The sequence below is a fragment of the Parambassis ranga genome, chromosome 16, assembly GCF_900634625.1.
Source record: "Parambassis ranga chromosome 16, fParRan2.1, whole genome shotgun sequence".
NCBI classification, from domain to species: domain Eukaryota; kingdom Metazoa; phylum Chordata; class Actinopteri; family Ambassidae; genus Parambassis; species Parambassis ranga.
In genome coordinates, this window is record NC_041036.1 from 16740469 (window position 1) to 16809958 (window position 69490).

Genomic DNA, 69490 nt, shown 5'->3' on the forward strand with positions numbered 1-69490 from the left:
CTCAGCAGGCACACAAACATCAGTTTGACAATGAGAGTTAGCAGTGCTGCAGAGTATCACTGTTTGTTTTTCTCAGGGGGTTGTGTTCGGCAATCTGTGTGTTTCTTTAGCTGTCATGATGCGCATGCTGATGTGTCTCTTCTCTTCATGTAGGACACGCATGAATAACTCAGCTGTAAAACTCAGAAACACCTTAGTGTGTTATTATGTTGTGTTTTGATCACAAATTATGCAGAGGATCATGGGAGAACGATGAGTTTTCATGATCTCTGTTTAACCATTCTCAAAATAAAACTGATATAATTTGAAATGCTTGCTCTCTCTGTGTGTGTGTTGAAGGTTTTTGGGATTATGGAGACCACTCTGTTCCCACTTGGTGTAATTTAATTACAGTGGACCTTGGCATGCGCAGGCAGTGCCCACGCAGAGCGGTGCAGAATGCCAGCCGGGAACATCCTGTCTTGGGCGACAGGAACATCAGATGCGACAGATGGCTCATAAATCATGGAGGTGCGTGCACAGTGACGATGGGAGGCCTTCCTCTGGAGAGCACACTGTGAAGCAGGTGGGCAGAGGGAGCATCAGCTCAACAACACGAGCCCTGGACGCACTGCCACCGTGACTGGGAAACTGCTTGTTGTCACCGCGTTCGAATCAGGAGGGAAAACATGAAAAAGTGCTACAACAGTCTCACGCTGCGTGCTTTCAGTCGGCTCACATATATCTCAGCTTTTTAGGATGGGAATTCATGGTGTGTAAAAATGGGTGTAGCTGATCTGAGTATAAAAAGGGGCGAGCACACTTGCAGTGGGCACCATATGGTGTTCTTACCTAACTAACTGAACACAATTGTTACAGATCAAAGCCCATGCAGCGTCCGACAGAATGAAGACGAGCCAGCACAGACGTATACTTTACAATTTATTGTCAAGTTTATTGCAAGGTCCTTCAAACAAGGCCTTTATTAGTGTTTTATGACATCACATTCTCAGTATATGCATTTTATTTCATCAGCACCAACCACCTTTACTTCACCCACATGTTGTTTTGAAACCTACCTAAGAGAGCCTCATCATAAAAACAAGTTGGATGAATCACTTTCTTCTTAAGAATGAAGCTTGTAAGAAAGCATTGATTATAAATCATAAGATTAATGTGATGAAAGAAGTATCTTTCCCTTCAAGTGCTTTAGAGTAGGTAGCATAGCATAGCAATAACAGGTGCTATTTGAGTGTCACTAGCAAGGTCAGTATTGTGTTCTGTGTGTATCAGTGAAATGTGGAGTATGTTCATCCTCTGTTTACACTCACCTGCATACAAAGTGTGTGTTGATGGCACAGATCCTCATATAGTGTGCTATATTAGCGTTATCCAGCAGGAGTAATTTAATTACATGTTTTTGATATTTCCTCACAGTAACTCTAATGATTTTGTTTGTGTAATGTAAATGGTGATTTATGTCTTGTTTTTGCATTTTTGTTCACACCTTCCTTCCTTTTTCACACTCTGTTTAAAGAGAGATGTGCAGCGTTTCTGTGATTCACTTCTTCACTCATGAGCTCCCGACTCTACGTGTCAGGTTTCCCCTCCACCACACTTATTTATTTCTCATCTGTTGTGAGTTAATTAAGACACCACATCATTAATTGATTATGATATGCAATTCATTCACAGGAAAAGTCATTTCCTTTTTGATTGCTGCCACGGCAGCCAGGCTTCTAATCAGCATTTTAGTTCGCATTCACTCACATGAAAGACTCGCTGTTCCTGCGAGTGTAAGCCAGTGCAGCAGGTGACCATACACTACATCAATAAATCAGAATCCTTTTCTTTGAGTTCACTTGAAAGGTTTGCTGACTGTGGACAATGAGTGTGACACATTATTATTATATGCTTTTTTTGTCATAATAACTTGAACCACATGCCCTTTCATCTATGTAATCAAGCCAGATGTGGCTAATGGCAGCTTAAATCTGAGAGACAGAGATAATATAACACTATACACACACATGCTGAGAATAATAGCTGCTGCTCAGGTCAATCATTTGTAGTCAACACAGGCTGAGCAGCTGCCAATGTGAGTGCCTGTGAGTGTGTTTTTGTTCCAAAGCAAATAAGGTTTAAAAAAAAGTAGATACCAGCAGCTGACGGGGCAGCAGCCCTGCATATAAGTTATGGTCATTTTATTCTATCAGACAATAAATATCTTAGTTATTGTGCCTCTAAGCAAGGAGGAGCTAATGAATATGTATGCTGTGTGGCATGTTAATTATAAGCAGGTCAAGCTGCATTTGCATACTATTAGTGTTTTGGAGGGTGTAACTTGCTCAGACACGGGCTTTCCTGAATTTAAACAGCTTTTTCTCTGTTAAATAAGTTGGCTCCAAAAAATCATTTATCAAAATTAAAAACATGTCATAACTTGGGGGAGCTAATTGTATTACCAAACAATGTCTATCACTGAGGTAAACCTGATTTTTGATTTATCCAATTTGGATAAATGTGCTGTAAAAAATAGGCTTTAAGTAAATAAGAATTAGGGTAGTAAAAGGTGCATGCAATGACTCACTCAGGAGCCCGAGGTTTGTGTCCCATTGAGAAGGTGGCATAAATAACAAGTGGTTAAGGTTAAGCATTACAGTAAGGGGTTAGGTAAAGATTGATGAAATCAAAGATGCTTCACTACAAGCAGCTACTGCAGGAACTATGCATGATATATTGCTAGTATCTCTGTGATTAACGTTGCTTTTAACATTGATGGTTGTCTGTGCAGTGGTGTTAAACCTTCGGTATCATCAGCAGGACTGAAATACAAACCTCTGGAAAATGGCTAGTGAAAATCTCAGCAAACACAGATGGAGATGAAGATGCATTTAGTCTCCCCCTGATGAGAGTGGGCTATGTGTTATGACATGAATATGCATATTATATGTTATAGGACATGGTGGATGGTTAGGATATGAGCTAAGGACTGTACTCATTGTTCCTATTGTCAATACAAAAAATACACAAGATCACACTGTAGGGTGATACCAGGTAGTACATATCTGTTATATTTTACCCCATAAGAATGCTTCAGCTCAGTGCAAAAAAAGCATCAGCAGCCATGTCTCATCTTTAAGGGCACAGTGATATTGTTTCTAATTCCTTCTGGTAAAAAGCCTTTGTTTCAGTTTTTATCATTATCTTCGAGGCACTGTAATTGACTTTTACTACATGGTGAGGTTACAGCTTTGCCTGACAATGAGGAAACAGACCCTCCTATAAAGGTTATCACATGCCAGTGTTACACCTCGCTTGATCAGTGGGGGTTACCAGGCAAGACAGCAGCAAATAAAAAATTAAAGATGATTTCAATTAGGGAAAAGCCTTTGATAACCGGATATGGGGCTGGATAAACAGACTGACAGATGAACTGATGAATAATACACTAACAGACTTTATAAGTGAGATTGATTCCTTCTCAGATCAATACTTCTCACACTTACCTTGATGTGAAAGTGCATGTATCGCCATTGTGAATCAGAGCACATCACGGTGCTCTCCAGGGAACCCTGTGCTTCAGTGTAAAAAGACAAGCTGAAATATTCCGCATTAACTCTACTTGAAGCCAATGTCACTGGTTCTCCTTCCTCCGGCTGGATGGTAACACACAAACGCACACACACATACACAGATACTCCTGTGTCTGCATACTAATTCTGTGTGCTAAACACCTTTCCATCATTCCTCTGATGAAATCTCCAGGCGACGGGATCCACTGTTGTTGTTGAATTGTTTGTTTGGAGTTTGTTATTGACTTTTTAATGAAACACAAATGCACACAGCATCTTGAAGTGAAGTGTGCCGTGCTGTCGTACCGAGCCTGTAACCCAGAATAGGAACATCAAAACTGCAAAATCTCCAATGACAGCTTATCATTTGAGAGATGAAGAAGGATTGTCTTTCTGCAAAGCAAAAAATGTGAAATGAAGTTTTAGAAGATTATTCATTCACCAAGCTGCTTTGCTCAATGGCTGCCAGTGACAGGTGGTCTGTCTTATGGTCATTTCAGTCATTCAGCCTGACATGTATCAACAACCACGGATGGATTCGCAGTAGGATTTTTATTGCATGATATAATTACCTAATGCAATTCATTGTTTCATGCACACACAGATGATCCAGACATTTTGTGAAAAAGCACATATATCAGTGGTTTCGTGGTAAATAAAGTAACTAAAGTTCACATTAGGAGGTAGGAGAAGCTGAGGGTGGGCCTTCACCCAGGAGTCCTAGGTTTGCCACTGTTGCCCTCAATTACACTATAACTAAAATGAAAGCTTGTTGTGTAAAACTTGGAAATAAGGGCTCAGGTGGACATGTACAATGACAGGAACACAAACCTGAGAGTATTTTATTCAACAACTAGACTGTTGTTAACGTTTAAAGCCATCTTTGTCAATCTGACACCAGACTGCACAAAAAAACACATTTAATTGATATTATTGCTCTCAGATTTACGTATACCTGTTTATGCTGACATAACATGTGACATTGCCTGATGTTATCCAATCATAGGATACAGCCACAAACATTCATGTGAGGAGGCAGGACAGGAGTTGTATGTTTTCACTTAAGTTTCACTTTCATCCGAGGTTGGAGTTGAATTTCAAAACCTACTGCTTAAGGTTAGGGGAAATAAAACATGATCATGGGTTGTCTCAAAACACACAAACACATGACATTAAACACATTTTGCAGGGATAACTGTTTCCTTCAGTGGTAATCATTTTCGGCTGTCATCGTGATGAGTCCCCGACCCCCAAACAACATGGATATGCAGCCTGAGAAATACGCACTCCCGTTCTGTTTTCAAGGACTGACTTTTTCACCTTGAGTTACATTTTCCAGGTGAGGGATAACTTACCACTGGTCTAGACAAGAACATATGTTGTTTTTAGTCTGTTCTTATGTGAATGAAAAACTCAAACATCACATTAGGTCCCCTGTGAAGTCTGTCCTTTCATGTGCTGAATACAGAGGAGAATAACTTTTCATTCTCAGTCCATTTAGAGTAGTGCAATTTTTGCTTTGCTGAATAGAGCTGTGCAGTTTGCAGTGCTGCTGAAAAATCAAAGGCAATTGCCTTTTTTTTGGTAGTGGTGCTGGTGGTGGCAATTTGAAATGCTTTATCATATAGTAGTGACTGCCGAAGTGGCAGCAGTGATTAGGCTTCCACTTCAAGACATCATACATACTGTGTTCGCTCAGCAATCAAGGTCTCCTCTCTATCGTCTGTGTGATTTATTTATTTATTTATCGGTTTTTAGTTTCCCTTTTGTTTGTTTCTAGAAATACAAGCTTGTGGGGAGTAATTTTTCACTCCAAACTGCTGATTTGAAATGCTTTTTTAATTGGTGTGTGTGTGTGTGTGTGTGTGTGTGTGGGAGGGGGCACCTTTCATACAAAACCTTTGTAACACAAAGTGCTTTCTAGAAGTTGAAGAAGTTAAACTCCCCACAAACCTTCACTCCGAATACTTACCACACACACACACACAAACCTCTATTCATTGTATATGTTAAAAAGAAATAAGAACAGGATAAGTCACACCAAGGAAACGCCGTCATTACTTTCACCAAGTTTTGCAGTGTGAAGGAACATTGAGGAAATAGAAAGAAATCAATAAGTGCTAAAATACCTCTGCATGTTTAGTTAAAATGGTCATACTAACACTTAATATAAAAAAGGAAAATGTCACATGTAAATTAAATAAACAGACACTAATGATATATTATTAGATAAAAATATTGCATTAATAAAGTCCTCTGAGGTCAACCGTACAATAAAATATTCAATAATCTATGAGTACATGTTATGAATATATCTTAATTAACTAGTCAAGTTAAAAAAGATAGGTCTTGAGTTTGATTTTAAAAATGTCTACACTAGCTGCTGCCTTCAGGGCCTCAGGCAGACACAAAAGCTTTGTTTAGTCTGAGCCTGTTGGTCGACTTTGCACTGGTTCCTCCCCCAGCCAGCAGACACTGCACTAAGGTGTGGGGCTGGGCTTGAACTCTGTAATATGGCATGACACAAAGACCGATATATTATGTTGTGCAGTCTTGGTGAATGACCTCCCTATACTAATACCTAACCCGAACCTTCTTATATGTCATTGTAAATAATGACACATGTGAAGAGTAATGCAAAATGATGCACATACAGAGTCATGGCTTTTGTGCTCCATCGTTCCATAATAACACAGCACATATAAGTGTTGTCACTTCCTGTTCAGTTTGATCCCTCCATCAGCCCCAGACAGGCAGCGTAGGTCACACATCATGAATCTGGTCCATGTTATGTTACGTTTGTTGTTTTTATCAGTCCATCAGAAAGAGTTTTGCTGCAGGTCTTCCAGCAGCAGTGACATTTCCCGTCAGCACAGATTGCATCCATGAAGCCGCGCTTGTTCTTGGAGTAGATTTCTGCTGTATTCGCAGTACTGTCTCCCTTCACCACAAGGATGCTGGCCAATTAAAAGCTCAAAATCTGTGTTATTCAGCACAACCAAATGACTGTTGACTGCTGTGCAGAAGCCTACAGTGTGAGGGACTGAACTTCCTCTGAAAAAGTTTACGGGTTGGCTTCCAGATGGTCGACAGATCTGTTTAATGCGCTGCAGGGGAGGATGTGACTACTGCTGCAGTAAAATTACACTAGTCGCATATGACACTTACTAAGCACTACGAGGAAAATGTGACTGACCCATCTTTTCACAATACCCGATCAACATACATATTTTGGATAGGTGTGGTAAATAAATAAATTAAGAAAGAATATTTATACTTACCAAAATATAAAGCAGCTTTTGCTTTAAATATGAAAAGAGTTCATTCAATTTAAATAGCATGTCATTTTTGGCAGAGTTACTTACTTGAACATGCCCTAGCAGGTGGTAAGCAGCAATGAGACATCTATATCTTCTCTATCGTAATCATAATAATGTCAGATGCCCAAATTACAGGACATGCTAATCTCTCAAGAGTTCAATAGTGTTGAATCAGCAGAGTAAAACACAATTTAAAGTTTTCTCCGAATTCCTACATGACCAGAAAGCACATAATTGCATGACATGTAAAATTTCTGTGGGATTTTCTGTTCATTTCAGTTTCATGGCATGTAAGCTGTAAAACAGCGTGCTGTGCCAGGTTTAGAGGCAGAAGGGCAGGTGGGTGCTGACAGAGATGGGTGCACAGGCACCATGAACAGAGGAGAGGAGCCAAGACCTGCCAAGCATACACAGACACCAGCGAGCCCCCAAATGACACAACATATGGAGTACAGCTGAACCCCCCCCCCCCCCCCCCCCCCACACACACACACACACACAACTCTTCCCCCACCCACCATCATCTCATCCTCTTTTCCTGCCACACAGCACCTCTGTGGAAAACATGCTCTTACGCCGCCATTGCAAGTGGAGAATTTGAATATCTATTTTTGTAACAATGGCAACCACTAAAATCGTATCCCGATTCACAAGGTGAGCCCTCTGTGAAGAACGTGAATTGGTGAGGCTTGTTAGCGGTTACATTTTCACACCAAAGAGCTTGATGATACTTTAATATTGGCTTCCTCTTAAAAAATGTTGAAGCATAATGCAAGCATTATACGGTTTATTTGGGACGCACACTTCTCTTGATACGATCAATATAGTCGATGTGTTGCCCTCCACAGCAGCTGTCCACCTCTCATTAATGAGGCAGAGGCCAATTACCACCCATTCATTAAAGACACAATTCTTGTCTGCAGGCCAGAAAGGAGACAATGAAGGGAGTGGCTGACCTTGACTTGCCGTCACTATCGAGGAAGGTATTGAAGGAGAAAAGTTTCCCGGCCCTTCTTTGCAGAGGAAGGAGTTATCTGTCAGGTCTTCAGTGAGATAGAGATGATGGAGGTATCAAGGCGTAGCCGCAGAAAAATAAGAACTCTCTGTCTCTTTTGGTTTTCCCTCTTATTTTCTAGGCTAGTTCCCACCATCCTTCCACCTCCCTCTCTCTCCACACTTGGTGCAGCTCCATTGTAAAAAGCCTCCAGTGCTTTACCACCAACCACACCGGCAGCATGGCTACAACTGCAGGGCACATCCAGATGTGCATTGGATCAGGCTGGCATTACCAGCAGGCTCTACACCCACAGACATTTAGCTGATTCACAGGCTGTCACGGCCAACAAATACACGCTCCTGGCTTCCCAGTTATGAGGCATCCAGAGCTGATCCACGTCCAAGTGACTTCCACCCTGCTGACTCTGCTCACAGGAGTCTGTCGCCTCTTCTGCAGAATCAAACCTTACCTGAACCAGAACTGATTTTTTTTTACAGATGGAATGCTACATAAGTGCCAAAATGTGACAACATGATGACCAGTATTCATCACTGATGCCTTTTGTGAAAGAAAAATGACTGTTACCATCTGTCATCTCCCACCAACACATGGATGAAAAGGCTTTAGGTGGGAACATGGAGAACATGTACATTTCTAGGCACTGAGGCATGACTGTGGGTTGTGTTAGTTCTCTAACAGTCAAGAGGACAGCGTGTGTACACTGTGATCTTTTGCTAAAGTGTTTAAAAAGTTGCTCCATTGTTTTTTTGACACACATGAATGAACATGGCTGATGTCTCAACTTTTAACTTGAGTTTGCAGCTAACTTTGATTTCACATCTCGATCCAGCTTGTTTGGTTTTCTATGAAAAAATTTCCAACAAAAAGTTTTTGATATGCGCATTTTCTTCCTGAATCACTCTAAATCAGACATTCATACATTCAAAAAATAGGATTATTTAAATATTTTTAAGCCCAGCAACTGTATCACTGCACAGAAGGCCCCAGCTTATGATGACTGACTCATGCTTGTGACAATGGATGTAAACATAAATACTGTGATGTCTGTCATTTAGTCTACGGTGTAAAATGTGAGTGTGAAAATAAAAAAAGAAATCATGAATAAAATGAAATAAAGCCAGATTTGTGAAACTAGAGCCATATTTGTTTTTGTTTTTTTTATTATTGTTGTTGTCGCAATACTGCTATATAAAACATGAGGCCGGCAGCTTTGCTGCTTTGCATTCTGGGAAGTGATGAGGGGCTCCTGATGTGGAAATGTGTAGTAGGAAAAACTGTCAGAAAACAGCAGTCTGAAAAAAATAGCAATGGAAAATACAGTATGTGACTTTGAATTGAGGAAAGCATGCAGTGGAAACTATAAATTGATTTGTATAATTAGTTCATTAAACCATGCAATGGACGTGTATGTGCATTTGTTGTGGAGGTGTTATTTTCTTCTTGACAGAATATGCTGCTGAACATTATGGAAATAATGCTTGGACAGCAGAAAAAACACTATTCACACTCTTTTTTCTTTCTCTTGACTATAGCTAGCTTGGATTTCTTGGCCTGTGCGGCAGCAGACATAGCTAATTAATCCCTGACGCTGAGCCGAGCGTTAGGAGATGATCCGGGACAGCACCATGCGAAGTGGAATACGCAATGAAATTAAGCCTGACAGGTGACTGTGTCGCCAACACAAGCCAGCTGCACGTGTGCTGAAACCAGCCGCAAGGGGCATTTTGTTTGGGATATCACAAGCAATATTTGCTGACTGCTCCCTTTTACTAATTGGTATGGAATTTAAAGGGAGCCATCCTGGTAGTGTCATTGCTAATTATACTTTAGACCCACAGCATCTTGTTGTTGCATATATTTTTGTTAAATCTTATTTAGGAAAGCCTGGAGAGATTGTAAGCTACAGTCTATGTTTTGAGATGAGAAAGGCAGGCTCCAAAAACAGACTAAATTAATTGTGATCTCAAATCGCTGGCTCAGCATACATGGTGCAGGAAAGACTCTATAATGAATGTTGCATGAAGAGGAGATGAATTGGAGGGCTGGCTAATTTGGTAATGTAAGAACAAATGGTGAGCTTCCTCTGCTACACAATCATTCTCTGAGTTTGCTTTGTGGATATCTCACTCTCACTGTGTGTATTTTTTTACTCTTTGTGGGTGTGTTTTCCTCTCCTTTACCTGCCTCCCTCCCTCTGCTGATTGCTATTCGTGTTTGGGAGGCAGCCTGAGCCCTATAAGGCTCATAAGAGTTCAGTGTCTGTTTTCCACAGTGGTGGGAGGGAGGAATGAAGAAACTGCAACAAAAGAGCAGGAACACGAAAAAAAAAGCAGTTCCAGTTGTATATAATTATTTGTCCTGATGAACGCCGCTGTGCTCTTATCCATCAGAAACATCAGAATATGTAGGCTGCAGTTCTCACTGTAAACCTTTGTTTCATTCAAACACATCACATGACTTTTCTCAGACTGTACGTGTGACTCTGGGTTACTGGCATGTCACACAGCCTCAAGCTTGTGTACTGTGTTTTGTTTCAGTTTTTCAGACGTCCTTTAAAAGTTTGGCTGCATGGACCGCTGTGCCACCGGATAGCAACCTGCAAAAATATTGCGTGTGTTACACAGAATATATCTAATTAACAAATGCATGTCTTGCATATGTGTGACAAAAATGCTACTTTGCCTACAGCTGTTTTTGTTATTACAACACATTTTAAATAATTAAACTAGTTCTAGTTTTGGGTGCATTTTGGATGGATTTTTTTCAAGATATACTATTAACAAATGCACAAAATCATATTAAAGATTACAAGGCAGCATATACTCTTTATCTATCTCTCTCAATTTGTACATGCAAAAATGTAAGCGCACACACACCCACACACAACCAGTGGAAAAGACACTCTGGCAAATACTGTTTACTGATATGCGGATTGGGTTTAAGAGCGGAACGCTGAGCATTTCAATCTAAACAGTAAACACTCTTAATTGGATTGTGTGCTTATGTGCTTTGATGTGAATCCTCTAAGGACTGTATATTATTAGGCCTAATTGATTCTGATACATATTTACACAAGTTTAAAAAAAATTAGTCCTAAACAAATGTGAGTGGTTTCATCATGAAATCTGATCGGGGAGCATTACACGCCACATTTTCGGTAGAAATAACTGGAACATGTGTGGCTGAGGTATCAGAGTTCATTTGGCAGCCAGCTAATGCTGCTCTGTCTGTGTCAACATCTTGTGGAAATGACACCGCAGACCTCCTGCTCGTCACAAATGAGACCCCGAGGAGGTGATGGGAGCCATGTGGGGCGGGGTGGGGGGGTGTAGGGGTGGGTGTTCACCATCACCCTGAGGTTCAGAGGTAGAGCACTGATGCTCTGTTGCTGACCTTGTTTGCCATCATCTGCCTCCAGAGGGTGTGTGTCAAGTCTTTCAACCTCTTCCATAGGGTCTGCTTTAGGTTAACCTGTGTGTGTGTGTCTGTGTGTTTACACTTCTCCATTCTTAACAGCAGACAGATGCTCATGGAGGTGCTGCAGCAGCAGCAGCAGCAGATTAGGTCTGCAGGTTGATTTAGGGTTGGTGCCACTTTTTGGCATGGCTCTCCTCTGGGTGAAAACAACATGAGCTCCTTGGCCAAGCGGGCATTCACATCTCTGGTTTCACATCACCTGTAATTTGAATTCCATTACATGCTGTGCCACATTTCAAGTAAAGCCCGGGCCTATTAATTACCAAAGTATGGGTTCAGGGTAAAGGTGAATGTGCAATTACAGAATTAAATCAAGGCCCAGTTTAGCTTGTCAGTCCTGACAGAAATAATTTGGGTGAATTATTAAATGCTTCCACTGCTCTGGGCTGCTTCATTGTCGCCTCGGACATACCTATCTGTGAGAACCTCTGCTCCCTCCTCTCTCTAACAGTTAATTAGGCTTATAGACAGAAACTGTATATGTTTATGTGAAACATTGCCACCTGTCACTGATTTATGCCTCCATGTGTTCTTTGAACCTTTTAATGAAAGCGGTCATGTTTAAAGAGATCATTTAAAATTTGCCTCGGCCATGGCATGTCATGTGGAAAATATATCATTAAAATCCTTTTAGGTCCAGGGTATTAGAAGTTTTAATTGGCTACCTGTTCTGATAATATAAAGTTCTGAGGTGATGCTATAATTGTAGTAGGATTGAAGAGCTGATAATGTTTAAATTACACAGCAAAGTTGATGTTTTTTCTTTTGCTGCTGCTTTGTGTAAAACACACAATGACATGTCTGTACAAAAATCAGTTGTAACCACAGTGTTTGCTGCCATCTTTAAATGTGTGTTTTCTAAAATGAAAAATATCCACATGTCTTGTTTTGTTAAATTCTGCTCCTAGCAAGCATTTTAACTAATTTTCTATAATGAAGCAATTTGCCAGTGGCTGGCTGGGTTGGTCTCTATGACAACCAGCTGTCTGTAATTAGCAAATCAAGCCAGGGTGAGTTTTTAGGCAGTGCCAGTGGCTGCAAAGAGAGAAGTCAAGAGCATTTCAGTAATTGTGTCGTCACAGAGTTTAAATGCTGACATAACTGCAAGCATGTGTCGTGTCCCGCTGATGGTTTTTCTCAGGTACTTTAAAGTGGTTAAAAAAATCAATCATAGCTCTGCTCTTTCAGTGTTTGTTTTTTTGTCTTTTGCAGCTTTATTGTGCTCCACTCTGTGTCGGCTGGAGGTGCTTATTGTGCTAAAACAGCGAGAGGTATGTAGCGTGCATTGATTGATGTTACTGCTGTTTTTATAATTACTAATTAGTGGCCATATTTGACATTTCAAAACAATGAAACAGCAGTTAAATAACATTTTGTGCATGTTGTTGTGTTGTAGCACGTGCAGCTGCTTTGGGTCTGGCCTATCCTGGAGTCAATGGAGCCCCTGATCTCTTTGGACCAGCTGGTGATCTTGAACGGGCTGAGCCTGAACGTTACATGGCCTCCTACAGACAGCCAGGAGGAAGCCCCTTTGATTACACTGTACATAAACAAGCTCAGCCCAGGAGATCTGACAGACTCCCACTGAGTCATGCCACTTACAAACCCGGTCACAGTCGACTCTTCACCAGTGACCAAATGCTCAGCTTCCCCCGAGGATACTCAGTCAATAACCGCAAGTCCAGTTTTGAGGAGGTCAAGCACATTGCCCTACCAACGCCGGTTGAAGCCTTCGGCCAGTCTGACCTTGTGAGTCGGTATCCTGAAGGTCACACCAAGCCGCTCTCATTTGTCTACAATGAGCACAACCTTGTTGTTGACGAGTCTGCCCCAAATAGACGTGGCATGTCTCTGACTGGGCTCCCCCAACCCCAAAGCAAGGGTCATGGCGCTGACCAGAGGGGCCGTGGAAGAGATGTGGCTGTCCTTGGTTCATCTCGCATCAACAACAGAGGCCGAGCCAGACCAATGACACGCCAAGGCCCTGCATCTGGGAGCTGGGAAAGGATTAGGCTTCCTGGTCATCTTGCTCAGCATCTGGGCAGAAATCCTAATGTCAAACACTTTGTGTATGGTAGCCCCGTTGTTAGATATCTGATGAAGCCAAATCATGTCCAGTTAGGATAAGTCGGTGAAATAAAGGGCCTGACGTAGCTCAGCTGTGCTGTCAGATAGTGTTCCTGCGACAGTAATAGTCATGCATTTGAAGGGGCAAAAACAGGATGATGTTTCATGGTTCTCACCAAACCCTAATGGAGACGTTCAGCATGTCTGTTGTACCTTTTCTTTGCTTATGAATCCAAAATAAGTCACAGCTTGAATATAAAATTGATGAACAGAATTTTGAGTTTCTCTCTTCTTTTCCTCAGCCTCACCCTGACTGGCTCACTGGCCTGTGGATGTTACTATAGTGCCATCTGTTGGCTCTGTTAGGTAGAGACCCTTTTGGCTCACATTGTCTCACGCAGGTGCTGCTTAACAGAAGGTCAGCCTTTGACAAATCCCATAATCTGTTTACAATCTGTTGTTCGCAAGTACTACTGGTGGCTATGCTAATTTCTGCAAATAGCTTTGGTCCTTCAGTGATGGCACGCTACACTGGTGTGCTGGCATTTCTAATGGAGGGAAATCGGTTCTTAAAATGGAGCTTTAGATTATGAATTTGTGATGACTGTAAGTCTGCGAATACTGCATGTTTATCTTTTCTCAAATGCAGAGCATGGATTAGAAGTTCAGGTGCCTTTTTACTGCAGAAGATTAATGAAGAGAAGCTTCACTTTTCAAGCCTCTGGCTTTGAACCCTCACTTTTAAGTGCATGTGAAATGGTAGGCGGGTAAGGTTATTCGCTGATCGACCCATAAATCAATCAATCAGGAGAGCTGGAGAGCAAGTCTGTTATGAGCGTTCACGCAGAACAGGAATAAGGAAATGAGTGACAGAACAAAGTAAAGCAATCGACTGTTTATGGGGAACAGGAAGGCAGGCAGGCAGGCAGGCAGGAGCAGCCATACATCATAAAGGAGATGTCAGGTTGGGCAGCAAAATAAGTCTGCAGGAGGCAGTGACGTTTAAGGCCCACCTGGAAAACACACATGTGGTGATGTCGGGTTAAATTTAAAAGCTAGAGGAGGGGTAAATGTTGCATCAAAGATGTTGAGTATCTCTTTTATACAGTATATTGTGTCAGAGAAAGATGTGTGTATCGATCACGGTGAGTGCCATTATTTGCCTCCTTACCCCTAAATCAGTGACTTAATGACCACTTATGCATTTTTACAATGGAGGGCAGTTAGAGGAAGGAATGTAACATGTAGGCTGCTCCTGTGCTCTCTTTAGTAAAGAGAAAAACACCCATCACCAGCTGCTCACTGATTTGATGCTACAATGTGCAAGAAATACCTGAAATGTAACACATAGGAAGAAACATGGCTGACCTACATAGGATGATGCAGCTGCTTACATTTAGCTGAACACATGTAATTCAGGGTGGTGTTAGAGACCAGAAATTACGAGCAGCATTTATATTACATATAATGTACATTACATTTGAAACAGTGGGTGGGACTCCGGCATAAACTGATTATATGTAGAGGTCAAAGGTAAGGTCACTGTTCCAATCTGGGGAACATGACAAATACCTCAAGACAAATGTTGATGCAGAAACTGGTGTAACACCAGGATGAAGTAACTATTACTGCTAGACAGTTATTTAGTAAGCTTAACCTGAGCATGTTTAGCAATGAGCAACATTCAGACCACTGGTGGCCTTTATGTAAATGATGTCAACACATTCTGTTGTTAATGCTTGAGGATGTCTGTTCATATTGAAACGATGTTTCCAGACTTTTTAACTTGTGCCCCCTTCCAGGACCACATCACATAGTTTGGACGTCTGTAAGTTGTTCTCAGGACAAAAAGTGACACTTTCATTTTAAAGCTCTCAGATGGAAGTGCTGACACGCCAAGGAGTGTTTCTTTCATTTTCACAATATTGTACAAAACAAAGAATATCAATGTGTGTAGCAGAACCTCTTTCCTCTGTCTCATCCCCTCGGATTAGAGTGTTATCAACCCCCAGGATGGAAACCACTGAGATTAATTAAACAGAATCTGAGGAAGGGAATAGATTCAGTGCCAGCGCTCACAAGTTTCACTTCTTCAGCCATCTAAAAATGTTCTAACTTTAAGTGAGAAGAAATTCTTAGAAACACAACTCTTAGTAATATATATATATATATATATATATATATATATATATATATATATATATATATATATATATATAAATCCCACACACACACAGAAACACATCTCAAGCTTCCTGCTTTTACACACACTCTGAGAGTACAGTGGTTAATAAGAATGTGTGTATGTGCTTGTGGGTTTTGTAATGTGTGTGTTTCCCTCTCTCCTCTTCTTGTTGTCCCGCACGAGGCTCTCAGTGAGCCCACTATAGCCTGCCAGCACAACTGACCTGTGGTAAGGGGGAAATCAATAGTCAATTCCATTTTGCAGCCAGCGTGTGACAGGTACTAGATAGGAGTGGATTGGGTGCATGTAGGGAGCAGGAGCGTGAGTCGGAGCTTGTCTGACCCTCTCTCTCTCTCTCTCTCTCTCTCTCAAACACACATGCACACACACACACACACTATCTCACAGACTCACTTGATCAACCCTCATGGTGGACACAGCAGTGAAACACAATAGGCCACACTCTGGGTTGTACAACTGCTCCAGGGGCATGTGGACACATTACACCGCATGAATGTTGAACACAGTTGTGCTCATGGCTGATCTTTTAAAGCGAGTTTAAATGCAGCGGTAAGGTTTAATTTATGTAAAACAGTGTTGAACACATGTGGCAACAAACCTCTCCCATCTGAAACAAACTCTGCTTTTTTTCTCATGTAAGTTGATGTGATATCTTGTCATTCTTTGGTCTATTTTTTTTGTATTGTGTACCCTGTGTGTAACTTTGGTGTGTTGCTGCTCAGTTTCCATCATCTGAACCCACTTTGTCCTGCAGTGCAGGGTCACAGGGGGCTGGAGTCCATCACAGGGCAACATACACAGACAAGCAACCATTCACCCTCACACTCACACCTATGGACAATTTAGAGTCACCAATTAACCTAACAAGCACATCTTTAGAATGTGGGAGGAAGCCGGAGAACCTGGAGAAAACCCACGCAGGCACAGGGAGAACATGCAAACTCCACACAGAAAGACCCCAGTCAGAATCAAACAGAGACGGTCTAGTAGATGTGCAGCTGAATTGATTGTCCGTGATGAATAAATCAATGTATTCTGACATTTTGTGGACAAGACAGTAGAAAATGTCCTGAAATAATAAAAAACTTTTCAAATCTTCAATGGGCTGAACAGGAAATTACAATAATGGAGGCTAGGAAATAAATATGGTGGCTGGGTGTCCACATACTTTTGCCATGTATTTCAGTTCATGTTCATGTCATGTTTTTTTTCAATATAAGATATTGTCCTTCTTTTTGGTGGATATTATTTATCCAATAATATAGCTATAACTCTTCTTTAACAGGACATGCAAGATGTGAAGATCTTAAAAAAGGATATGAACCACTGGTTGTGGTCACTGATTGGAAATAAATTCACATTAGATTATTTTGGGAAAAGAAAAACGATATTTTTTGTGTGGCTTAAAACAGCATTTTTATATATTTACATTGTTTATTGACTTTTACTGTAGGGTAGTATCTCATTTTGGATTGCACTCATGGTTAGCAGAAGCTTTACTGCGTAATTGTGTTTAACAATAGTAATTCTCTGTACAGCAACACATAGATATGAGATGATATTTTCAGCAGTGACTAATTTGGGGTTAGTCACATCTCTAATATGAATAGGAATCTAAAGAGGAGACAGCATTCTATTAAGTACAGTACAAGAACCATAATCAAACATAGCAAAGCTTCATCGCTTCAACTTAGCTTCAGGGCCCTCAGCTAATTTTACTGCTCATTGAAACGTAGCATGTTATACCCAGTGGATGGAGAACGCTTCGTTCATTATTGCTGATTAGGAAAAAAAGATCAAGCAAAATATGTCAACTCATGATAACCAGTTAATGTATTTTTAATTAGTGCCTGATTTTCTTTTCTCCCCTTTATTTCTCTTCAAAAAAACCTACCGCTGCGTGCGTTTAATTCCTCCTCCAGCAGCCTCTTGATTAACAGTTAGCTTCCATTATGTGTCTGAGGGCAGTGGAGTGACCGAGCAGGGATCCCACAGTTAGATTAAAAGTTGAGTGGGTGAACTCACTGGCTCGTCTCGTGCGCCATTTCAAATGAGGCCTCACCACAGAATCATTTTACCATTTAATAAGCTCGTAAACGTGATATGGCGACTAGTTTCAAGTGCCCTTGGGGGGGTCAAGGCACAGTTTACAATCCCATTTAAGAGCCCGTTCTATTACCATGCTGACAAAGGCTTTGTCAGGCTCACAGAAGGAGATGACTGCATTTTGAAGCAGCCTGTGTGATACAGCAGATCTGATCCTGCAAAGGTCATCCTCTACACAGAGAGGTCAGGCTGAACCAGAATTATCTCATTCTTATTGCAAGAAGGCTCCCTGGAGTCATATTGCAGGGCATTAGCTGCCATGTTAACACCTTACAGGGACACAGCATTGAAAGAGATAGACATTCTTCAAGCAGCAAAGCCAGAACTCACCTGTTTAAATATAAACCTGCCTAAAACAGTTAGCCACTCTAATGCATCTATAAGTTCTTCTTCATTTGTGCTATATTTACATGAGAGTTGAGTTATCCTATTGATGATTACAATGCAATATGAGTAAACAAAAACATTACCCATTTAATGGAAAGCCAAAAAAAAAGACATGAATTCAATTTATAAATTCTTTATTCAGGAAATGCAAGTTTCAGTTTGAGCTTAAATTTAAAATGATTTTTCTTAAACTGAAATGTCTTGTGAAAAGTGATGTATAAACCGATATTATTGCTAAATGAATAAACGCTGCAGTCTCTCTTTCCATACAGCACAGAGAGACGCTGCTATGCTGTGAAGGAAATATATTGTGACAGAATATTTGCATCAGTTAAACATGTATAGTTTGATTTTTCAAACAAGCTGTGAATTTAAACACCCCACTTTACCTTCCCATAACAGGGCCCCATTAGTCATGTGTTTCTTCCTGGAAAATAGTGAAGTTTCACAAATTCAAAACAAGGATGTTGCTGCTTGACTAACATGCAGACACACACACAGGCACGCACACACACATGTCCTCCAATCTGAGCTGCTTTGAGCCTCACTGTTTCATCTGGTGCTATCAGGGCTGATGAGAGCCTCTTGTCTTTCTGGGTCTGCTGCAGCTGCTGTGTGGTGAGTGGCAAGCCTCTCTGATGGCTCTCCTTTATCTTCACATCAAGCAATTTGCTGCTCTTTTCATTTTGATACTTGTTGCCAAATTGAAAAGGAAAACTTCACAAAACTTGTTATGGAATGACACAGGTTCAAGCTGGGCAGCAGAATGTCCTCATCCAAGTTACGGACCATTTAAAACACAGGCTTAAACTGATTTTCTGGCCACTTTGTGTAGCACTTGTGCCATTTAAAATCCTTTAATGCTTAAAAACGACAGGGTATTTTACATACATGAAACACTGCGGCTACAGAGGCTCTTCAAATGGGATTAACAGAGCAAAACTGCAATAGGACAATCCTTTTAAAGTAAAAGTTTGTGAAGCTTAATGTTCATTTTTTCCTAAAACTTTATGATGAAAACAACTGAATATTGCATTTAGTTTTACAGTAATATGCTGTCATTGTGATATTCTTCAAGTCAGAGTGTCATTGTGGAAGAAGTTTTAGCCTTTAACACACAGAAAACACATTTATTTTCATAGTCTTTGTTCCAAAAGAGGATGTGAAATAGATTTCTTTCTTCCTTATTCGATTTTGGGATTTTTTAGAAGTGCTGACACAAAAAGGTCACAATGTCTGAACTTGAGGAATCTGTGTTTTATTATTCATATACCGGTAAGTAAAATACTCAAATTTTTAACTAGTGTGAGAAATAAGCCCAAAAAAGGGGAACAGGGGCGAGTATGTCATTGCACTCAGTGTAAAGGATATTGCCAAATCCTGAAAGTGGCTGTTTTGTAACCCATAACAGCAACGGGAAAGGAAATGTACAGCGGCAATAGCAAAACAGTAACATGACTCACAGAGGCACACACGCATGAAACATGAATCCAGCTATATGTTTGGAACGTGGCCTGGCCAAACATAAAGGACAGCCAGACTTAATTTTTTATGCTGTTATTTTAAGAACGTCTCATCAGGTTTGTTGACAAAATATATTCCAAGTTTAATACACCGCTCTCTCCTCCCTCCCTCCCTGCCTCTTTCTCGCAATTGCCTTTTGTCAGAGCCACAGGCAATTACCTATTAGTGGTAAGCAGAAACTCTAAAAAGGACAGGGAGGGAAAATGGAAGCCTTTTTGCATGCTGCTGATAAGAAACAGGGAGAAATTCCATTTTTCTCATTGCAGACTTCACCAAATAGTGGCTTATTGTAGGCAGAGGGGCGAGATCTGCCTGGCACAAATTATACAAATTTCAGATTAATACTTCCTCATTTATTGGCTTGTTGTGGTTTTAACAGTCAAAAAAAATCAAGATGTTCTTGAGAAATACTTCAAAGAGATATGATCAGTTTCATTTGTGTCTTCAGCCTAAAGAATGCACCTAAATGCGGATGTTTGCAGCATGTGTGAGTGTGAGAACCAGTGGACTTCACATCCTTCAGTTTATCAGCAGAATCAGACAGTCAGACCAACCGCGGGAAGTTTCTCAATGCAGTGGTCTCACTTACAGAACGTGTGTGCGTGTGTGTGTGATGTATCTCGGATGGAGAAATCAATAAGGGTCATCTGCCATGCTGTCAGATAACACAGCAGATCGTTCCTCCCTGTTGTATTTAATGATTATACATTTAGCATTTGATGATGTTATCAGTTAAAATTATAGGTGGCACTAAATGATGAACCACAGACATTATTCACTGTAGTGAAATAGACAGATTAATATTAATTCTTACTGTGTCTCACTAAGTGGCCAGTGCCAGTACTCACTTTATTACATATTGGCATGTTCTTAATTTATTCAATAAAGGTAACAATCAATTCAATTATTAGTTTCAATTAGTTCTTCTGTTTCTCTTTATTAATATTCTGCATGTTTTTTGGCACTTTTTCGACTCCTGCATTTTGTGCCCTTAAAATAATTTTTGATTTGATCGACACAAATGCTTGTATTTTTCTCTTTTCAAATATTTTTAATTTTTAAATTATACTATTATCAAACTATAATACTATATACTAATATACATTTCCAGCCTATTGAAATGAATGGAGAGTTTTCTCCAAACTCCTTCAACTTTGACTACTTTGTCATGCTATAAGCTACAGAAACCATTAAACTATCTTTGTGTTTAGCTAGTTGACTACATTTAAACTTGATAAAACTGTGGCAATGGTAAAAATAGTAAAATTGTATTTATTTATCTTATTTAATTTTTTGTTTAGGTGGGGACTTGCTGGTCGGCGGGGGTAGAAGTGATGTAAGGAGGAAAAAGGGTTAAGAGCTCAGGGAGAAGGGGGTAGAAACGAGGGAAGGTGGCAGTAGGTGGGGAGTAGAAAGCTTGAGGGTGTGGGGGAGAAGTAATTAAGGGAGTAGTCAGGGTGAGGAGGGTAAAAAAGGGGTAAGAGGCCGGGCTGGTGAGAGGAGAATGGATTGTTTGTTTTATGAAGGGCATAACAGTCTCATCAAGGTGGGGATGCTTAACACTCTTCCAAAAGGCTCAGAAACCTTTTCTTCAGAGCCTTCTTCTTGGTTTTTTTTTGTTGCCGTCCTCCAGCTGCTGCTTCACGGTGGTGAGTCTGTCCAACAGCTTATCTTCAGTTTCTAGCATCTGCTTCAACTGATTTACCTCTTGTATTAATGCAGCATTTTGTTTCTCCAGTGCAGACATTCTGTCTGTTTTGTCAGGGAAGATCTGGTGAAACTCCATCTCAGATATTTAAAGTACACCACCTCGGGTCTTATCAGCAGCATGGACATTGTTAACATTTAGTAGTTGGAGAATCAGATGTTGTTCCATAAGGTGTGGTTTGGGAACAGTAGATGAAGGATTGCAGGTGATGACAGGAATTTCTGGTCCTGCAGCAGGAGCACAGCAGGAGCCTGAGGGAGCACATGGCAGCAAAGTTTGGTTTTGGTTTGAGATCCATCAGCTTAGGCGGTGTTAATGGGTTCACTTTGCACATGGCACCATAATTTGGTTTTGCGGTTCAGGACTATCAGTATTGGAAGTGCGGAAGGGTCATTCTTGGGTTTGACAGCAGGTCTTCGGGGTCCCCTTGCAGGTGTTGTTGCAGAGGTCACGGTGAGAGGTGCTGCTGGACCCTCAGAATAACTGTGGCAGAGGACTTGTTTTTTTGGGGGTACATTTTGAAAAGATGCGTTTTTATCACAAATTTGGCTTTGTGTGTTGATAATGATGAGTGCTCTTGAAGACAGTTTTCTGTAGACAGGACTGATCTGTACTTGTTTGAGGTTCGGTCTGAGGGTAGACTGGACGAATGTACTTGCATGTGTAGAGACAGGATACATATGCTGTTCTCTAGTTATTAGTAAAATATGATGATATATGGTGATACAGTAGTGTGTGAGGAAACTTTTCCTATTTAATGAGAATGATAATCAACTAATATTTTGTAAAATGTCTTAAGGTCACATGTATATGTGTGACATTACATGACATGCTGCTTCAAAAGTGCTAAACCATCTGAATCTAGTCATGTTTTTATGTAAATGTATGCTTTTAATTACTTAAACCCCTGCTGTATAATGGTCACTTTGCATCCATTTGTTTTCTTTGATTCCCTCATTATCTTACTGTTAATTAATTTACTGTCCTGTCTGTTTTAACATACAGCACAGAGAGACGCTGCCATGCTGTGAAGACATGTCTGGGTCCTGTTTTCTGTGCTTTTATGAGCCAGCCACCAGATTTCTGTGAATTGTAACGCTCCGTGTTTATGTAAAAGTGAGTATTTGAAGAAAACATTGTCTTCAGATTCAAATTTATTTCATGTCCCGTCACACCTGTGATTTTAATGTGAGGTCCCAAATGATTCTCCAATTGAAAAACCACAGATTGTTGACTTTACATCAGAAGTACAATATGTCAGAGAATTGCTTCCATCTGCTTTGCCTACCAGCTTGCATCTTCTGCTTATTATCCATGACCAATCAAGTATGGAGCACATGCCCAACATGGCTAGTTACCATCTAACAACTGGCAATTACAATTTTCCCGACTCTTTGGAGGAGACTTGTCCTTCTAATTGAACAGCCATCATTCATTCTTTCTACAAAAAAAGGAGATTTTCATCAGGGACTTTATATGCTATGTGTATGTAAATGTTTTTTTATTATTCCTGACTGCATCATGTGTCAGGATTAATTCAATGTGTCTACAAACACAGACAGGACTGTACATTTCTCACCAGTAGAGCTCTGGGAAGCAGAAATGCATGCTGGTTACTGTGAACTATTCTGCATTATGGCGATCATTTATAACACCAGCTGTCCTCTGAAGTGACAGACATTATTACTCAGATTTCCTCCCTCACACCATGCAGCTTGTATAGCTCTTAAAAGGGGACAGCAATTCAAATATTGTGTTGATAGAGTGTGAGAGTTTGTCATTTAAGAATAATGCATTTCACTTTGGCTGCCTAACAGGTTCTGCCGTCATGATATCCACATGGGTGTCAGTGATTGTCATGCTGGTAGTGTTTGTGAATGGAGCAAGGAATGGTGAGTGTTGCTCTCCAAAGGAAAACAAGCAAATCTAAATGGAAATGCCTAACCAGTAGTTACGGAGACAATCCTGATTACATCTTCTCCTCTTCCCCGTCGGCATTCAAAATTAAGATCTTCTTCAACATCTCTCATTTAAATTCTCATTTTTGTAGAGGATGGCATACAGCCGTGCGCAAAGGTCCACACATCCAGCACTGTGGTGCCTTTGGGATCACCTGTCTCGGCCACATGTGTCATCAGAGAGGACTGCCCTCTGGTCTCCGGACAGGCTCTGCAGATAGAGTGGCGCCTTGGTGAACGCTTTATTCCCAGCAGCCCCGTGGCCAACGAGAGCAGCAGGGTTTCTCAGACTGTTATATCAAGCTTCAATCACACCAGGGCGGTGCTCACTTGCTGCATCCGGGCGTCTCCTCCTCAAGTAGTCGCAGGAGTGGAGATCAGAGCTGGATGTAAGAAAGATTTTTCGCAGAAATATTTATTTTGATTTTTTGATGTAGCTCTAGTTAAACATAGAATAAATGCAAAAAGCAAAAACTTTTTAATTGATTTAAAAGTATTAACTTTTAAGACAACCAATCTAGGAGATCTGACAGTGATCTAATGACAGATATGTGTTTTAAAAAGTAAAAGACTGTGTCAGGAAGTGAAGTCATCCCATCAAAAAGAAGCTGCACTTTTCACATAATGACTCATTATAAACTTTTTAATTAGCAGATTTTGCTTTGTAGTAGATTTTGCAGCAGTCTCCTGACAGGTAGACACAAAATAATCACCTCTGAAAGTATTTCTGTTTTGGTAATTGAAAACTGTCCTGAGTGCAGTCATCCATGGATGTGAATTTAAAGCTTTGCTCTCCGTTGCTCTCCAACATCTGCAAGAAAAAGAAGGAGACTTTTTGATTTCAATCATAAATGTGGAAGGCATCTATGTTTAAAATATGGTTTTCTAAAATGTTCTGGTCTACAATGGGCTACTCCTCAAATTTTCACACATCCAAATATTCCAATTCCAGTCATACACAATGCACAGATGCTGTTGCAGTGTTGGTTTTGTTTCATCATAGATCCCTGTAGTCTGAAAGAAGCTCAGCTGTGTGTGTGTGTGTGTGTGTGTGTGTGTGTGTGTGCAAGCAGTGACTCTTCTTTAACAGCTCTATTATATATAACTGTCTTCACCTTTTTATTATTACTCTCAGATCCACCAGAAGCACCACAAAACCTCAGCTGTCAGACAAACCTCAGCATCCCTAACACCCTGACCTGTAGCTGGGACCCTGGGCAGCAGGAGACCCACCTGCTCACCAAGTACACCCTTCACACTGAGATATGGTAAACACTCTGCTCCCTGTGAAACAGTTGCGAGAAAGCATCATGTGGTTGCACAACTGAGTTTCCCACACCATGATGATTTCATCATTTCAGGGATTTGAGCAAGAACCACACTTATGAACTGCCACCAGGAGTCCACCGATATGTCATCCCTCGCACTGACTTCGCTCTGTTCTCTGAAATGAAGATATATGTGAAGGCTGTGAATGGCCTTGGAGAGGTGACTTCAGCACCTGTTGTTTTGGAACCAGTTAGTGCAGGTGAGAAACAAGAACATATTTCTGTGGACAAGCATCTCACAAGAATGTTTTTCAGACAAAAAAATGACTCGTTAAATGTGTGATTAGGTAAGAAGGGATGTCTTTTGCAGCATTGTATTTGTATGGCGAAATTACTTAGTACATACTGGGCCTGTTTTCCATCTGGATAGTGGTGGAAGATGCTTTTTGGGACCATGGAAAATGATCTTATGGGTTAATGTGTCTCAGATCTACTGAGAGTGCATTAACTAGACAGTCTAAAGTAGCTAGAGAAACATCTAAATTCCTTGAACTCCTGCTCTCTCTCCTGTCTTTTTATTTCAGCTAAGTTTGACCCACCTGAGATTCGGAAGGTTGAAATCGTGCCCAAAAAGTACAGCTGCCTGAGGCTGAGCTGGAACTTGTCCCAGCACCAGGTCTGGATGCATAGCTACCGTTTGAACCTGGAAATCCAGCTTAAGACTGCCGACAGCAGCCAATGGAATGAACAACCAGTGAGTTCAAATCAATCCACCCTTAATAAAGCTTAACATTTGATACAAGCATTTATGTCTCAATGTAAGAGTGACATTTTTGTGTGTTCAGATCCTTGTCACTCGTGTCAGACCTGTGGACCAGTGTCGTCTCCTTCATGGGACTCAGTATTTTGCCCGCATCAGAGTCAGATACCAGAAGAGTCCCTGGAGCGAGTGGAGCAGCAGCCGGTCTGGGGTCACCTTGGAGAGTGGTACGGCTCAGATCAATCCACAATGACACATCAGTCACTGTAACTTTTTTTCCAATCTATTGCTTTCTCTTCCATCTTCTGGTCTTTTCAATATATGCTAATGTCATGTGCTGGGTCTCCCATTGCTTTGCACTGTAGCGCCGGCTGAATTGATGTATTGAGTGTTGTCGCACACTCTGGCAGTGAATCCATAGACCTGTCTTTTATAGAAAAAGTTTTACTTTCTAAAGAGTGAGGAGTGCATGCGTTTGACAAGCTGCCATGCTGACAGCCGTCTCTTTCTTCTCAGCTCCCACTGGACGCCTCGACTCATGGATGAAGGTATCGAGGGATCACATGCCCAAACAACTCAACATACACTTGTTTTGGAAGGTACAAACATCACGAATGTTGCTTGACACCTGTCAAAAAGCTGATGCGTTATCTCTCATAGTTCTGCTGGAGTGTGTGTGCGGTCTGCTTTTAAAATATTTTCTCACTTTTTTTTCTTTTTTTTTTACTTTTAGCCATCAAAACAATTCCGCGCCAACAGCCAAAATGTGTCATATGTCGTCTCAGTGCAAAAACTGCCAGGTGAAAAGGGGAAGGTGTGCTCTACAAGGGGGAATTACTGTACCTTCCAGCTTCCTGGGAGAGCAAAGAAAGTGTATCTGAGTGCTGTGAATGCAGCAGGGAGATCGCCCCCCACTGAAATTCGGATTTACCAACCCAAAGGTAACTGACATCTTTAAAAAAAAAAAAGAAGAAGTTTGACCTGGTTTAGGAAATGGTCTAACAACATGCTTTTTGTGTCTGCAGCGCTTGCTGCTGTATTCGATGTCACAGCTGTTCCTCAGGATGACATATCATTTCTGGTCCAGTGGAAAAGGGGGGCTCCTTCAGGTCTCACTGGCTATGTGGTGGAATGGAAACCTTTGTTAGCAACAGACAACTCCCACATTCAGTTTGAAACTGCTGATAAAAACCAGTCTGGTCTTATAATAACAGGTATGTTTTATAGCATGCTTCAGGACGCACACGCTGCTTATATGACTTATCGTTTGTTTGGTTTTCCTAATCGCACAATCATCCTTTACAGCAAGAATTCAAACAACTTCTCTCGTGCAAGATCTTCTTTTTTTCACAACCTGCCTGTGGAGCTTGATCCACTCTAACCTCTTCTCTCTCATCAATAGGCGGCTTTGAGCCCTACAAGCCCTATGGGATCTCTGTATATCCCAGGTTTAAGGATGGGGTAGGCCCTCCTCAGACTGTTAATGCGTACTTGAGACAAAAGGGTAAGTCACCAAAGACACAAGGAGGATCACACAAAGAGCAAGCAGAGGTGTGAGAGTCTGACGTCTGCAGCTTTTGAAGTTGGCACACGAGTTAAAAAATGCATTGTGCAGTCTCTGAGCTGATGTGTGATGAAATGATGCCCTCTTGTGGACAGAATTAATCAATCTGTTTTTGCTCAAAGCATGAACATATAACTGTTTTCTTTTTAAAGCACCGTCCATGGTTCCAAAACTACGATTTAAAAAAAAATGGAAGTCACATTCTGAGCTCACCTGGGATGAAATACCATTAGAGCAAAGGAACGGAATCATTCAGAGCTACAAAATCTTCTACTGGGATCAGAAGGGACCCATTCACAGTACGTTCAAGACTCTGACTTTAGTCTTGTAAATCATTTTTTAATGTTTTATGTTTGACTTTTCTTTAAGTTGTGAATGCAGACCCAGAAGAGACAAAGGTGACCCTGAAAGACCTTAACACCAAGTCTCCGTATGAAGCTTTCATGATGGTTAGCACGTTGGGTGGGAGCACCAACGGGTCAACAATTCAGTTTGAATATGAGCCCATCGGTTGGTATCATAATCTCACACTGTGTGTTAAACCACAGATGAACAGAATGTGTTTCTTGATATCAGACTCTTGACACTCTCTCTTTGTTCCTCAGATGCAGTCAGTGTTGTGATGATTTTAACTGCATCTGGTGTTGCATTCTCACTGCTGATCATTTTCCTAGTGGGTTGCTCAACTATACGTCAAAGGTAAAAACCATGTTGTCTGGAGTTGTGGTTTCTATTATTACCAGAATATATTTAGGGCCCGAGCACCGAATGGTGCAAGAGCCCTATTGAAACCCTTAGGATTATTATTTTTTTTTTTTTTTTTTTTTTTTTTTAGGGCCCGAGCACCGAATGGTGCAAGAGCCCTATTGAAACCCTTAGGATTATTATTTTTCATTTTTTTTTTTCCTTCCCCCCCTAAGATCGCATTTTTGGGGGCCTTAACATGCCCAAAAACTCACCAAACTTGGTAGAAAAATTCATTCGCCCGAAAAATTTTGAAATTTGCTGACTTTTAAAATGCACATATAAAAATGGCTCTATAGCGCCCCCAACGCGTAGCCCCTCTGGCCGGTTTGACACAGGATTATGAAAATTGGCACACATATGTATCACCTCAAGACGCACAAAAAAGTCTCTTGGACCCCCCCTCCAAACCCAACAGGAAGTCCGCCATTTGAAGGTTTGTGGCCATTTTTGGCGATGTGTGACCCTGCTGCCAAACTTTTCACGCCTCGCATACTTCATAGAATTGAGCTGAAATTCGCCGTGTCCACTCAGGACACCATAGGGAATAGACGCATTCCAAAACTCTTACAAAAGTCTGACGGTGTGGCCGGAGCGTGGCCTCAAAGTTTGACCATTTCTGAGGACACAGAAAGTCTCTATAACTTCTTCGTTTTCTGTCCGATCTGTACGAAATGTCACATGTATGATCAGAGTCTGACCCTAAACACATCTATACAACAATATTGAGGCTTTGACAGAGCGCCACCTACTGGCTACACAAAATGTTGTGTTTTCATAGGTTTTTCTGCCTGCCCCTGTGGCCTGTTTTGAGTAGGGTCACGAAAATTGGCACACATGTTTATCACCCCAAGACGCACAAAAAAGTCTCTTGGACCCCCCCTCCAAACCCAACAGGAAGTCCGCCATTTTGAAATGTCTGTTAATTTGTGGCGATTTGTGACCCTGCTACAAAACTTTTCACGCCTCGCATACTTCATCCAATCAAGCTGAAAATCACTGTGTCCACTCAGGACACGATACAGAATAGACGCATTCCAAAACTCTTACAAAAGTATTACGGTGTGGTGGGGGTGTGGCCTCAAAGTTGACCATTCGCCATTACAAAGGAACTCCCTGTATTTTTTGCCCTAACACGTAGCCCCGCTGGCCAGTTTGACACAGGATCATGAAAATTAGCACACATGTGTATCACCCCAAGATGCACAAAAAAGTCTCTTGGACCCCCCCTCCAAACCCAACAGGAAGTCCACCATTTTGACTTTTTTTTTGTAATTTTTACCGTTTTCTGACCCTGCTATAAAACTTTTCCTGCCTCGCATACTTCATGCAATTCAGCTGAAATTCACTGTGTCCACTCAGGACACCATAGGGAATAGACGCATTCCAAAACTCTTTCAAAAGTATTACCGTGTGGTGGGGGAGTGGCCTCAAAGTTGACCATTCACCATTACAAAGGAACTCGCTGTGTTTTATGCAGTACTACCCATATACTTTATGCAATGTGGACAAAGTCTTACAGTACTGCCATGGAGCCGAGTCTAAACAGATATATATGCTAATAGGATGATACGGTCATAGCGCCACCTACTGGTAGCAGGAAAGTTTGGTTGTAAACATGTGTTTGTTGTATATCTGTGGAAATGAGAGGAGGAGAGAATAGCACAGGAGAGTATAGGAGACGAGAGCATAGGAGAGAAGACTGCGATGACCCCGCAGATCGCAAGGTGCGCGAGGGCCCGCAATGCTGCTTGCAGCTTTAATTTTTAATATATTTATATTTAATTTTTCTTCTTCAAGGCTGAAGGTCCGTTTTTGGCCAATAGTTCCAGATCCTGCTAACAGCAGTGTTAAAAGATGGACCTCAGAATCAACACAGGTGATGTACAAGCAAGATATTATTTGACATTCTTTCTTGTAGTCAAAGTGCATCTAAAATATACTATACTATATTTTTGATGTAAAATATATATATGATGTTTCGACTTGCAGGACTCCCATCTTTCCTGGGACAATGAGGATCCTATCTACTTGTCCCGCCTCAGCTTCTTGGACCTCCCTACAAAGCTTAGCAAAGAAGAGGATGATCTCTGGTTGAAAAGCGGAGAGGAGACCAGTGACCTGGGAGAGTCCATTTGTGGCTCACCGTTCATCCCTGGATACTGTGGTTCAAACAGCGACTCTGTCCCTTATGCTACGGTGATATTCTCTGGTCCGTGCAGCAGCCCACCACCCACAGAGCCCCATGTCTACCTGCGCTCTGAATCCACACAGCCACTCTTAGAGATGGAGGAATCATTCAGTCCAAAGTGCTACCAGAATATGGCGAGTGATGGGGTGCTGAGGGAGCAGTGTTTTTTTGGATCCTCCCATGACTGCGTACCTGAAGAAGAGGCAGAAACCGTCATCCGTTGGGACGACTTTCCTTTTCTACAAGCATTAGAAATGAATGATACTCAAAATGACTAAAAGTGCTTTGTTTACTATGGAAAGCAGCTGCTTTGCAAGATGTTTATGTAGATCTTAGAGGCTTATTGTGATAAGTTGATCCAGAGGCACACAGAGCTGTAAATGCAAGCCGGGTGTTATGCTGAAATCACAGTGATGTTTAATGATTATGGCCATGCTTTATCTGTACCACGCTTTGTGGATATATCACTATGATGGGGATTTTGTTGTTAAAGATGAATTTTCTCCAATATTTTTATACATATTGAAACCGTTTCTTTGAATAAAATAACAATAAAGGCAAAAACAATGTATTCTGTTGAATCACTCACCTACAACTCACCATACATGTGACTGAAAATAGAGAAGATAGAGCAGTATACTTTTAGAAAAAACTGTGTAGACAAAACAGCCTGGCAATTTATTTTTTTGTATATTTTTTTTTTTTTTTGCCAGAACAAAAACGTTTCTGTCAGTTTCCGATAACAATATGGCTTCACCGGCCATCAGGGCTCTCAAAACGACTGAAAGGCACCTAATGTGCGCTCCTGCAGCTTTCTGGAATAATTATTGTAATGCGACGTAAGAACACTAGGGGGCGGTATACTAACAAGGAAACACTGATGTAGATAGGTAATAAGAAAATAAACTGAAGTGGGCTGTTACTGTTACAAGGTTGTGATCCTGTCGTTATGTTTACTCGTTTATGCTTAGCCTATGTCATTATTATGAGGATTTATGGAGGCTTGAAGCTGATGGTGTAATTGGGATATATATATAAATATTTCAGGTATATTTGGTAAAAAATTTGGTGGCACAGATAGTAGTATATAAAAACCTGTTTTGTTATAATATGCAGGAAATGACATCTACTATTTGTACAAAAAATGTCCCCAGACCTTTGCTTTGGGGTTAAGACAATGCTTTAAGCTATATTGTTGGTATTGTTATTTGTATTTGCACAGGCACCATAACACTTTACGACTGTTCAGGTGAAAAGAGCAGTCTGATCTACTAGACATAAGGCTATTAGAATTTTTGCCACATAAAAATAGAATTTATTTCTGGTAAAAAAAAAAAAGAAATCATTTCTCGTAAAAACCGAAAATATTTCAGGTAAAAACTGATTTATTTTTTACTAATCTAGTTCCGCAAATACGCTTCCGTATATTTTAGTGCTGTTTTAAATAAATTGTTCTTTGTTGTCCTATCGATGTGTTCCGGGATCGTTACAGTAGTCTCATCCCTCCATCCTCATTCGGCTAGTTTGGTCTTACAAAAATGGCGAGCCTCATGTAGGGGTCGAGTGCGCTTATCTGTCACATTTTCAGGCTTTCTTACAGAATTAAATTATTCGTACCATTTATTTGATGAGCCATGTTCACAAATATAGGTCTGCGGGCCGTTCTGAAGTCTTCAGCGGCTGTTTTGCGTGACAGCTCCACTTTGTGCTCCGCTGTGTTAGCCAAAGCCAAGACGGGCAGCTCGAATTCACTATCAAGACCAGGAGGTAGGCATGGTATGTTCAGCGGAAATCACAAAACATGGAATATCAACAGCATTCAGATGTAAATAGCTAGCATACTAAATTGTTGCCTGCCTATGCAGACCCTCAGGCAGCAGCTAGCTGGCTAGGTGCTGTCCGTTAGCTAACACCAACAGCAGTCGGCAGTATTGACAAAGCTGCAGTCAAATAACTTACTGCTAGCTTAACATGTTACGTTTTACAACTGTAGAACCATTATGCATACGGTAAACACAGATATAGACACAACTATAGTACACAAATCTTGATTGTAGACCACGGACAAGTAGATTAAAAATGCTTGATGATAATGTTGATGAAGTCATCCAGGTAATCTTCAGTCAGAAGGTTGAAGCAAGGCATCTGGACTTGTAGTAATCCTAAAATACCTATTCATCTTAATCATTAGCTCCTACAAGTGCATATCATAAACAAAAGCATCTATGATATTGTCGTCTTTAAAAGGATTTATAACATATTTTTGTAAAATTGGATTCATAAAAGTCAATAATAAAAAAATTCTGCTTAAGTTTCATCATTTTTTTTCATAGCGTCTTTATGGTTGCCTCTGTATCTGCTCAATCTGATGCAACATCTTGCATTATTATCTCAAAGTCAGGAACATTCAGAACCGCTATACTTTCATTCCCCTCCACCCCCCCCCAAACCCCACGTCTACTAAACTGTGATAGTGTGTGTTCTCACTGTGGTATCCTCAGTCACAGATCTACTAACTGTTAATATAACAGGCCTGCCTGGGAACAGCTTGGTTTGCAGACCACTTCTGTTCACAGCTAAAAGGCAGTACAATAACTATTAATATTAATACTCCCCTGTTTGGTTGAGTTCATTAAATTATATAATGCCATCAATCAGAACTTAAATCACTACTAGTATCTCAGAAATGTGCAACATGCATTCCAATATTTGAGGTTTGTTAAGTTATTACAGAGTTGAAAGTATGAAACATCAGTGTTCTGTGTAGATTACATCATTTTTTTTTATTATTATAAAAAACCACCACAACTATCTGCGTAGTGGTGCATGTGCTATCTGGTGTTTGTGACAGGCATGTTACTCATGTTATCTTGGTTGTGCTCTTCAGATCATTCAGTCAGTCACGCAGCTTAAAGTTGTTGATTAGCTGCTTCGTCATCATCTGTAATAAGCATTTCTCCTCTGTGAGAAGAAATGCTTATTTCACAACACAGCTTGAACTGGAAGTTATTGGTTTTATATGTAATAACGAGAGAAAGTGAAGAAAAAATGTCAATCTCCACATTTATGCACTATTAGTCTGCCATGTTATATTCCTATGTTTTTAATGATCATCACACATTTTTCTCAGTTGCAGGAAGCTTTGTTGTTCTACCACCAGTGAGACAATATGCTCGGGTCGCAAAGAAAAAGCCAGCAGGTATTTTAAGAGGCAGCTTTATCATCACAAAATGTTTGGGCATTCTACAAATGCTCTCAGGAGCCAAACTGAATGTTTTCATCTAAGGATTTGGTTTCTTCCAATCCAGGCCCTGTGAGTCAGCTCAGTGATTTACCTCCAACAATGCTGAAGATGGAATATGCAGCTTTACCTCTTGCTCAAACGTAAGTACATACAGTATGCTATGGAAAATGTGTGTTATATTTAAAGTACATTATAAACCCAGCACTGCTTCTGTCTTCTTCTAACAGGACAGACGACCTTGTCAAACGACTTCTTTCGCTGGAGCTGGCGAGTCATGTAAGTTTTCATGGCTCAAAACTCGTGAGGGCCAAATTTAACCTACTCCACAAAGTAGATTCATAAATATCTATCATTACATTTCTATTCAAAAATATCAAAAATGTATTTCTTTAGAGTGACAAAGTACAGTTGAAGCGAGAACAGCTGATTGCAAAAGTCCAGAGGGATGAGAATGACCGAAGCTCTGTGGAAGTTAAGGGTAAGATGTTTTTAAATTTGCACAGTGTGGTGACTAAAAAGATGGTAAACATCTTGTGATCTTCCTCTCCAGTGGCTATTATGACAGCAACAATCCGAAACCTTCAGGAGCATTTACAAAAACATCACAAGGTGAGCCGAACACATGATTTTTTTTGCTTGCTAAATGGGAACATTAGGTGTGTGGATGTTACAAGAATGACGTAACATGTTTTAGGACAGTTGATTTGTGCATCAAAAACTTTGATGTATGAGTATGTGTCTGCATTTCCTTTCTACCTTCCTCTAGTGTGAGGCATGCATGTGCTACAGGATATCCTGTGTACTCCCCCACATTAGTAAATACATGCGTGCAATGGCCATGGTTGGAAGTTTCCGTATTACATCACATACATGATGTTTTTTTTTAAATAAAAATGAAACTCTTATAGATAAACTAGTTACTCATGAGCTGTTTCTCTGCTATATCTGTCTCCTCATAAGCAGACTGAGTGTATATACAGTACTGATCTCATCTCCACCTGCTCATTTAAATCGCGTTATTTCATGCCAGGACAAAGCTAACAAGAGGCGAATGCTTATGGCCATTGACCAAAGGAAAAAGCTTCTGAAAAGACTACGGTTGGTCCGTTATGATGCCTTCGAGAAAGTGTGTGAGCAGCTGGGCATCACCTACACCTTCCCCCCAGAGTACTACAGGCGGGCCACTCACCGCTGGCTGGCCAAGAAAGAATTTTGCATTAAGGTAGCGTTTACATCTATATCTTCATACAAAGTCATGTGCTGCAGTATGTGTGGTTTTTCAACGGCAGTGAAACAGTTCTACATATAGATTCATCTAACACATTGAGGGTGTTGTTCTGTGCCCCCACTAACACTTGGTCATATGTGTGTTTTTTTTCTCAGGTTTTCAAAGCAGTGCAGAAGCAGAAAGCAGAGCAGAGGCTAATGAAGCAAAGTTTAGGCCACAAAGCGACAGAGGGAGACAAGACTAAAGCTGCTGAGGCCCGTTAAGTCAACATACCGTGTGTTACATCGAAATGCTTGTCTAAAAACATTAACATGTTAAGATGTGATAATATGACATGTGCATATATGTGTTTTTTTCACCATCATAATAATATTTGCTTTTGTTTTAAGAGCGATATCAGAAATGTCTGAAAATTCATTGAAATAAAATATCTCAGAACATATTGTAAAGAGTTCTGGACATTCATTTGTGCTGAAATTTGTGTTCAAAATATATCTGCACAAAACAAGCAGGCGATGGAAAATCACACGTGTGCTGAAGTGAGAAACTGAAACGTTTAGACAAACCAGATGTGGTTTGTGAAGAGGCTCATAAGGGTTCTAATTAGCACTATAATCAAAATGCAAATTTTCAACTTACAGCTAAAAGGATCATTTCAATGTTATAACAACACAACAAAAATGGTATTCACAGATGAGCTCTCATCGTCCTCATCCTAACTGTACAGTTGCAAGAAAAAGTATGTGAACCCTTTGGGTCACCATAATAGACAATGCAGTCTGCTTTAAAGGCGTCTTCTGCCATTCTGTTGTTGGTGTACTTTGGGGAGTTGTCCTGTTGCATCGCCCATTCTCTGTTGAGCATCAGTTTGCAGACACATGGTCTTGAGTTTTCTTGCACATTGTCTTGATAAACCTGTGAATTAATGTTTCCATCAATGACAGCAATCTGTCCAGGCCCTGAGGCAGCAAAGCAGTGTTTTACATATTGTAGATTTGTCAACAAAAAAGTTAGCATTTTAGCATTTCTGTAAGTCTTTAGCTGAGGAGTCTTCTTCACCTCATTGAGCATTCTGTGCTGTGCTCTTGCAGTTATCTTTGCAGGATGACCACACCTAGGGAGAGTAGCAACAGTGCTGAACTTCCTTTATATGTAGACAGTCAGTCTTGGCTTTTAGAGATACTTTTGTAACTCTTTCCATCTTTATGCAAGTCAACAATTCTTAATCGAATTCTATGTGCGATATCAGTTTAAGCAGACTGCATTTGTCTGTTGTGGTGACTTGGATCAGAACACATTTTATGACCAATTTATGCAGGAATCCAATCTCTAATAAGTGCTATGGTGATGTTTAATGTGATGCAAGGGTTGAACAAGCCAATAAAACATTGTGGCTGAAGTCGCTCCATGATGGAGTGAAATGGATTATCTATGATAGCTTTTAGCTCGCTGCCTAGTTTGCTGCAACCACAAGTGCCGATGCGACCGCTCCAACACACCACAGGAAAGAAGATAATACTGATCACTACAGACTGGCAGCATATCTGCAGCAGTTTACCCAAACCTATCCACACACTAAAAGATTGTTGCATCCATAGGAGCTAGTTGGTGTACAACACTGTCCACATGACCTCTCGAATGCTTGTTCTCAAAGCCACTGGGCCAATTGGTAGAACGTATGGGACGCACACATTAATGCCTTCATAGACTAAACCAGTTATTAGTTCTTCTGAAGTTGCCCACCAACCTTGTTTCCATCAAACACATCATGCTGCCCTGCTCTCCAGAACTCCAGTTTTAGCTTCTTAGTCACCATCAACCCAACTTCAGCTCCTATCCTCTGAGTCAACCTGTTGATCCTGGTAGGAGCCGGTCATGAGAGCAGCCTGTGACAGACGTTGTTTGGTGACCTGCCACTAACTCCAAACACAAAAGAGAAATTAAACATGTTTAGCTGACATCCATTGCCTACACAGAACTGAACTAGCCAAGCATATCAACACGATTCATCTTTTTCAACATTAGTCTAATGGCTTGAGGCTACGGGTTTACAGAGAAAAGATACTGTGAAATGCCATTTAAAGCTTATTCTTGGAATAACAGCAGATGTATACCTTTGAATCTAAAACAGACATCAATATGAATGCTAAAAATAATCCAGCAGGGGGTTTACTTAATCTAAAACACAAGGTTTAAATTCTGAGTGAACCCAGCCCTTCTTTGTAGTATTTCAGTTGATTGCAACCTCAATTGTTTGGCAAGCAACAAATGTGATGCATTTGTGGGTGTTATATGAAAGCATGCTCTCAATGTTTAAGACGACTGCATGAGTTCCCTGAACTGCACTGATCTGAAGTAAGATTTTAAAACCATGTAGTCTTCCCCCAGATAAATGTGCCAATGACCCGTAGCAGTTTGCACTCACTATCAGCCTCAAAGCAAAGCAGTGTTTCTCGTTAATGGGCCGAGCGTGTCAGTGAATTACCACAGATCTTTGTCATCCTCAGAAACAGCAGTTTGTTGGCAAACCAGCATTTCATAGCTCAAGCTCGTCACAGTTTCCTGTGTGGTGTTCTGCTTGTCGGTTTGATCAGGAGGAGTTCAGTGTTCACAGACACTTCTGGTAAGTGCAAGCTTTTTTCATCCTGCAGTAGATCAACTTAGAAATGTACTGCTAAACTCGTATTCCTCATATTTACAATGTCTTCTGATTGGGTAAATGATTCACATGTGTATGTATTTACATGTTCTTCATTTTAAAGTCACTTTATCACAAATTTACATACATGCCTCTTTACTATGGTATCAACATACCAGTATTACTGTCATATATTTACTACAGACTACATTCTGAACACAAATCCTGGGGGGGGGGGGGATTTTCTAAAAATATTTATATTTTTCAATATTTATAAACATTTATGAATTCAAAATCACAATAATTCATGGTGTATAGTGAGGTTCGTGAAGCATTTGAGACATGTTGATGATGATATGATCCTATTTTAGTCATGGTCAGTGTGCTTGTGGTTAAACAGTATTCTATTCTAATGGCCGCGTCATCTTCCTCTGGAAATTATAAGCCTGGTATGCAGGTGCTACATGTATGACTGAATGTGGAAAAAGAGATTTCCACATGGAAAGATTTGGTTTGGTTCATGCAGGTCGCCCTCTTCTTTTCTGTTGCAGCAGTGCTATAACTTGTGAATGTCTTCCTGACAAGGCCTTTAAGGCAAAACGACGGGTCATCTAAATGTCCAACCCAGTGGTCACCCATCAGCCAGGTGCAGGCGGCTATGGGACAAATGTCCAAGCTGGAGAGTGGAGCACCGGCTTGTGCTCCTGCTGCAGTGACTGTCTTGTCTGTAAGTAAATGGTACATCATTTATTCACACATGAAGAAGTGTAGAAGACGTCCTAATAAAATACACTTCTGTTGGTCAGGTGCTGTTGGTTTTGTCTGTCCACTCGCACTGAGCTGCTACACGGCAAATAAGTATGGAGAAAACTGTTGTTTGGGTTGTGTACCAGGAGGCATGACGGCTCTGAGGACCCATATGAGACTGACCTATGGTATTCAGGTATGTTATGACCAACAATTATTGCTATATACTCCACATCCTAAAACGTTTTCAGGCTCGACTAGAGTCTTGTGAAAGACAGGGATTTCATGACCATAGGAAATACTGGGTGTTTCCCACAATTGAGAAACTATATTTCAGCACATTTCCACATACATGGTTGATGTTCATGGTGTTATTTCCTTTTTACACTTTTAACCACAGGGAACAATATGCAATGATGCCTTGATGACTTTTTTCTGCGGACTGTGTGAATTGTGCAGAATGGCACGAGAAATCCGCATCAGGAATGGAGAGGTTTCGATGTAACAGGACTTCTTTTCCTGCTGTCCAACTACAGAAGTGATCAAATGTTTATGTCTGCAGCTTGCACACAGACAATCAAAGATGAAACAGCTAATAAAATATGCAAGTCCATGTATTACATATCATTAATTCTTTAGCCTTTCCAGTATTGGCTTATGTGGCAGTTTAACAATATGTTTCTACTTTTATGCATTGATGTAAATAAATCTCACTCTCCACACTCATCATTTATAATGTGATTAATTTCATTTCTCCCATCTCCTTGTTTATTCATTGTCATTTAAAAATATGACCTTTCACTGTACTTAAATTGCACAGATCAAAATGTGTGTGTCATGTGATGTTTCCTTGTCACAACAAAGCTTGTCCTGTGTGGACAAGGGTCATTATGGTGAATGTTTTTCATCTCCAAAACCACATGAAACTGACACAAGTTGTGTTCATTGCAGCGTGTGGTACTTGCATTGATAAAAGAGTTTTATTTTAGGGGCAGAAATAGTGGCATTTCATTTAATCAAATACCAAATATCAGAAAAATATTGTATTGTTATTGTATGTGTAACCTAAGAACTTTAAATAAGATGGTGAATAATACAGCTGAGATAAATTGATTAGATATGATACTATACAGCACTAGCTCCGCCTTTTCCTGGCGCGTCACCCTGCCGCTGCGCTCTAATTGGCTGTCTATCTTCGTGGCCTGGCAACCAGAAGAGGCTTTACCCAACAGACCCCCCACCATCACTAAAGGTTTTCGCTAGCTAGCTACAGGCGCTATCTGGCTGCATTTTCTAGACAAACAGGCTACAGTCCGAATAACATCATGTCTTCAAGGACACTGCCGCTGCTCTTCATCAATCTCGGCGGGGAAATGCTGTACATCTTGGACCAGCGGCTTCGAGCTCAGAATATCCCTGCCGACAAAGCTAAGAAAGGTAGCTAGGCTATCAAGCTAACAACACAAATGTCACCCTGCTGCGGTAAATCATAAATGTTACACTGCGAAACAGTACGTGCACATTCAGCTTGTCTTCAGTTTGCATTGCTACGTTTCAGTCATTTTGACGATGTTATTACAACTACATTTAGAGCTAATACTAATAAGTTGAATATATTTTGATAAAAAATAACCTACACAGACCATATTTGCAGTGTTTTGGGCAGTGTAATTAGAAACTTTTACAGTTTGCCATTATGTTTAAGTGAGAAGCTGCTCTGTCTGTTGATACAAAAGTTTATCATGCATCCAAATTTACTGTTGTATACAGTCACATTTATAGACTTTAGTAATGAGATTCAACAATCTGGTCTTTTGAACTTCATTGCTTCACGTATCTCCTTTAATTCATCAAGTTGATTTATTTATTTCATATAGTTTCCACTGTAGCTGCCTGGATAGAGGAGGACAGAAAGAGAGGTATTTTTAGTACAAGAAAAAGTATAGCAATGCCTTAATGCAATAGTCGCTCTTGCTCTGCTTTGGCCTAACCCAGAACTCATGTGCTGCACAGAAAAATGGTAAATGAACAAGACCTCATACGCACACGACACCTGCCCAATGATGTCTCTTCAGGTTTGCAGCTGGGTACCACATGTTTGCAAAATGCTTATGTCATAGCGGCATCAACACAAATATAGGGGTCATTAATGGTTAATCAGTACAGTACGTCCAAAGCAACCCAACTGTTGTGGAAACACATTCTTGATTATGTATTTTTGCTAATAATTCAGCTTTGGCTTACTTTATAGAGCTTCTGCAGATCCAGCAATATAAACAGGTGACTTTATATGTTAGCTATAATAATGGCTAAACCCCAAACCCCCACCAAAGATCTGGCTCCAGGCTTGCAACCAGGTAGGATAAACTGCTGGGGGCTCGCTCGCTGTGCTGCTTTCTTAGGGCCTTTGGGATTAAGCTGTGGATGACACCGTTTTGGCCAACACATAGTATAGAATACTCATCTGCTGCTTTTTAGCTTACACATTTGTCTAACCTCAGTGAACCCTCTGTGCACTTTTCTGTTGTACTGTTTGCATGTAGTTATGAATGACATCATCACCACCATGTTCAACAAAAAGTTCCTGGAGGAGCTGTTCAAGCCACAGGAACTTTATTCCAAGAAGGCCTTACGAACTGTGTTTGACAGGCTGGCTCATGCATCCATAATGAGGCTCAACCAAGCCAGTATGGACAAGGTGAATCATCACTGCAGACTGTATGTTTTTTGCTGGATTCTTGACATTTGAATGTTTACTGCAGTATATATGCAGACATGCCAGTAGCATTCTGATTATATATGTTATGATTATATAAAGAAATCTATACAAATCAGTCCTTTTTATGACAAGTGTACCTCGTTTTCTTTGTCTCCTTCTACAAGAGAGTAGTTTTTATACTTTGCACATGGCTCCCTCTGCTGTTTAGTATACATTAACATTAGAGTTTTATTATTTTAAATGAACACTGAAGCATGTGCGTGCTTGTCCCTCTTCACAGCTCTATGACTTGATGACCATGGCTTTCAAATATCAAGTGCTTCTCTGTCCTCGGCCAAAAGACATCCTCCTGGTCTCCTTCAACCACATGGATGCGATCAAAGACTTTGTGAAAGATACTCCCAGCATTCTCAGCCAGGTTGACGAAACGTACCAGCAGCTTGTAGAGGTATGACGGAGAGTATAGGGAGAGTTATCAGTATTTGACATGATTTATTTGTTTTCTGCAGTTCTGCATGTTTAAGCTTTTTTGCTGAAAGAGATAAATATGTTGCTGCAAAATCAGAACAATGAAAAAAAGACAGATGAAGCTATCTTATCTTCTCCTCTAACCCTCTCTTATATATATTTGTTGTTTTATACTTTTTAGATGTATACACCTCTGCCCAGCGGTGAATTCCAGCTGATTAGACAAACTCTTCTTATCTTCTTCCAAGACATGCATATAAGGGTACGAATGTCTTTTATTTACTGTAGCATTTTAATCTGGGATACAGTATTAATTTCTTTGCTTTTCCTCTTCTTCCCCATGTCTTTGTTGTCTTCTGTCCCAGGTGTCTATATTCCTCAAGGACAAAGTGCAGAGCTCAAATGGCCGCTTTGTGCTACCCACCTGTGGTCCTGTGCCACATGGGACACAAGTCCCGGGCTTGATAAGGTACCACATAACACACAGCTGGTTATTCCTTAACTTTAAACACAAATAGACTGAGCATAAATAAAAGACATTGATGGAACATTTAAATGGCGCTATTATGGTTGACCTTTTACTTTTCATATCGTCTGAAAGCTATGCTGCTCCGACACTATAATCTGATGTTAAGCAGGCCTGCGTACCTGCAGCTAATTGCATTACAGAGGTTTTGCTGAACAAGCATTTGACTTCTAATTTTAGATGTTCTGTGTGTTTAGCTTGAATCAAATTTCTTAAGGCTTTTATTTTCACAGTTAACATTTGAAACATCATGGAAACAAGATCCCATTTGGACAAATTTAAAAACATACTTTTGTGTTGTGTATTTCAGGATATTTAGTTGCAATGGTGAGGAGCTGACCAGGCTGCAGTTCAATAATGGAGGGAACTACACTGCTGCACTCCGGGAAGGTTCCTTTGAGATTTTTGGAGATAGGGTCACAAAACTCGGCACAAACATGTATGTAATAAGGTTTAAGTTATTAAAAGTGATAAATAAATGTCCTGATAGGGTTAACTACATCATTAATCAAGTCCAAAGCATCCAGTAGCTTGCCTGTATGTCTGCCATTTGACAGATATTCACACTATATTGTAAGGAAATCTCTGGAACTCATCATTGTTTTACATGTATCTGTTTCATACAGGTACAGTGTAAGCCGCCCAGTGGAAACACACATGTCTGGCACATCAAAAAATTCTACACAGCACACAAAGGTAAAATTAAATGTAATGATCAAGCACTGTTTTGACTTGTGGTGTTTCTACACATTGTAATCAATACATTATATGCACAGGAAATTTGTCAGATGTCCCTGGCTTTGAATTTTTTATCATTAGTAGCATCCTACAGTTAATGGGTTTAGCATATATATACTGATGTGATAACGCTATCATGTGTCAGCAGGTCAATACTGCTCCCAACCCTCTGGCCAAAGAGGAACTGAACTTGTTGGCAAGATTAATGGGAGGATTGGAAGTTCAGAAACCTGGAAACGCAGACAGTGGCTTCAGAGTTAACCTGTTTGCCACAGATGAAGAAGAGGAGTGAGTCCCCTACATGAAATGAATCTGCTATCTGTAACTCTACTGTAGATTATTAAACATCCAATTTGTGTTTTGCCTTTATCACAGAGAGGCTTTAATCTCCAGACCTGATGAGCTTTCTTATGGAGTCATAAACATCCAAGCAACAAAGGTATGCTCAGTTATCTGTCCTTACCGATCTTTCTGTATGAAAATTTTTTTTTTTTTTATTTTAGATACTGTATGCTGTGAATTGCTGTTCTGCTAGAGGAGTACAGGAAAGTTTTGTCCCTGTTATCACTACAGCTATCACTGATCCCAGGCAAGGTGTATTAAGTACAATGGTTTTGCTTTGTTTCTGACTATTTTGTATGTTAGACATAACAAATCTGGGACAGGAAAATCTTGCTAGCAACCTTTTAGTCTGCACAGGTCAACCTTGCAACTGATTGGCTTACTTTCCCCCCCGAGAAGCAAACCACCTGGTTTGTATACAGGCCAAATTTCAGGCTTAAGGTTATACAGTCAGTGATCAGAGGCGTAAGGCCTTGCACAGCCTAACAGGACTGTCCTTGGTGATCACCACTCCAATACTGTAATAGCTGCATAACATTGTCTTTCAGGATCAGCAGACCAATGCAGAATTGGCCAAGATTATGGGAGAGTTTTCAGAGTCTGGTGATCAGTCCCCCAGTGCCAGCAGCAAAGGAGACGACCTTCTAGCCATGATGGACGGTCTGTGACATGGCCACCCTAAGAGAATGCCTATGGGGGTGAAGTGCAATGCAACATCAGCAATTTGCATGACTGAATACTAGTCTGCAGTCTAGACCTGCCAAAATAAACAAACAAACACACACTACAGCAACCTCACATTCAGCCACCTAAACCTTCTTGTTGGGCTACTTTTATAATGCATCTGTGATTGGGCATTCCCATTGCAAGAAAAACATCTGCTGTATGTAAAAATACACATTTCTCTATTTTCACACAGTGTTATTTAGTCTTGAATTGTTTTTAGGCTCATAGATTTGAAATGTATTTATTCCATATTATATCCCTTGATAAAGAGCTTGTTGACATTTTCTGTATTCTAGTGAACAAGCAATTAAATGATACTGAGAGAGAGTTAGAGGAAACCCAAGTGCCCTTTCATTTTCAATTTGAATTCCCTCTAAAAGTTTTACTACTCTTACCATCCTAGGAATGTCGAGACCAACAAATGTGCACATTACTGGGTGTAATCATGTAACATACGAAATGTTAGAAATTGTCTAATATGTAAATATTTTTGTTGGATACTTTATTTATTGATTGTATCTATTTCTGTGTACTGTATAGGGAAGTACCTATTGCTGCAATTGTTACAGTGATGAATGTGCAATGTAGTATTTTTAATAAATAGATTAAGAAATGTTTTGCACACATGTTTTGCATGAACTGTATTACCAGATTAGGCACTGATGCAACTTTGTGTTAATAATGCCATAGAGCTTGTAACAGCTTGTAGTTCTAAAGATCAAACAGTAGGGTGAGCTGTCTGACCTTGAAAGTGTTTAGTGCAGCTTTTGCAACAATGTATAACACATTGGGTAAAAGAAATACATGTCTGAATTATTATAACGTAAGTGTACCATAAAATCTTTATGCATTCATGTCCACACTAAGAGTTTCCTCTAGCAGTAGAGATTTACAACGAGCAATCTGTTGTATGCACGATATTTGTGTGCAGTCTGCAGATTAGTCAAAGAGAGACTGTGATAGTCTGCACTCCCCCGGACAGCCACACACACACACACACACGAGTATGGTGCATACCACGCAGGCAAAACATGCTGAGACATTACTCTGAATTGAACTGGAAGGGAGAATTCTGGCGAAGTCCCAATAATCTCGGCAAAAAAACAGGCAAGAAACACGACATGCCCCGAGGATAGAGCTGACTTACTAAAACAAACAGAAACTAGAGCTCATGACAATCATCCCTGTGAGACGCTGCACTGGATAAAGCTTTAAAACCATCATTCTTTAACAACGCAAAAGTTGTATTTTTCAGGTTACTTTGGGAAAGAAAGTGATTTAGAAAAAAACATGTTAAAACTCAGCCTCAACTTTTATTATACGAAAAGAACCAAGACTTCAACAATCCCAGAGGACATTCTTACACAACACATTTTTCACACAGACCATGCATTTGTGTTATGATTCAGTTTCCTCTTTAAAGGCTGCGGGCAAGACACTGTAAAAGCCACTGGCTGATGTGTTTCATGTGGCTGGAACAAATGCTCTGCTGAGTCAAGGCAGGAAGACTAGAGCATCTCAAATACAACCCTGCCATTTAGGTTGCCCTCTCTGTGTCTGTCACACCTGCCTACTGGTCTGAAACTGGTAGCTGTGGGTGGAATTCAAGGTTAATCATGGAGTCTAAATTAGAAACACAGGTGGGCAATACTAAATGTCACTGTCATTCAAAAAGTCTGCTTGCAGAGTGGATGCCTTTTTAAGTGAGGTCAACAGTTGAGGGTGTGCTGGCTGAAATGAAATCTTGCAAAGTTGCTAGTATTCCAACAAAGGAAATATTAATATTAAATTCCCTAATCAGATTAAATAATATTGATGCACGGTTTCACTGAGTCATATTGTTAACCGAAATTAATTTCTTCAATGATGAATCTGATTAAGAAGCACCCTTATATGAATCATATGTATAATATGAATGTATGTTCTGTCTTGAAGGACAGTATTTGCATGTGCATGACACTATTGCCTTCTACACTGACATTCGTACATTGCGTGCATCTTATCTAGTTTTATTTTAATGCATTATGTGCACTTTATCCGTCCAGACAACAACCATGATGTAATGTGTTTCATTTAGCAACTTTTATTATGCAAAGAATTTCATCATCAGCGTGCAACCATTCACCATGAATAGGGCTGATGTCATTGGCTCATCGCTGCTGTCAATCAAATAACTGTGTGCGTCATTTCCGTTGTCAGGTGGTGCTGTCGCTGTGGAAAGATGCGATCAGCGAAGAGCGGAGGCTTTTCCTTAATTGCTCATTTCTGTAACAGAGGCTAAACAACCCGAAACAAACCCTCTGTGGTCTCTCCCGTTGTAGCGAGAAGCTCCGCGCATCCACCACAGCGTGTACCCACGAAATGTCCATGTTGTGAGGAGATAACGTAGACTTTACCCGGCGGTTTTGGCTCGAGGTAAGCGAGGCTATGTAGCTCTGTGTCTCGGCTAGCCAGCTGTAATGTTACCTACTTTGTTTAAATGGCTTCTCTGTAGCCTCCAGCTTGGCGTCAGCTAACGTCGCTCGCCAGGAACCATATTTAAACCTCTTGAGCAGACAGGGGCTACACGCTAAACAGCTGCTATGTGTAGTTTGCACCGAAAGTCCCTGCTGTGTTGTGTGCCCCCTTTGTGTGTGTGGCCGGTGAGCCCAAAGCTGTAGTAGCGTGTTTAGCCGAGGGATACAGTCAGTTCTGCTTTGTTTAGGGGTTTGTGTGTGCACTCAAGCTTTGGTATATGATGTCCTTTCGATATACGATATGAAATAATTTGTGCAAGTGTGTCTATTTAGGTAGCAGCGTCGGTCAGATTTGCAGTGCGGTTTGCTGCGCTCTTTAAAACGTCTCGATACGGTCAAGTAGTTGTTGTTGGGGGGTGAAGCACATTAGCGTCTGAGCGCTGAAGTTCTGAGCTGTGGAGCGGTTTTGTCCAAGTTGCAAAGCATAACGTCAGCGTTTTACTCCACGACGAGTCTGGTTTGCACTGTTCCCTGCCAGGTCTGAACGGTGTCCAGACCTTGTGGTCGCAAAATTGCACAAAACAATGTGCGATATTCTGTGTGCGTTTGTGATCATTTCGTCAAGTGATATGCAGCGTGACCTTGTGTCCCCAGCCTTGCTGTGTGGTCAAGGGCGTTGTTATTGCAACAAATGCAGTCAACAACTGCAGTTACCGGCAGCAAATTGACATTTCATTGAAGCCTATACGACTTCAGAGCTGCTCTTCCCTTTTTCAGACTTTTGTGTGTGCGATCTATTTGCGGATTTGTTGGTGTTGACTCTTTAGCATTCACTGTAGCTTTATTTTACAGTCCACTCACATGTTTACAACCTGCTCAGGTGCCATTTTGCTTTCTTTGTCCACCTTGGATTCTACCTTGATTTTTGCAGTCAAGCTTTTCTTGCAGAGCCAGACAAGTGGCATGCAGTCTTAAGTGGGTGGATCTTGAGACACCTACGTGGTTGTTTTGTTCTGATACTATTTAAGGAGCCCACATTTCTCGTGGGCACTGGCAGCGTGTCTCTCCTCCTTTTGTGTGATATGATTCAGAGGCTGTATCTGTTCTTGTCCTCCCTCTGGTACAGTCACAGGCAGAGGCAGCCCTGCTTGCCAGATCACTGGCTGTGCAGGGAGGCGCAGCAGTGTCAGAAGAGGATAGCTGTGTGGTGTCATCACGCTGATGTCATTTAGGTCAGTGGGCATTAGTTGGTTACATTGACCTTTGCTTTTTAAATGTGTCTGGGGTTGGCTTCAGAGCATTGCAGCTGTTTTTTTTAGTAGGTTGATGAATAGCTTTGGGTCCATGTGTTCTGGTGCAGTTTAAGTCAATGAGTCAGTTTCAGTTCCAAGGTGCATGGACTGCTGTGTGCTTTTTTTAACTGATTATGTATCTGATTCAAAAGAGTTCTATAGTGGGAATAGACTGTGTGTACACTGGTGATTGTGCTAACTAGGGGGAATAAAATAATTTCCCTACCAGGAGCCCTATGAATTGCTGACACTCTATTGTTTTGTGTTCTCTAGAGTAAAATGCCTTCCTACTACTGGCAGCGTGACTTGGTGTCACTCTGCCTTGTGCCATAAATGCTGTCAGAAAAACCTCAGCTTATCAGACTCAGTGGGTGATGACTAGTGGAGATGGAGACAGATGGGCGAGAGACATGATGATGACACTGTCTGCTGTCTGGGATCACAAAAAGCCTCATGGAAGTGAGAATTCATACCAGCCCATACTGACTGCCAACTGTCCTGCCTCCTCGCTGCCCAAAAACGCCAACTGGCGAGTGGTGCACGACTAGTTTTGAAACAGGAAGCTTGCCTAATTCATTAAAATAATGCTTACTACTACCTACTACATTTTTTTTACTTGATTCACATCACTTTCTGTTGCCTTGCTGGTGGATTTACTTCCCTAAGCTGTTTTATTTCCCCTGTCACTATGATGTAAACGTCAGAGCCATGGGGGCATTCTGTTATTGGTGTCATTTAAGCATTTCTGTCCAATGAAAATGCAGGAAGACAGCAGGGTGACTCACTCCTCTCGGTTCAGGGCACCACTTCCCTGTTACGGGAAACAGATGGGGTTTCATCACTCAGGAACTCGGTATCAGTAAACAAAGCATACCTCTTGCTCTCTGAATTCTGGGAGGTAGGTCAGGTCTGCAGCGGAGGTTAAAGTAGTTTGTTTAATGATGATGTGTCACACTGGTACTGGTTCTTCTGGCATGTGAATCTAGTTCCTTATCGTATTGTAAGACTTGGGTATTCTTTTTGTTTGCAGCCTTGTTAGAACATGCATGTCCTTTCAGAGCAAAGACTGCACAGATAAGCTGGCTGTACAGATTCTGAGATAAAATGTGCAGATTAAGAGCGGAAGGATTTTCTAAACCCATGACCACTGTAGCAGGAAAAGCTAAAGATTAGGGTATTAAAGTAAAATGCTTCTGTTTAAATAATCTTGCCTGGCCCATTTACATAAAAGTGCTGGCCATTTAAATTGCAGATTGTGGCCTGTCAGGAAGATTGAATCTGAAGTGTTACCCTTGACGCCAGCAGCCGTTACTCTGAATGGAGCCGTAATGGCCTCACATTCACACAGAGGTGTTGGTAAATGTGAGGGAGGGATATTTAAAATAGGCTGGGTTTAACTGCCATGAGGTTTACCTCCCTTCACTGCTGTCCACTAATCAGTCTTCTCCTTACCAGACTGTAGGACCTCTCGTAACCTGTGGGTATAGTCTTTATTTTTACACTGCTTTTCGCATAATTGTAAAACAATTTTCTTGGTCACAGGTTACTGATGTAATTTATTGTCATCCATTAACAGCCTGCATCTTTTGTAGTCACATGCATGCACTTTCACTTTAACTTGACTATCTTTATCCCTTGTACTAATCAGATTTATTCCCCTGTAGAGCTCCAGTATGTCCAAGCGGCGCTCGTCAGAGAGGGGGGCTGGAGAGACATCAGGCAGGGCCAGCAAGCTGCAATGTCCTGGGATATCTGGCAGTAATGCCAAAAGAGCTGGGCCCTTTATTCTTGGTAAGGGATCTACTCAATCATGCAAAAGCACCACAGAAACACCAGTGCATCTTTTGAACATTGCAGCATATGTAGCCTATGTGTGAGCAATGTAAATGAGCAAAAATGATCTTTTTTTCTGTGTATGAGATGCAGAGTGTCTCTGTGTGCATGCATACCTGAGAAAAGAATGTGAAGAATTTTGCTGATCTCCATGACATTGGTCAGAAAGGTCTGATTTCCTCCTGTTGGAAAATGTATTTTTCTCCCGAAACATGAAACACCCACATTTTCTGCCTCAGAACTCTTGTTACTATTTGCAAAGCAGAGTGCCAAAGAAAACATTTTACTAAGGGTGTTAATGGGTATGTGCACATGCAGACTTTAATGACTTGCAGTGAGAGCACACACTCCAGCATGTAGCCTGCCTTTTGGTCATGCAGCTGTTCCCTTTCTTATCCTTGCAGGGCCTCGCCTGGGCAACTCACCAGTGCCGAGCATAGTGCAATGTCTGGCCAGAAAAGACGGCACCGATGACTTCTATCAGCTCAAAGTAAGTCTGTCTGAATTAGCGCACTTGTTTTGCTTTCTCATGAGTTAAACACATGGTTCTATAAAAGCTCAGTACATCGCTCAAAACAAAGCTATGTTATCCCAGTAGACATCTGAACCTTTGACCTTCCTTTGTTGGTGTTCCTTTTATTGCCCCATTTCATTCTGGCACAAACAACAAAATGCTAGCCAGGCAGTCTGTTAACTGGGGCTATCCAGGGAGGGGGCTAAAGAGATGTAGGAGAAGGAAAAAGGAAGGGAGGAAGGTAGTGCCCCACCTGGAATGTCAACTCTTAACTCCCAGGACCATGCATTTGGTTGGTTCACTACAGTCCACCCTCTTACTCTTGACTTCTGTGAGTAGTTTATCATGTGCACTTCTTGCTTAATTCTACTCAGACATAACTGAAGCCACTTTCACATGTATGCAGGTTTGATAGCAACATTTAACTGCATGCTTTATGGAAAGGCCACCCATCACCCACTCACCCACTTTCTGAGTTCTTGTCCTATAACCTCTAATGATTCTTTTTCTTATGTATGGTCACTGAAGATCCTGACACTGGAGGAGCGAGCTGACTTTGCCGGGGAGACTCAGGAAGAGAGGCAGGGGAAGATGCTGCTGCACACAGAATACTCCCTCCTCTCTCTGCTGCACAACCAGGATGGGGTGGTCCACCACCATGGCCTCTTCCAGGTATACTGAGACTCGTATAGACACGACTGAGATATGTTATTTAGTCAAATAATTTATATTGTGTGCTGGAAAAAAAAGTTCCTCAGAGTTTATGGTGTCTTGCTCAATACTGTGTGGGCGATCATTCTGTCTAATTGAGTTTCATAAATACAGCAGCATCACCATGGAGAAGTTTCAGTCACTTTCTTTAGCTTAAAATATGGTTTCAACACGCTCTTATCAGCTTAGTCATAGCAGTAAGCTTGTCGTTTGTCCAGCCAGCTGTTTCATTAGAGAAGTGGGAGTACCATTAAAAGCTATATTTAACTGCAGTCCTCTACTGTTCACAGCCCCATCCATTCACAATGAGCCCCCTCCTCCCTCACCTGTTTTCCCATCAGCCTCCTCCCATAACTTTGTTATTGTTCCATCTGCCTTCTCTCTCTGTTTTCTGTCTTTGTCTGTTCCACTCTGGCGGTGTTCTCAGAATAGCAGCATTGAGCCATGCACTCTGAATCATTTAGACCTGCAGTATTGATTGGATTATTATTGCATCTCCACTGTGAGAGAACCATCTAATAATGTACTCTTTCAGAGTGCTGAGTGCTGACTGCATCTAAAAAAAAAAAACCTGACATAAATCAATAATCAAGATGTGGTGACTGCTATGACCTTTGTTATTGTCCTTTATGCCACAATGTGGTGGAGGAGATCATTCATATCTACATACAGGCAATTGATTAATGGACTCTGCTCTCCTTGAATGTATCTTTCAGAGCTGAATGAATCGGCTTACTTGACCAATGAAGTACAGGAATCCATTTTGTTTTATGCATTTGTTGATTGTTATTGATTAGACACTGGAGGAACATGCTTCTGAAATGCAAAAACAACTCTGTTCAGTTACACATTGACGTCATGTCTTACACTTCTCTTTTGCTATTTCTCTCCAGGATCGAGCTTATGAAATAGTGGAGGAGGTGGAGGCCAACAAAGTGCGCAAAATGAAGAAACGGATTTGCCTCGTGTTGGACTGTCTCTGTGCTCATGACTTTAATGACAAAACGGCAGATCTAATTAACCTTCAGCATTACGTCATTAAGGAGAAGCGACTGAGCGAACGTGAGGCCATCGTCATCTTCTATGATGTGGTGCGTGTAGTGGAGGCCCTTCATAAGGTGAGGAATAGAACTCAGTTCACCAAGTCAAACTTTACCTCTCACATGCCCAATTCCACGGTGTGCATGAGAGAAAACTTGCACCATAGTCATTTTGCCGTTGAGAAGTTGCTTTGTTATTGTTTGTACATCCTTTCTGATTACTCATTTCCCATGCTCATGTGCCGCTCCCAGAAACAGACTGATTGTTATGATACCAGTAATTCAATAACCACAATATGACCAAACTTTTTTTCTACTTTCTGTTTTGCCTGCAGAAAAACATTGTGCACAGAGACCTCAAGCTGGGTAACATGGTGCTGAATAAACGGTAAGACGATGCTCAATCATTCCTTTGACCTTGTCAATCAGTTAGCCGGCCATTAACCTCCCATTAAAAGGGTTAGTCATTTTATCCAGCCAGTGATCTCATGTGTGTGAGAGGCCTCAGCCGGCCTAAGCATCTTGTGTCCAGTATGCATTTGGCTTTAAACCCAAGCAGAGGTCACATTGTTAGACTAAGAGTGAGATCAGTCTTAGGAACCTAAAGCCCCACTCCCTTGTGCCTGACACCAGGTCAGTGTCTGTGTGTTGAGTAGATGCTGATGAATCACTTTCGAGGCTGGAAATGTTAGTAATGGAAGGTGAACTGGACTTTGTTGCAAAGCAGAACAAAGATTATGCGATTGCTTTGTTCCCAGCAGGAGTGTGTTTGGGGTTGATTGTAGGGATAAGAGCAGTGTTACATAGTGTTCAGGACCCTGTTGAGTGCACTTCAGGTCATTGAGTGGAACGGTGCACAAACCCTAGTCCAGATCAATATGTGAGTGTATATATTAGATTGTGTGTGTGTTGTCGGATGAAAATTGTTTTTTTTATTTGGAAGGCATGAAAGTACACACATCTTCATACCCCAAAATTGGCAATGCTTGCATCATGCAATAGAATATTATCTTAGTTTTGTACCATGAACTGCTCAGTAACTTCTTGCACATCATCCAGCAACTTGTCATGTCCCTTGGCTTATCTTTTTACCGAATGCACACTCTGCAATCTATAATTTTCACTACCAGCAGCAGTGGTGGTGATGAAACAGGAGAGTGTTTTGGCCAGGGGAGGGGGGTGGTGGGGAGAGGAGCAGACGAGCGGAACACTCCGTCCCAGCTGGAGACAAAGGAGAGGCCTGCCAAAGGCCCCATAGCTCAGAGCTGACTCACACTCCAATGCACGTCACACATACACGTGTACACACACAGTCATCATTTATTTACCCTAAACTCTGCTTTTTCTCTTGTTTTCTTTTACATTGCGATCCCTTTTCCTGCTTCTATTGTCTTTCTGATTTATCCCATTTGTCATATCCTTCTTTCTTCCTTCTCCTTTGTGCATCATACTTATTTATTTACATGCTCCTTGTCATCCCACCCTAGATGTGTATAAATGCACAGCCAATGTGGAAAAAACACAGTTTAGAGGCAGACTGATTCCAAAACCCCCCTCTCCTGACCTGCTCCTTGTCATCACACTGGTTAATGCACCAATGCCATCAAAAAATTAGCAGTTTATGCAAGTACAGGGAGATTTCCTCTTGCCCAGCCAGCTATCAATCCACAGAGTCAAAGCTGTTTTGACCTGTATCTTGAGCTAGGTGTTTTCACAAAATGTGAGGTAGTTAATATTATTACCCATGATGTAATAATATTTATTTTGACTTGGAAAAGCATTGCTGGACCAATGCTTGTGTCTTTGTAAAACCCTTCAAATCGCTGGTTCCTGTCATTTCTGAAAAAGGAAATTTGCTGTTCTCTGTAGAGGTTGCCCTAAGTTTAACCTCCTTTCTTGTCAAGCTGGTGTATTTTCATCCAGCTGTTGTGGGGGGGAAGAAAAAAAGAAGTCACAGGGGCTGTTAAGGTTTCTGGATTCCTGACCTACCCAGAGTCACATGACCAGGAAGCAGAGATGGTTTGGTTTCTCTCCTCAGTCCTTAGGGACCCTTACATCACGAGGCAAACATTCAATTTCATTTACCCAATCTCCGGTGCATGAATAGATTCCCGGGTCGTGATGCACACAGACAAAAGAACAGACTCCTCTATAAAGGAAGCTTTTATGTCGGAGATCCTTGAATCATCACACTCTGCTCCTCTGGCCCATCCTTGTGCAGATCACAAGGGCACTGTATGGTTACACAGACTTTGATCACATCAGGAGCTGGAAATTATATGGCATTAATGTTCTATGGGAGGGAGTTAACAGGACTTGGCTCCCAGTGCTGTAATGGGAATGGTGGATGAGTGTGTGATGAAGCTGGCTGTGAAAGTGAGAGAGAATAGGGGAAGCTGTTGACCTCAGGCTTTTTAGAAAGCGGATGTGGGTGAAGAGCGTGATCCAGAGAGCACCCATGTTGTAGACAGCTTTATGTGCACTCGTGTGCACTCATGTGCTGCTGTGTGTATTTTTGTGCGTTCGTGCCGAGAATGGGAGTGATTGTGTGGGTGCTCTTGAAGTTGCGCATTTGTGTTAATATTTTAAAGCTTCCAGTGCTTTTATGTACAGTATTTATTTGCCAGCCCATCACCATGCAGGCTTAGTCATTGAAACAATTATCCTAAGCCACAGATTGACTCATGTTTGTCAAAGTGCAGTTTTTTTTATAATTTCTTTTTTCTGCTTAAAGAGCACAATCCATGCTTTAGTACAGCTTGGTTTCAGTCTGTCCTAGGCACACTAAACTACCTTGATCGAGCGCTACAGTGTTTCCACAGAAACCATATGAATCAAACAATACTTACAAAAGCTGTGGATCTCATCATGTGTAGGGGTGTAGTGTGTCTGCCTTATTCTCAGAACATCTAAAGATTGTCACTGTCTGAAACCAAGATAAACTTACTAGATGCAGAACTTCAGAGCTTACACACAGCGAGCAAACAAGTCTTGATATTTTTTTTTTACCTTCAAAAATGGTTTCAGTTTACTAGTTACATTTACTAGTTTCTACATGAGTGTTTTTGCAAGAGGTAAAAATGCTTGTTTAAAAATGGTACATATGCCAGCTGCCACAGATTAGTGCACGAAGAGCAGTCAGGGGTTGACTGAATCAATGCTAATTACTAAAAAAATTGTGGACTTTTGTACTAAAATGAACATGCATGCAAACTGTATGTGTATTGAGACAACACTAAAAATCCTATGACGTTCTTTTGTGTTTTCTTTATAAAACTGAGTTTGTTACAATAAGACAAGTTGGATCAGGTTAAATAGAAAACAGCTGAGAGTGCAATTAGTATGATTCGTAATGTAAAAGATTTTAAAGAAAAGAAAGAAGTTTAAAATATATATATAAATATTTACCAGGTGTGCTTGTCTGCTTGCAGCACTCACCGAATCACTATCACTAACTTCTGCCTGGGAAAGCACCTGGTGAGTGAGGATGACCTGCTGAAAGACCAGAGAGGAAGTCCGGCCTACATCAGCCCTGATGTATTAAGTGGTGAGTGAAAAACATTTGTTGCATCCGTGTACACTATGTGCTTCAAGCGAGGTGCTTTTCAGACTGTCTGAAAGGTGCTGAAAGGCTTCTTTCTGACATTTGGCTGTTGAAGAGGGGGTGACAAGTATCACCCCTTTTTTTTGTCACTTTCAAAACCAATCCCAGCAGTCACACCTGTTTTTTGGTGGTATATGACCATGTGTACACAGGTGTGAAAATCCTCTGCCATAGATTTATCACTGTCCAGGGTTAGAAGTGAAATAGAGTTGTGAAGCGTATTATCTGAAAGTGAAACATAACTGTGTCAGACCAGACATTTCTGGTTAGAAGACCCTTGTTGGTCTCGGTTCATACAGGATTTTTAATTGTCTTGCGTAACATGTAGCAGTCAGTCTTGTGTTTGATTTTCCGGTTATTAAGCAAGAAGAAGGTTGTTGTGTTGCAATCTTGGAGTGGCAAAAGCAAGAAATTGCTTTTTTTTCCTTTTGTTTGTGTAATCATGGTGATGTTGCATTTTCTCATATATGGCATGTGTCTGCAGAGGAAGTGACTTTCCTCTTTGTCAAACATTAGCAAAAAGCAGAAATGCATTTTTATTGTTGAGCTTGAATTTGTGAGTGAAGCATGTTCCTCTATGAAAAACCTCACCTGCAACACTTTAATGAGTAAAGATCCTGTGTAGGCTATTAGGAAGAATGTGAAAGCAATCTTCCCCATGTACAACCAGTCAGAAAACGGTAGATAAACCTCTGTGACTATACTATATCAGCATAACGTGACAGGCACACAATTAAACAGAGCTTCAGTGACTCATGCAGTGATGACTCACTAGAGGGAAACTACTCCCATCTACCCTCTTCCCCTCCCATCTCCTGCCTGTGTGTTAGTGTGTGTGTCACAAGCTTTAACATAATTGCCTGCTGCTGTTGCTGCCGCCTCCCCGGCTCTAACAACACTCTGCCTATGGTCATGCACAGCCACGATGCTCCACCCTCGGCAGCTCCAGTTTATTCATTGTCAATCCACAACGGATTTACTGCCTCAGGGTTGATTATAAAAACAGTTTGAAAAGTGAGGGCCGTGCTTGTGTTTGTTTGCTCCTTTCGTTAATCATCACCTGGTGGCAGAATTTGTTGACCATCATGAGCTGCACAAGACACACATTGCAACTACTGCAAATATCAATCTGTCTTATCTTATATGGACATCAAACGCAAATCCCGATCCTATCTCCTTCTCTTCTCCAGGTCGGCCGTACCGTGGTAAACCCAGTGACATGTGGGCTCTTGGTGTAGTCCTGTTCACAATGCTGTACGGCCAGTTCCCCTTTTACGACAGCATACCTCAAGAACTCTTCCGCAAGATCAAGGCTGCTGAGTACTCCATCCCAGAGTGAGTGTCCATCCTGGTGACGATTGATTTAATGCTGTCCTGTATCATTGCAATAAAAAAGCACATAGTTTACTCCTCATTTGGTTGGTAACATAGAATTATTTGTAGTATTTTGAACAACAAAAAACGAGCTAAACGTTTGTGCTAAACGAGCTAAACTTGTCCCTGCGTCACCTTACAGGGATGGCCGTGTGTCAGAAAACACAGTGTGTCTCATCCGAAAGCTGCTGGTGTTGGACCCTCAGCAGAGGCTGACTGCAGGAGAGGTGCTGGAGTCACTCAGTGCCATCATTTCCTCGTGGTAATTGCTCCCCCTGCTGGATATTTAAATAACTACAGCTCTTTCTTGACAGCACTTCCTTCCTGCTGTTTACCATAAACAAAATGTACACTGGCCTCTCCAACCTGACAGGCTAGTGCCCTTGTTACTTTGTTAATCATGTTGTGTTTATCTAATGACAGGCAGTCTGTTTCATCAATGAGTGGCCCTCTGCAGGTGGTTCCAGATATTGATGATCAGATCAATCACCCTGAACATCTACAAGAGGTAAGCTCTTAGAAGAACACAATATATTTCACTGACACCCAACTAAAACTATTTAATACCACGTTCACAATGTGGTTTCAGTTTATTTATGTTACAGCTGTAGCTACAGCACATTGAACCGAATATGTTGTCCTTTTTCAGGCCAAAGTGATAGAAGAGTCTTCACAGTACGAATTTGAGAACTACATGCGGCAGCAGTTGCTGCTGGCTGAAGAGAAGAACACTATCCATGAAGCCAAGAGCTTTCTCACCAAGCGCCAGTTTGGCAGCATCCCACCTGTAAGGCGTCTGGGGCACGACGCCCAGCCAGTCAGCCCACTAGATGCTGCCATTCTGGCACAACGTTTTCTCCGCAAGTAGTCCCCAACCTCCCATTCCAGCCTCTCTGGCCTCCCCAGGAAATATGGAAACCTGCAAGAGTCTAGAGAGCACTGGACTCTGCAGATAAGCCCCACAGCTGAACTCCCGTACAGGGCATGCTGGGGTACAGGCTGTGGGTTTCAGGAAACTTAGGTGGAGCAAACATAAGGTGGGCACCAGATCAAACTGCCCACCCAGGACTTCACTCCCAATGTCTGGATCCTCATGAGAGACCCGCAGAAGGATCTGAACCAAAGGTTACAGTCAGATCTCACTGTGCAGCAAACCTGAAGGCACAGTCTCACACACACACACACACACACACACACACAGCGCCAACACAAGGCTCTGTCTGAGTGTCGAAGAACTATTAACCCCATATTCTTCCTCCTCCTTTGAGATCTCCCCACTGTAACACCCCCATCAATTCCGGGTCCCCTGAGCAATACAGGACCTGAATCATGTAGCAACCCTTCTCTTTCTAGTGGTTAATGGTAATGCCTCAACTCCAGTCACTTGATCACAGATATCACTTCTGTATACCTCCATCCCACCCTCCTCCTCTCACTCCTTCCTTTTCACTCTCTCCAGTTCTATAACTCTGACTTCAAATCAATCTACCTCTCTGTCTCTCTTCTCTGTTGGTAAACCATGCTCACTGTTCTGAGACAAGGGATTGTAACAACTGAGTCTTGATGCCACCAGTGACATAAAGCATTAATGTTTTCTGTCAGAGTGAGAATGCTTTGAAACCTTTTCAGTGGTTTTGAAAAATCTGAATAAGCTTTTTATCATATTTACCATAGTAAGTAGCATTTTATCCCTATATTTGCATTGAAGAAAGAACTGAATATCAAAGTATGTGTACAGGCATCCTTTTGATATTTGCAGAATGCATTGTCTCCTGCTTTTGCTCATCCCTGTGGAAATCTATTTTTAGCATCTAGGCAGCTAGTGTGAGGTACCTGGAAGTCACAATGCCAAGAACTGAATGGGAAAAACTGTTGGATCCTCCCTGCCAAGGCATTTTTTTGATGGTAACGCTTCCTCAGTGCCACCACAATGAAGATCAGGCACTGTCATGTTTCTATTGCCAAAAATCTTGTCTTAAATTCACTCTCAGCCAAGGAAACCGGTACCCACAGGCTCATTCAGAATCAAATGGCTTCCAGGTATTCCAACTTCCCTGTTTCTCTTTATCAAGACCAATCTTGGGACAAGTGTTTCTCAGTATGAATGTGGACTGTCATTCTACGCTTTGATATGCCTGCAGTATCCATGAGTGTGCGTGTGCATGCTGTGTGTTTTTTTGGGCCAGGCAAAATAGGAGTCTGCAGATTTTGTGGAGCCGTTGACCTCCGACAGTCTCAGACAACTGTAAGCTATCCTCCAATCATTGTGTTCTGTTATCTGGCCTGCCATGGTGGCAGACACTGTGAAAACCAGAGCGCGCTTCGCTAGAACAGGGCTTGACTGAATGGTGTAGAAGATGGCATGTGAATGCTTCAAGGCTGGAAATGATCACATATCCATTGCCATTGTCAAGCCCTCTCTCCAGCTCGCCTTGTACATGCTTGTATTATCTCACCATGTTGGCTCTTTAAGACTAGCTGGTGGCTGGTAATCAATACTGTAAAATTTCATAGAACAATGAATATATGGACTTGTAGATTTTTAAGTTTAGTTGCTGGGTTTTCTTTGCTTTCTTTCCTTTAATCAAGTGTTTCTACAAACCAACAAACCATGGCAAAGCTACTAACCAGTGACTGTTAGGCATCTGTACACTGCAAATTGCCTTTGCATATTGGTACTTGCTTTAGACTTTTCTTATTTATATTCAAACTGATTGCATGAACATACACCCTGGAATATTTTCAGATGTCTTCACTTTTTTCTCTTTGTAATTTCATGTTGATTTATTTATTCACTTGTGTAGACTTTGCTCCCTAAACCACTGGGGCTTGTATCACAGACATTGATTGTAAATGTATGCCAGTGAAACAGGTCCCAAAATCTCTTTGCTCTCTCAGCTTTAAGAAGTGTTAACTCCTGACTGTGGTTCTACTTAAGTCTTTTTTTTTCAGCCGCATTTATGAACGAGTAGCATTTTTTGTGTGTGTGTGTGTGAGTTTTTCTTCTTCGGATTATTAAATGATTTTCTTGCCATTTTGCCACACACTCTGTGGTCACCTTAAGCTACACTAATAACAAGACTGACTTTTGCATAGTTCTATTTTTTAAAGAAAACAAAATGATACTCACACTTTACCTTGATTTGCAGGAGGGGTTTTGTAGTCTGTTTATTTTTTTTTTCCTGTCATGACCCCCTAACCCCCTCTAAATCCCCCGCACAAGGCTGCACTCTCTGGTCAGTATGTAAATAATGTACCATCATGACTACATTGGTCATATTGTAATGTAGTTCCATCCAGTGAGATACCAACTGTTTCAACACATGCCAGCTGACGTGCAATTTTTGGGCCGTGTTGGCCATCAACCACCACACGAATAATATGTAAAGAGAGCTGCAGGCTCTCTCCCACCTCAATGTGAATTCCATGGGTATACAGCAGTATTGTAGTAGTCTAGGTCCTTCATCAGAAAAAGGGTGTTTTCCAAACACCTTCGCCATTGCTGAATGCCGATGTTTAGCGATTGCCTGTAGAAAGTGTCTAATGCCATCTTCCATGAGACACAGCTACAGTTTAGTAGGTTTAATGTAGATGTTATTCTCTGTCCCTGCTCCTAATCAAAAAGTGTTTCACTCTCTAGCTAGTGGATTGCACCACACTATATGTTTGTTTGACAGAGCTGTATTGGTGGACTGCATTGTGGATTGAAAAGCATGGAAGTAGTGTGAGGATAAACTCTGTGTAAAACATGTGAGTGTTGCATGATTTTGAACTTGCAAGGTGTGCCAGAGCAACTAAAATTTTATAATGTGCCCATTTGGGTCCTAAAAGTTAAATCACTAGTATGAATCTAACCCCCAACTGGATAACTGATACAATTTTTATATTTTGTTTTTTTTTTTTGGTTTGTTTTTTTTCTATTAAGATTTTTTTCCCCACCCTGGTTCTAAAGTTGTCAGTATATAACTGATATATTGCTGACTGTTTCAACTGGAAACTTATTGTAGGATGTGAAATGTGGTGTAGTTTAAACCCAATGGGACAATGTGTTGTAAGCTGCTTGGTTGAACATGGGCATCTAAATACAGAAAACTGCGTAATTGTACAGATGAGAAACACGTTTGTATAAAAAACATATTTTTCTACTTCATCAGATCTCTACATGCATGTCAGCAATAAACTTTGATATGGAAACATTTCATTTTGTCACGCCTTGAATTAATACTCCTCCTTACCACTAGGTGGAACCGTTTCTTAAAACAAATACAACTGCATGCTGCAGCAGTAGAAGTACATGCAGACTTTTACTGGACATAATGCTGAATGATGTTCTTTATTGGCCTCTGCATGTTCCTCTTCCAGATGTGGACAATACAAGCAGTTGTACCTCTGTGCGTGTGCATTTACAGCACCTGTATGAAGGAGGGTGTAGAATAATTGACACTTTGTGCTGCCTTTCTCTTGTGGTGAGTTCGGGTTTGGCTCGGGCTAAGGGTAGACGTTCCCAAACAGGAAGCCTCCTGCTGACTCTGACAGCACTGCGGTACCCTCTGGGCAGCTCCGCTGATTCCCCCACCTCACCTCAGGTCCTTCAAAGCTCAAACACTCTCTTGAGCAGAGTATTAATTCCATTAGACATCATGTTGTGTGGGCCAAAAGACACACATGGAAATCCCATCAGGACCAGACCTAATGAATTATGTCTGTGATAATGACAAAAAGCACATGGAAAGCTGTAGAATCAGCTTTTAATACTGCACTGGTGTATAATACACCTACACAGTGTGGGTCTGCATTTTACCAGTACAACTTTAGAGATACACAATGCAAAAATTCTGTGCTCACTCGCTCACAAGAAGATTTACGGAGTTGTGAGAAACCCACTCCACCCTTCTGTTCCTCCATTGGGTCCTCCATATGGGTCACGTATTGTCCAGATTGAGGAAGGGGGGGGGTGAGTTCAGAGATCCCAGAGGTCAAAGTTCCACTGATTCTTTGTACCCATAAACTACAACCAGCTGGCCTTGAGGAGTCCCATCCCGGATTCATATGCGTCTCAAACAAACAAGAGTTCATTAAAGGCTACGTCATACATGGCGATGCTCTTACTTAATTACCTTAGAGAGCATTACGTGTTTGGTTTCAGCAGAAAACAGCAGGATTTATGCAGCTGGACACAGATAACAAAAGGATCCACATTTCCAGATGTGTGTGTGTGAGAGAGAGAAGCAGTGTTGTGATAGTTTTATGTGTGTTTTACTGGTAGCAGCATATATAATTGTTAAAAATGTATTAAAGATAATGAACTCAAGCGCACAGCTGCAGCAGCCTTGTTACTCTATGTGTTTATGTCTGTTGGAGCTTGTGAATGTGTGTTTCCAGCTGTGTCAAGCCTGGTGGGGCCTTATCACCTCTCCTGACACATGTACATACACTCCAGCAATGGACTGTAGTGCAGTGAAGGTTTGGTTTTACATCATAGTCCTTCACAGAAAATAAGACAGCGTTCAGCCAAACAGCAACTCCATTATTATCATCAGATTTCAACACTACGGTACGGAGGCCAAAATCTTCTTCTGTAAAAGTAATAACTCACAGAGAACATTGAACAAGCATATGCTTGACAGCGTTATGATTGAGCTGCAGAAGCATTTGTGTTCATTTTTGTTAAACAGGCCTCATAAGAGCTTAATATGCATACGGCCCATATGAGTCGCACATCTGCAAAAGATTTTTCTTTGATTATTTTTTCTTAAGACTTAAAACAGATGATACAAGAGAAGATCTAAAAATGACTGTAAACGTATAAGTGAAGAGTTTCAGTGGACATTAAAAAAAACATAAAGTGCAGATATGTGCACACTGTTCTTGTTTTCAAGAATGAATCCTGCTGAGATTGTCTGCAACCAGGATATCACTAAAGAAACTAAAGTCCTCATGTTGTCCACACATTAAGAGAACAACCTAATTCATTCACAGCCAGTGACTTTTGGATGTGGCTGTACAACTGGTGCCAGTCAGAGACTTTGTTGTGGTGCTGTACACACACACACACACACACACACACACACACACATTCTGTGATAATCCAACTATTACATTTGATTCCTTAATTAAAAATGTTTGGGGGCTACTGCTACTTTCCTACCTCCGGCAACCCTAACCACATCACTGTCAGAGCTAAGCTGGCTCATCCTCCCATATTTTATTCAGACAGAGACTGACAGTATAAAAATGTTGTTGCACTAATCTCCTAGTACTAAGAATTATTCAGTTTTTATGTTAATGTCACTCACACTTCTGCTTCCTAATGTGTATATTTATATATGTCTCTAAGTGCATGACCCTTTTTTACTCATAATCATCTGAAACCCATCTGTGTGCATGTGATTGTTTACAGCTGCTCTGTGACCTCGTCTCGCTCTGTGAGAGAAACACCTCCTGTTTCTTGTCTCTTTTAGGATGACATCTTGGGACATTCATACGTTCTTTAGTGTTTGACATAATGCAGAATCCAGTGCTTGCATATTTTGCCTACACATGGCTTTATTCGTGGTTAATAAACCGAATGCTCTTCATAAATCTCAAGAGAATATCCTGAGAGGAGCCAGGCCAGCTGATGTCACTTTTGTGTCACCTTCCACCAGTCTCAGCATGACTGAAACCCCCTCTTCTCATTCAACCTCTTCAATCCGTCAGGAGCTGAGTGGGAAATCCAGCATGGCGCAAGAGTGAGTGTGGCATTTTCAAACTGCCCGCTAACTCCAAACATCTGGTCCTACGGGGAAGGAGGGCGACCCCGTCAATGGGCGCCCTTGTCTTTCCTGTCAACACCATGAGAACAGCCTGCCACAAGGTGAACAAGGAGGCATGTGTGTGTTATAAATGTGCGTGTGTGTGTGTGGACAGACGCAGTTTCAACTGAAATTATATTTAACAGGAATCATTTAGACTCATAAATAATGATGGTGTTTGTGGAAGGAGCTACTGTCATGTGATGGATATTCTTTCTTCAATATAAGCTGAGTTTGTGTTGTGTTCCTTTACTTTAACGGCCTACAGCTGCAATGCATGTAGTTCATGTAGCAATGGACGTGACATCTTATCATTAAAATCCCATTTTCTTGTCTGTATTGTTGTTTTGTTTGCATGTTTACATGTAAGAATTTGTTGTCAGCGCCATAAGAATCAGCAACAAGCCACCTTCTCTTTGATCGTGTTGTTTGTGTGACCAAATGGAGCTAATTAATGTAATGCCTTATTGCTGCCACCTGTGTGGGAGCGTCTACTTTCCACTGAAGCAACACTGTGTGATGTTCTTTTGCCAATATGATTCATTTCAGCCAGTCATTTTCATTGGCCACACTTCATTTTGGTGTCAGACCAAATGCTGAATTTTTTGCGGTGTCATCATCCCCAAATCATCTACTAAGTGTGTACTTCATGGCTAAACAGAAAACATTTGTCTTTATGCATTCAGCTGCTGTTGCAATGACTGAAAATCCTTCCTACAAGACAGCAAAATTTAAAGCTACATCACCATTCATCTAAATGGAACTCTTTTCTCTGTGTTTTTATGGTATATGAACAAGACTCAATCAATGTAGAATCTAAAGGAGAACAACAGATTCGGAGAAGAGATTCCAAATGTTGAAATATGACAGAATCAGGCCCTGGCCTCAGGGACCTTTCCGGGAGGGGAAACTGTACCTGGCTTCCAAACAGCTTCCAAACAGCTTATTGGACTGTGAATGTGTACAAACCCCAAAGTGATCCCACAGTGACCAGTTGTGGGAGCTTGGAGAGAAGAAAAAAAAAGCTGCTGTTCGCTGATGGTGATTACGACTTAAGCAGCTGTCCCCTCTCAGCACAGTCAGCACAGAAAACACTGCAGGAGCTCCGCTAATGTCTTGTGGAAAAAAAACATCACAGCTGTCTGTCTGCACCTCTGTGGCCCTGATAATGTATGAACACACACCACATTCCTGCTCAGACCCAGAGATATGAAGACACAGCACTAATTGAGACGCTATAGGCATGTTCTTAACATGATTTAACTCTATCATTTCTTTGCAATCTGTTGATAATTTTGTTCATTTTCCACTGATTTAGACTTTTTCTGTCTTGTCTCTTCTGGCACATACTGACAGAAACCTGGGCTGAGTCCTGGGCTTTAGCCTCAGGGGGTTGTAGTTGCACTTTAAGCCACTGCTTTCATGACTGTTTAAGATGTATGAACTTTGTGGTGCTCTCACAACTGTCTGCTGAGTATGTTTGGCACATTTTGGAGTAGACAATTAGATTGTAGTCTTGACATTAGTCATGTGGGTGTTCAACAGCTGAATCATTTACAGAGATCAAGTGATTTCTTTTTTTACATATGAGATTGTATAGAGGGAACATAAATCCCACCAAACCACAAGGCCTCATCGTCGTTCCAGTAAATTTAGATTTATCAAAGTCTTGAATAAATTCTGACTCTCACATCCTCCTCCTCCTCCTCTTCTTCTCTAGTGCCACCCACTCTTTCATCCTGTGTCTGCTGATGGCAAACAGCCTCTGGATTTCCTCTCATTGCCCGTTCAGAAGTGAGCTTTGGTGTGGGTGGTTGATACGTGTCCCCGTCTCTTTGTGTGTGCTGTAAATATTCTCTCCAATCAAAGAGTCAAACTTCAGAGCTCAGTCTAATCTCTAGAAGGCTAACACTGAGACTCACATCAAAGCACAGGATGGAGCAGATGAGTCAAGGGAAAGAGACAGGCTACACATCTTCTAGTGTTTGTAGTGAGAAGGGGATTTTCAGATAAATATGATTTTACACCATTTTTCCTAAAGTACACAAGATGTATAAAAGATCACTTGACAAATGAAACAAGTTGTTCACATCAATTTCAAACAATAATACATTAGCTGGTGTAAATAATATCACAGCAATTTAGCATCAGAATCAGTCAGAGTTGGGGGGGAGGCATCATTTACACTGTCTTGACATTTGGGACCTTCTCAAGACAATCTTCATCTGTAGTTCCCATAATGCTTTGGGATCTGCCTCTGTTATTCATGTCTTTGCACAACAGCACCATCAAATATGCCGACTAAGCACTGTCTGACTGATGGACAAACAAGTGTATATTCAAATGTATAATGAGGAAACTTTCAGAATTCTTCTGCATTGATGATGAAGTTTGACAATAGAGTTATAAAGACAATCAAATTGTTGTTGTTGTTGTTGTTGCAGGACTATTTTTGAGCACTCAATACTCAAAAAAATGTTCTAAAGTCAGACTAGTTAGAATAACTTCAGATATGCAGCTGTGTTTTTCACCCAGTACAACAATTGATTCTCAAATCCTCATATCTGCACCACACTTTGTTCGTCTTTGTTCCATGAGATAAAAAAAAATAGCAAAAGTAAGAACAGGAAAAAAACATCCCACTCGTGACACAAAAGATATTTTGAAAGTGCTGTTTCTGTTTCACTGTGAGCCATCACTCCTTCCACAGAAAGCCAAATAGAGCTGGAGGTAGTCATTACAGGCTTCCCAGAGCGATGCTTGACTGACTGCTCAGGTCTATTCTCGCTCGGTCAGGGCAAAGCGGGTGCACGGTGGTTCTTACAGTACACACTGGGTGACAAACATTCACATGGGGTGTAATTCTTGTGGTTGTGTCTTCGACCCCAATGAGGCATGGGTGGAGTGCCACTTACTATAAAACCAAACCAGGATTTCCCCAGTGGTGCCAGGCACCAATGAAGAAGAAACATGTCTGGACCAACCTCTGGTCCAGATGTGAATTCTTTTAAGGGGTTTGGTTTGGGATTCGTCCCATCCTGGCTGCTGGTGTGCTTTGGAGTTACATAGTTGTGGAGCTGCAGTTATAGTAGCAGGATGTAAGAAACAGAAGTCCATGTTTGGAGCTGTGTTGGGATTTTACTGGTCGATATGGAGGTCTGGATCACTGAGTCTTCAGTCAGTATTATGTTTCCTGTCAGACTTTGCTTGCAGTCATGTATCACGTCAGCATGATGTTGTTGTTGTTGACACTTCCCCTTACAGGCCTCGAGCTGTGCATCATGTAAAGCACACACTGATATTTGACAATGATTCAAACAGAAGACATTTAATTACCACACACAGAGTGCACACTTGAACTGTTTGGACTGAGAACACAAGGAGCTGTGAGCTCTTCCTCTCTGCAGTGGCAGGGAGTTCTGACAGGTTATAATTTCCCCTCAGAAAATGAATGTTGTTTAAAGAAGTGGCGGCTGAGCTGTGCTCTTTTATTTGAAATTTTTTTCCTGACTGTGACTCACTCTGTGAAGTACGCTGAAATAACATGGATAAAGTACCGTTTCAGAAGCTTGAATATTATGCAGATAAAATCTCTTCCTGTGTTAATTGAATTCAGATACCGAAGGAGCCATTTCAGCTCTGGGAACACTTTAACCTTACGGCCCTTTATTTCTGTGCTTGATTGCAGTGGAATCACTTTTTAATGCTGTAATTATTATTTTGTGAGTGCCAATCATTAGGTGTAGATAAAACAGAAATAAACATGTGGAGGCCAAACAATACTATAATAATAAGTCAGTGTTTCCCCTTAAGCATGAATGGGTTCAGGCTCTGGCTTTCTGTAAAGCACCTTGAGGCAATTTTACACCTTATAAATAAAACACAGAGGTTTGTATTCACCTGTGTATAAAACTCCAACCATCTGCACTTGTAAATCAAAGCTTCAAGTTTCTCTGTTTGCTGTTCTTCATTCTACTTTTAGTGCTCTGCATTCTTGGTCTCTTTGCCTTTATTGGATAGTATTAAGTTTAGGCAGACAGGAAACGACGGAGAGAGAGAGAGAGATGACATGCAGCAAAGGGCCCAGGGTGGAATCGAACCTGCGCCGCGGCAGTAACAACCTCCCGAAGTTGCTTTTTGTGAGCTACTATACAAATAAACTTCCCTTCTCTTCTCTTGCTTTTATTGGAAAATAATTTAAAAAAGAAATCCTGAATCAGAAAGTGACCTTCTCCTAACAGTTGCTGTAAAAATGCTGTAAAAAAAAACAGGTTTTAAAGGAGGGGGCTGACTGTTATTTATTAAGCTCCCACCAACCAACTGCATACCTCAGGAGCAGGTTAAGAGCTTTTTATTCCAAACAGCTGGTCAATCAGCAGCAGCAGCAGCAGCGGTGCTCAGGATTCAGATGGAAAGAGAGCAGATTAATGTCCGGGAGAGTGGAGAAGGTTCAGTTACACAGTGTGAGTGAGAGTGTGAGGTGCCAGCAACGACATTTTCAGATCACATCCCTCCCTCAATCATCCTCCTTAGGCTTTATTTACACTCAAATATGCATTAAAACAACCTGTGCTTTAGAGTTTAAAGCTTTATGTTGTGTTTATTGTTCCCTCTACACAGTTCCCAGCAGAGGGGGCTTTCAGTGAATACTTTGGTAGACTGTAATGGTTTATTTTCTCCTCTCTGCTCTGTCCTGGGTTGAACTCAGCAGTTGAGCCTCGCTGAATGCACGTCAGGCCTCCCTAAGCCTCCGGGCTAAACATTACAGTGCATACTGTACTGTTCAGCCAAATTGAGCCCTTCAGGAAGCTGAGAATAACACAGTGATGAGTCAACCTGAGACAAAAATGCCGAAAATACACAGACTTAAGAACACAAGCTTGTTTAAGAATCCATAAGGAGAACATGTGGAAAAATTCAACTGGAAACACCATATTCTTTGTATCTAATTAACGCTGAGAATGCAGAAACCTAATCAGAGATAAGTGTTTGGTTTGGAGTGCACACAGAGGAATGTTCAACATATAGCCGTTATTTTTGGACGGCAGAGGAATGTTTCAGTCCGTCTGTTTAATTTCCCGTTAATACAGCGGCTGCATCCTCGGGTTACAGATAATGCTGCATCAGATTGGATCCAGGAGATGTCTGGTGGAAAAGAAATGGCATGAGACTGTGTACTGTGTGAGAGGTGAACATTCTGGGTGCTGGTGGGGGGGGGGGATGCTACAGCTCCAGCACTGGAATTTCATTCTCTCGAAGGAGAAGTTCATCACATTTCACCCAGTGTAGCAGAAAAGCAGTGAGTGTGGATAGTAGGGCTGTCAATGTCTGGTCATTCTGCAATTATCTGACACTTCACACTAACAAACATTTCTTTATGGTGTGCTGAAATCATCTTCAGGATGATGGAGGATAAGGTGTTGATGAGTATATCCTGCAGATAACGCTGCATTCTTTATGTGATCCAATGACACATGGCTACGTTTATGCTATCAGACCGATAGACAGACAGATGGATGTATTGCTCTTGGGACTGATACAGCCGCAAAAGGTCTGAGTAAGGAAGGGGTTTGGGGACAGCGGAGGTACATGCAACAAGATGTACTTAATCATAGGAGTCCATGTTGCGACTCCCCCTGACACCACAGGCTGTTTTGTTTTACCTGCTGTTTCATTTTTAATCACAGCTGGAATTGGCATAAAAGAACTACATGTGAAGGCTAGGTATTAAAAGCAGGTCAAGAAGTTTAGTAGGTAGCATCTTTAAAAAACACAAATTAACATAACATAACATTAAATATATTTTACCATGAAAAACAACACCTGTTGTGTGGCCTCCACATAATGAGCACGGCCAGAGAAATACACACATATGTTCAGTTTTCAAGGACAGAACTATCAACCCTAATGTTAGAGTTTTCCTGGTGATGATGGCCTGGTTTTTAGGACTGACCCCCCCCTTTTTGGAGCCAGCCAAAATTAGAGGCAGGCTTCATTTCTGAGTCACAGAGGTAGCCAATCAGGTGACACTTACGGTGCATTACTGCCACAGAAACAAACTTACTTTATAAGGTGTCAGTTTATTGTGTGATATGTCTTAACATGTTATTAGTTTTTCATTTTCATGTATACATATTAGTATCATGCAACCTGTATGGTGTGACATACAGTATATAAAGACCAGTGATGATTGATGAGAGCACACATGAGAGCACTGAGAGAACTGTGCAGCTCACTCATTTCAACCACGATAAGCATCACGCTCCGGGGTTTGAACAGGAAACTGATTTATGATGTCTCGCTCTCTCTTTTTTCTGTCAAACATGCAGCTTTAATGTAAACAATCTGACACTCCACAAGCTGATTACCAGCCATGCAGATGCTTTCCACTCCGAGGGAGTCATGTTTTTGCATTCCCCTGTCACGGGAGGGCTGAAGAATGCATCCAGCAACACACGCACACATTTTCACACACGTACAGTACGCTCAGAGACACACTTCTCATGCAGGCTTACTACACTCCCTGACCCCTCAGGTGTTGAAATATTCTGTGCGCTCAAGGGAAACTTGAAAAAAATAATGACTGTGAAACACATCAAGGAGCATCTGTCTTGGCTCTCCTTCAAGTGCTGTTTTGAATCTCC

At 41.2% G+C, this 69490-nt stretch overlaps 6 protein-coding genes across 14 annotated transcripts; all 6 read left to right on the forward strand.

Annotated features, from left to right (window-relative positions):
* The first annotated feature begins 12383 nt into the window (after positions 1-12383).
* On the forward strand, positions 12384-13710 carry LOC114448939 (uncharacterized). Its single transcript, XM_028426195.1, has 3 exons — positions 12384-12510; positions 12582-12640; positions 12766-13710. Exons 1-3 carry the CDS (start codon positions 12479-12481, stop codon positions 13494-13496), a joined length of 822 nt encoding a protein of 273 aa, XP_028281996.1. The 5' UTR covers positions 12384-12478; the 3' UTR covers positions 13497-13710.
* A 4910-nt stretch (positions 13711-18620) lies between these two features.
* csf3r (colony stimulating factor 3 receptor) lies at positions 18621-30423 on the forward strand. Its single transcript, XM_028426330.1, has 17 exons — positions 18621-18753; positions 22373-22483; positions 23185-23259; positions 23418-23714; positions 24461-24593; positions 24687-24853; positions 25178-25347; positions 25439-25580; positions 25870-25952; positions 26087-26294; positions 26379-26567; positions 26756-26857; positions 27070-27216; positions 27287-27427; positions 27523-27616; positions 29462-29540; positions 29654-30423. Exons 3-17 carry the CDS (start codon positions 23196-23198, stop codon positions 30128-30130), a joined length of 2493 nt encoding a protein of 830 aa, XP_028282131.1. The 5' UTR covers positions 18621-18753; positions 22373-22483; positions 23185-23195; the 3' UTR covers positions 30131-30423.
* Positions 30424-31370: 947 nt separating this feature from the next.
* On the forward strand, positions 31371-34766 carry mrps15 (mitochondrial ribosomal protein S15). Of its 2 annotated transcripts, none has more exons than XM_028425882.1 (8): positions 31371-31628; positions 32983-33051; positions 33161-33236; positions 33324-33372; positions 33490-33574; positions 33647-33705; positions 34127-34318; positions 34480-34766. In XM_028425882.1, exons 1-8 carry the CDS (start codon positions 31487-31489, stop codon positions 34585-34587), a joined length of 780 nt encoding a protein of 259 aa, XP_028281683.1. In that variant the 5' UTR covers positions 31371-31486; the 3' UTR covers positions 34588-34766. The 2 variants fall into 2 exon arrangements, with proteins under 2 accessions (XP_028281683.1, XP_028281684.1); XM_028425883.1 differs by having other exon boundaries at positions 31371-31619.
* A 2047-nt stretch (positions 34767-36813) lies between these two features.
* Positions 36814-38435, forward strand: LOC114448682 (cornifelin homolog). The gene is made up of 4 exons (XM_028425806.1): positions 36814-36947; positions 37514-37689; positions 37769-37905; positions 38110-38435. The coding sequence occupies exons 2-4, from the start codon at positions 37578-37580 to the stop codon at positions 38212-38214; spliced, it is 354 nt and encodes a 117-aa protein (XP_028281607.1). The 5' UTR covers positions 36814-36947; positions 37514-37577; the 3' UTR covers positions 38215-38435.
* A 504-nt stretch (positions 38436-38939) lies between these two features.
* Positions 38940-43591, forward strand: oscp1b (organic solute carrier partner 1b). Of its 4 annotated transcripts, none has more exons than XM_028425671.1 (11): positions 38940-39146; positions 39587-39628; positions 40253-40407; positions 40709-40876; positions 41078-41158; positions 41262-41365; positions 41733-41861; positions 42049-42118; positions 42306-42448; positions 42536-42599; positions 43051-43591. In XM_028425671.1, the coding sequence occupies exons 1-11, from the start codon at positions 39035-39037 to the stop codon at positions 43168-43170; spliced, it is 1188 nt and encodes a 395-aa protein (XP_028281472.1). In that variant the 5' UTR covers positions 38940-39034; the 3' UTR covers positions 43171-43591. The 4 variants fall into 4 exon arrangements, with proteins under 4 accessions (XP_028281472.1, XP_028281473.1, XP_028281474.1 ...); XM_028425672.1 differs by having other exon boundaries at positions 42309-42448; XM_028425673.1 differs by lacking the exon at positions 39587-39628.
* Positions 43592-45403: 1812 nt separating this feature from the next.
* stk40 (serine/threonine kinase 40) lies at positions 45404-59128 on the forward strand. Of its 5 annotated transcripts, XM_028424985.1 has the most exons (13): positions 45404-45643; positions 46811-46916; positions 47250-47435; positions 48641-48767; positions 49214-49299; positions 49852-49995; positions 50928-51152; positions 51410-51462; positions 54506-54621; positions 55869-56013; positions 56195-56314; positions 56476-56560; positions 56702-59128. In XM_028424985.1, exons 3-13 carry the CDS (start codon positions 47430-47432, stop codon positions 56918-56920), a joined length of 1326 nt encoding a protein of 441 aa, XP_028280786.1. In that variant the 5' UTR covers positions 45404-45643; positions 46811-46916; positions 47250-47429; the 3' UTR covers positions 56921-59128. The 5 variants fall into 5 exon arrangements, with proteins under 5 accessions (XP_028280786.1, XP_028280789.1, XP_028280785.1 ...); XM_028424988.1 differs by lacking the exon at positions 47250-47435 and having other exon boundaries at positions 56702-56920; XM_028424984.1 differs by lacking the exon at positions 46811-46916 and having other exon boundaries at positions 56702-56920.
* The last annotated feature ends 10362 nt before the right edge of the window (positions 59129-69490 follow it).

What these genes read in the sequence shown, in the direction of transcription:
- csf3r (XM_028426330.1), top strand. Translation starts at nt 23,196, where the DNA reads ATGATATCCACATGGGTGTCAGTGATTGTCATGCTGGTAGTGTTTGTG. An exon ending in TTTGGAACCAGTTAGTGCAG is followed by an intron (nt 24,854 to 25,177) that starts GTGAGAAACAAG and finishes TTTTTATTTCAG; the next exon opens with CTAAGTTTGACCCACCTGAG. An exon ending in GTTTGAATATGAGCCCATCG is followed by an intron (nt 27,428 to 27,522) that starts GTTGGTATCATA and finishes TTTGTTCCTCAG; the next exon opens with ATGCAGTCAGTGTTGTGATG.
- oscp1b (XM_028425671.1), top strand. Translation starts at nt 39,035, where the DNA reads ATGTCTTCAAGGACACTGCCGCTGCTCTTCATCAATCTCGGCGGGGAA. An exon ending in AGAGGAGGACAGAAAGAGAG is followed by an intron (nt 39,629 to 40,252) that starts GTATTTTTAGTA and finishes GTTTGCATGTAG; the next exon opens with TTATGAATGACATCATCACC. An exon ending in ACCAAGCCAGTATGGACAAG is followed by an intron (nt 40,408 to 40,708) that starts GTGAATCATCAC and finishes CCCTCTTCACAG; the next exon opens with CTCTATGACTTGATGACCAT.
- LOC114448939 (XM_028426195.1), top strand. Translation starts at nt 12,479, where the DNA reads ATGTGTCGTGTCCCGCTGATGGTTTTTCTCAG. An exon ending in CCGCTGATGGTTTTTCTCAG is followed by an intron (nt 12,511 to 12,581) that starts GTACTTTAAAGT and finishes TGTCTTTTGCAG; the next exon opens with CTTTATTGTGCTCCACTCTG. An exon ending in TTGTGCTAAAACAGCGAGAG is followed by an intron (nt 12,641 to 12,765) that starts GTATGTAGCGTG and finishes GTTGTGTTGTAG; the next exon opens with CACGTGCAGCTGCTTTGGGT.
- LOC114448682 (XM_028425806.1), top strand. Translation starts at nt 37,578, where the DNA reads ATGTCCAACCCAGTGGTCACCCATCAGCCAGGTGCAGGCGGCTATGGG. An exon ending in CTGCAGTGACTGTCTTGTCT is followed by an intron (nt 37,690 to 37,768) that starts GTAAGTAAATGG and finishes TCTGTTGGTCAG; the next exon opens with GTGCTGTTGGTTTTGTCTGT. An exon ending in GACTGACCTATGGTATTCAG is followed by an intron (nt 37,906 to 38,109) that starts GTATGTTATGAC and finishes TTTTAACCACAG; the next exon opens with GGAACAATATGCAATGATGC.
- mrps15 (XM_028425882.1), top strand. Translation starts at nt 31,487, where the DNA reads ATGTTCACAAATATAGGTCTGCGGGCCGTTCTGAAGTCTTCAGCGGCT. An exon ending in AAGACCAGGAGGTAGGCATG is followed by an intron (nt 31,629 to 32,982) that starts GTATGTTCAGCG and finishes CATTTTTCTCAG; the next exon opens with TTGCAGGAAGCTTTGTTGTT. An exon ending in GCTTTACCTCTTGCTCAAAC is followed by an intron (nt 33,237 to 33,323) that starts GTAAGTACATAC and finishes TTCTTCTAACAG; the next exon opens with GACAGACGACCTTGTCAAAC.
- stk40 (XM_028424985.1), top strand. An exon ending in AGCTGGGCCCTTTATTCTTG is followed by an intron (nt 48,768 to 49,213) that starts GTAAGGGATCTA and finishes TTATCCTTGCAG; the next exon opens with GGCCTCGCCTGGGCAACTCA. An exon ending in ACCCTGAACATCTACAAGAG is followed by an intron (nt 56,561 to 56,701) that starts GTAAGCTCTTAG and finishes GTCCTTTTTCAG; the next exon opens with GCCAAAGTGATAGAAGAGTC.